This window comes from Cottoperca gobio, chromosome 12 (assembly GCF_900634415.1).
Source record: "Cottoperca gobio chromosome 12, fCotGob3.1, whole genome shotgun sequence".
In the NCBI taxonomy this organism is placed as follows: Eukaryota; Metazoa; Chordata; class Actinopteri; order Perciformes; family Bovichtidae; genus Cottoperca; species Cottoperca gobio.
The window spans coordinates 8,438,131-8,508,040 of NC_041366.1; the positions used below are offsets into that span (position 1 = coordinate 8,438,131).

A 69,910-nucleotide genomic window follows, 5' to 3' on the forward strand; every position below is an offset into this window, starting at 1 on the left:
AAAGCTTGTCAATTATAAATAAATCACTAATAAAGGTATTATTATAGTAATCCATTAATGTTGCAGTTGTAAATGTTTTATTTCTATTAATTCATATATTATGTTGGATATCAATAACAAATGGAGGTTCCCACTAAAAGCTAGTGAAGACAATCCTCTACCAAACAATGCATTACACAATTATAATTTAGCAAAACATTTACAACAAAATACCTCCAAGTAACAGAAAGTCTGCCGCACAGCGCACCACATACTGTCGTATCCTAAAGTATCACCACGTTGCACAAAGTAGCATCTAATTCATTGTTGTCTTTAATTCAAGTTTCTTTAATCTAATTTTCCAATATTTCATATTTTATTTAAGTTATTTTGTTGTGACAATCAGTTTTTATTCAGAATTGTTTCAATTGTGAACTTCTCAGTTCTGCTGCTAAAGCAAATCTATATATAAAAACATAATATGATGTTCGTCCCCTAATATATATAGTAGGTGGTCCCTGCTCCATCTCTCCATCAGTTTGGGGGTCCTTGGCCTGAAAAACGTTCAAGACCCCCTGTCTTAAACTGTATGAATCAATAATTTTAGATTTTCTTCGGCCAAAAATAATATAGAAAGTTTGAAAACAATAAATAATAATATTGATAATTTAAAAAAATGCTATCAGTCAAATTAATTTTTAACATTGTGTATTGCGTGTTTCATAACGTTATATTCATGTAATATATCAATATTTCACCTTTTAAATATCACTGTCAATACCGATAGGCTATATCTCGCAACACCCCGATTTCACAATTCTGATTTATAAATGACTTATAATTTTGACATTGTATCTCATAATTCAATTTAATATCTCTGAGTGTTTTTTTATATTTATCTTCAGTAACCTTCCGCTCAGTTTTTCCTGGCAGAAGTGGTTTCCATAACCCACCGTTTACTACCTGACCAACAGCAAAACACAAAGTTAGCAACTAATGTTAGCTTGAGAGGAAAGTCCAACATTACATGAAGAGCCAAAAATAGAGCTAACATTGTTTTACTTAAACTGGATTCATCAACTGGTAGTGGTGAATGAGAATGACTTTAAACAACTTCACAACTACTCCTGAAATATTCGGTTTTATTTAGCTATCTTCTAGTGTTACCATAGCATTCCCATTAGCTAACCCAGAGCAAGTGCCTTTAGCTACTCGTCTTTCTTCTCTTGTTGAGAGTAACGCTATTTTATGTAATCACAAGTGAACTAGAATCTCTATTAATGAGGTTCACACGGCTACGGCTGTAAAAGTTACTCTAAAATCCTGATGTCAGGATTTAAAACAAATTGTTATTTGAACGGCTAACGAATATCTTTTTAAAAAATGGCCTTCATGTAACGCCGATTTGCTAATATGAACACACTTGACTTGCAAACTGAATATGCTACAGCAGCTTGGAAGATAGTTTATATGGGGAATTTGATGAGTTTACTGTTTATCAGACCATAAATGAGACAAGAACTAGCTAGCTAGCACACCGCCTCACTCCCCGCTGCTACTGGAGGAGACTACTTCCCCGGAGGAGAGCTGGCACGGCGAACAGAGAATGACCTTTTTAGCGGCAATTAGAAGTCAGCTAAGTCTAGCGACTTTCCAAACCCTCTTGGCGACTTTTTTTTTTGTCAAAAGCTACTAGCGACAAATCTAGCGATTTTTTCTGGTGTTATTGGAGACTTTTGGAGACTTTCTGGTGTTTTGGAGACTCTGACGTGAAGCACGTATCGTTCTGCAGTTACTGTCCTCAATGAGCAGCGGGTGCTGCCGTGAACCCTCCGCCGTCCCAAAGCTCTCACAGGCGGTCAGTGTCACAGTAGTCTCGCGCAGAAGCTGCAGTCAGAGCAGAGAGGAGACTCTCCCAGTGTTGCCAATTTGAATAATTTACCATTTGCATGTAATTGTAATGGACGCTGTAGGAGAGGAATAACGTCCTGGGATAGACAAAAAGTGACTAAAAAGCAACCTAAATATGTTTAGAACTACAAATTAACTTTCTTCTGTTGATTCTTGTTTTTTTATTTTGCCTCTCGTGTCAATTTTTTTACTTATTAATGGCAGCTTGCTTTAGGTTGAACTGTTAAAAGGTTTTGCCTTTTGAGTATGTTTTTGAGATGTCGTGTTTTTTTATATCACAAAGTTTGAGGTATAAATCAGCCTTACAATACAGGCAGTATGCCCGTGTATCATCTCCAATAAACGGCTTCAACCAGCCTTTGAATTGAGGGTGTAATTCCCACTTTCTGTATTTTTTAGTATACAGTTTAGACATGGTGAGCTAGCTATATGTTTATCTTATGTCACAGAGAGGCACATACATACACAGTGAACGAGGTGAGTAAGTGACTGAGGCTGAGTGAGTCAAATGCAATAATTTATTTTAGTGTGACAGTGAAGAAACAGTTACATTTACGTCCCACTCTGTAAGGGCGGGATCAGTGGCGGCTTTGCGCATGCGCGATTCATTTGCCATCTGGACGCGGAGAGTGCGGGTCTCCTCTCTGCTCTGACTGCAGCTGCTGCGCGATGCTACTGTGACACTGTGAGAGCTCGCCTACTCCTAGGTCAGCGTCCATTGCAATTACATGCAAATAGGCGATGACGTCATTTAGCGACTTTTAGGACAGCCAATAGGAGAAGTTGGCAACTGCGGTAAACAGACTAAACTACTCAGAAACTACTTAAGGACATCTGGAACTGACTTATCATAACCACTGTCTCACTAACCTTTCAGAACCACGATGGAGCTTTCATTTCAATCTATGAAAGTCGCCCACCAAGCCCGGGAAGCGGTGAGTGAATATTGGGTTTTGTTTTTTTGTGTTTTCTAACAGGTTTGACGGACAATTGTTGGTGAGCTAACAACTTTTAGCTAACCGTTAACTAGCAACGACACTTGTTAGGAGATCGCCAACGTAAGCTTCCTCTGCTTATGGACAAATTAACTTTCTCAGATGACAAGCAACGTTATACTGATCATAACAGGCCTAGGTCGTTGTATTTTAAACATTTGGTTATGCAGAAAACAACTTCTTAACTGTCACAGTTAGCCGTCGAGCCACAATTAATCGGCGTCTACCGGTTGCCTAGATACCCAGTCAGGTAGGTGGCATTGTGTCGCCCTCTACTGGCATTGTGTGTCTCAGCATCTAACATTTAACATGAGTGCAGCAGTTGTGTTTGAGGTGCTGAGTGTTTTTTGTGTTGCTGTCCAACAGGACGAGTTGAGGACTGAGATGAGGAGGAAGAACCTCCTCATCCTCATTTACCACCACCTGCTGGAGCAAGGGTCAGTATGAAGTTTTGTTACAGCAAATGGTACAGTTTCAAATGACAGAACACAAATGCAATTTAAGTAAAGAAATAATGAGAGGGAAAAGGGTATAACATGCTTACATTTATGGATTCATGTACTATTACTATATTATATGCTACTGAATAAGCAGGTGTTTGAGTTAACATCAATTTATATTTGGGCTATAGTAACAAGCCTACAGAAGGCCATACACATGTGTGTGTGTGTCTATACAGAAAATGCCTGACTTTATCGGCTCCACGCAATTCATCAACAAAACCCTTTAACCTAAATCATGTTGGACTCCCCAGGCTCACAGCACAAGACAGCAGACATAGTTCACCTTGTTTGTATTACTTTTTGATCTTTGTGCGTGTTCATTCACCAGCTACGTGTCTGCAGCAATGGCCTTGGACCAGGAGACTAATGGAAGTGTGAGGAGGTTCGAGGTCTGTGACAACATCGATCTGGAGATAATGTTGATGGAGTACGAGAGTTATCACTACGTTAAGTTTCAGAAATATCCTAAAGTTACCAGAAGAACAGCAGAACTAGGTATATGACCTCCACTAAAACACTGAATTCATACATCATGCTCAATGCGACCCATGTGCTGCTAAATTCTGAATTATTAAGATGCACTCATTAAATCTTAATTATAGTCAATAAATATTTTCTTTTTTCTTTTATGTCAAGGTAAAAACAGAAATGTAAGAAGTGGCGGAGTAAAGAAGTGAGTTTCTCCATCTCTTCCACCTTTCTTTTTTGTTAAATGTTCAGGACTTAATAGTCATACACTGTCCATACATGGCAATCTTATAAACAAAATAAAATAAATAACAAACACAACATTGTAATTATTGATTTGAAGAGACATTAGAATGATTTGACAGTGATGTTGAATAAGGTCTGGTGTGCTTAGAAGTGCAAGTATCATTTAAAAATATATATATATTTTTGACTCTTTGTCCCACAGGAGTCCCTGTTCAGCTGTGAAGCCTCTTCCCAAAATCAACCCGTCACAGAGCCCGCAGTCTGCAAACGCAGCCAAGAGTACAGCTGCCGGTTCTCATACAAATGTATAGCAATAAACACAGAACAACAAAGATCAGAATATTACAATAGAGGTGATTATTTGACGTCCTGATGACTGTGTTTCCAGGAGAATGGCTCTTCTGTTCCTCCAGAGTCCTCAGAGTTTGGTCTCAACGTTTCCTCCATCAGAAATGGACCAGCTGGGGAGGCAGCCATGAACAGAAAGGTACTTGGGGAGATTTCTTTTGTTCTCTATGAATTAAGATGTTCCTTATTTTTTTAAAGGACACATTTTATTTGTTTACATTCCAGGCATTACTGACTCTCATGTAGTAAGACTAGAAGTTAACAGAAAATCCCATCAACCAAATTCCCTGTCATCGGTGATAATTCTACAGAAATTATCCAGAATTTCCAATATGTTTTAATTTTTTGTTTGATTTTTACTTAAAATTTGCCCTTTTTGAATGTGTGACACAATCAATGTTTGTGTATATTGACGATGTATATTGTATTTTGACATACATACATAAATTAACTCTTAAATCCCTCATAAAAAAAGAAAACATTACTACATACGGCAGCACCTTTTTTTGTTTTGGGGTTGACATGAATAGCAGACAATTCCAAGTCCCTCATAATTACAAAGCATACACATTAACTGATAAATATGTACACGCTGTTTCATTGAAATTTGAAACTGAATCGCTGATATCAGTTTTCTTTTTATTATGCCTTTGTTCGCCGAAATTAGTAAAAATCTTTTCTTATGGCCAGATGACTGACTGCAAAGTTTCAATCCATGATGCTGTCAAAGGAGCTGGCAGTGATTTAGACCACATGGTAATTATAGTCTGAAACGTGCAAAAAATAAAATATGTTTTGGAATGTTTCTTAATACATTTGAGTGGCACAAAATCCACCAGAACAATTAAGCTATAAACTACTAATAGTACTACACTACCACCAATAATAATGACTGTATGCTGTGATGCAGGAGCGGCTGCTGAAGCCCCTCAGTGGCTTGTCTGGACTGAGCGGTGAGATGAGAGAACTTGCTGCGATCATAAGCAGGGTACTACACACGCACACACACACACACACACACACACCCCCACTCACACTCAAACACTATATTGCAAACACTTACAAATAAGGAACACATGCTATAAACATGTAGCGAGGCTGATTTTATCTCAACTTGTGGCTCCTACTTGTAAAGATATGCTTTAAGTGGTACCAAATATGTCCACTAGAGAGCAGTGAAGAGCTTTGTTGGGAATGGATTGATCTGCTGTATTAATGAAGGCCCAGGTTCTATCTATTTCCCTCATCGGCTGTTTCACTGTAAAGGACACCTATTTACACAAGCCTAATTCTGTGTGTCTGTGTGTCTGTGTGTGCGCCCCTAAAGGACATCTATTTGCACAGCCCCAACGTGCGGTGGGAGGACATTTTCGGCACGGAGGACGCAAAGCGATTAGTCAAAGAGGCCGTCGTCTATCCCATTAAGGTGCAGCCGCTGCCCGGGCACACTGGTATTTCCGCTGCGGTCGCCCGTCTTCGATTCTGAATACATCTCTTTTAAAGGACTTAAAGAGAAGGAGGGCAGCGGGTCAGGCTAGTCTGTTAGGCTGACATTAAATCTATACCTGGGATAATATGGTAGCACACAGATGGATAGATGGGCAGGGAGGCTGGATCACACGCACATGCAATGCCATGTAGAATGTATATACACGGCCACATTCACACAATTTCGCTGCTGCCTACAGAGATTGCACATACAAATAAAACATGGCACACACACACTCAGAAAATACACGCACACTTTTATCATCATCACCTAGACCTCTCTCATGGGTATGATGACAACAAATCAGGTTGTCTGCATCCTCTTGACATTTACAGGCGGAGATGAGGACAGATGTGTCTTTCCTCTGTTCTGCTGGCATGTTTTATTGAATAATACCGCACCTCCACCTTCCCACAACCCCCAACTTCTGTCTCCATTATTATTCATTCTCTGGGGTATAAGGTCAGTTTTGTGATTTGCTTGTTTGCCACCTACAATTCTGAATAATTTGTGGTATGTGGTATTTCCAGCACTGACACAGCTATACATCAAGCAAATCAGTTTTCTTTGCCAAAAGCTCAGCTTCTGATTGGTCTGCAATATAAAATATTTTCATTTCGAATTATGTGATTTACTCACAGGTTTGTCTGTACTTTAGTTTTCTTATTTAACTCGTTCTCCCTCTTAAAAGTACCCCCAGCTGTTTACAGGCATCCTGTCTCCGTGGAAGGGCTTGCTGCTCTATGGCCCCCCAGGTAAGACCTCCTCTGCTGTAAACCTTCATCAGGTTTGCTGATAAAAGAAAAGTGTGATGTTTGTTCTTAATCAGTGGCCTACATTAAATAATTTCCAGTTCAAAAAATAATTAGAAATTCTTCCTGGCATTGTGACCTTCGGACTCACATACACAGGTACGGGTAAGACGCTGCTGGCCAAGGCCGTGGCTACAGAGTGTAAGACGACCTTCTTCAACATTTCAGCCTCCAGCATTGTCAGCAAGTGGAGAGGAGATTCTGAGAAACTGGTCAGGGTAGGTTATTCTTCAACACACACACAGCCGGTCAAATGCATCAAATATCTGTATTTTGTGTATATTGTGTCCTATACTTTGCATTTGTGTAAATGTATGTTATGTATCTTTATGTCTGCAGGTTCTGTTTGACCTGGCCAGGTACCACGCCCCATCCACCATCTTCCTGGATGAGCTGGAGTCAGTGATGAGCCAGAGGGGAGCCAACATGGGGTGAGCTGAACTACAAAGTGTGGGAAATGTACTTTCTTTCTGTTCAAGTTTTCTCAGATTTTCATAATTTTGTATTCATGAAAATCAACAAAAAATATCAGAGCTACACGAAAACAGTTCTGAATCATCATGTATAGTAAAGATAATTAAAAAAGATTATCCAAGCGCAATAACTGCAATGATCACTTTAGCCATAGTTATGAAGCTCTTTACTAATCAAATGAAATCAATGGACTGACGTGGTTGACCTATAGTTACTATTTACTCGTGTCACAATAAAGAGCATTCAACAACTTATGCGGTGGTGAATATAACTCAGACTGATGTGTGTTTTCAGAGGAGAGCATGAGGGGAGTCGCAGGATGAAAGCTGAGCTGCTGGTTCAGATGGACGGACTGTCCAGATCAGAGGACCTGGTGTTTGTACTGGCTGCCTCCAACCTGCCTTGGTAACACTTCAACACACATCACATACTGTATATGTACAAACCTCAATGGCCATTTGTATTGTATCCTTCTTTGGTGACAACTAATCAGATTTCCTAAAAGAATATCAAATGTTTAGTTAGCTAAACGTGCAGCATGTTTTGCAGTCACTGTTAACTCTTATTAAAAAAGAAAAACATAAAGAAATCAGTTCAACAAAAAAAAAAGATGTTACTGAATACTAACAAAGCAGGTTGCATTTCTTTTTAATGTCGATAATATAATTGTATAGAAGAAAAATATGTTTTTGAATATTTTATTTTTTTCTAGTCTTAAACAGAGAATGGTGTTTTTAGCTTTGTGTATTCATTAATTCTCTTTATATTGGATTTTTATATTTTCCAATAATTCTTTCATTTGTGTATTTGCTAATCATTTGTGCATACTGACTGATAAAAAATTGTTTAAACACACACAAAAAGTATTATTCAGGATATAACTGTGCCTGCTCTTCTCTCAGGGAACTGGACCCTGCCATGCTGAGGAGGTTAGAGAAGAGGATTCTAGTTAGTCTTCCCTCCTTGACAGCTCGCCAAGCCATGATCTCTCATTGGCTGCCTCCTCTCAGCTCCACAGGAGGGGTGGAGCTACGAACTGAGCTGGACTATGAAACTCTGGCGAAGGTGCGTTACAGCAAGACTTGTTAAGACAATTTAGCAGGTGTTAATTAATCTATTTCACATTTTCTTTGCCTTTCTTAATTAATATAATAATACTTGCCATGTTTTGGATTAAATAAAAATGTGTTCACTTGTGTCATTATTGTCTGTTGCAACTGAGAAGAAAGAACATACCTTATGTACCTCAAATGCCTCATCTCACTGTGTGTTATTCAGGGGATGGAGGGTTACTCTGGCTCTGATATAAGACTGGTGTGTAAGGAGGCTGCCATGAGACCAGTCCGCAAGATCTTTGATGCTCTGGAGTCACATCAGGACGGTAGGACAACACACACTCTCACTCTCACTCTCACTCTCTCTCTCACACACACACACACACACACACACACACACACACACAGCATTTCAATGACCTACAACTACATGAGAAGATGAACCCCTAAAACAGCCATGTTTTCTGTCAAGTGTCCCTGAATAAAACAATGTAGCCTCACTGGGATTCTCCTTCACAGGAGACACTGACTTGCCTGCCATCCAGCTGGAAACTGCAACAACAGCTGACTTCCTTGAAGTCATCACACACACCAAGCCCTCGGCCCGAAACCTGGTGGACAGATACACAGCCTGGGAGAGAAAATACGAGTCTGCCTGACAAATACAATGAAATAATAAACAAACTTATTCATTCAAACTTATGTTTATTTACATTATGACATAATGACAAATGTGTTACAACAATAATAACAAACAAACAGCAATAGTCTATAACATTGATAACCGGCAACTCGAGTGCTTTCTTGTGCAAGAAACTGTAGAGTTCTGCTGTTACTTCTATCTTATAGCAGGTTCTTCAGGATGTGTTCAACAGCTTCTGGAAAACTGTCACATGTCATGTAGGGAGGAGGGTTGATTTTATTCTCATCTCCTTCTCTATATTTACCTGACAGGAGAGAAATTGGAATGCAATTAATAATACAAAACAATAATCATAATACAGTGTGTCCTCAGGGTCTTAAAAAGTATTGAAATCCCAAATGCCATTTTCTGAGGTGTTACATTTTGTACCTTGTTTTCAATATGTATATTTGTCCAAAGAGGTTATATGATAGAGTTTGCTTGAATTCAGTCATGTTGTTGGTGATTCTGTGTAGTTCAGGGAGGCATGCTAGATTTGACGTCATTTGAAAAGGATAACCGTTAGCGTACTCACTGTTTGTTGCTTGATAACGTTACACACAGGTCCCTTTACTCCTGGCTGTTAAACAATCTAGCTAATGGTGAAATGGTTGGAGGACAAGGAATTGTCGGAGTGCATCCTTGATCATTAAAAAAAAAAAGTCATAGTAATGTATGCCATGAAAATGTTAATATAAAATATATAAAATCATAATATTGTATGTCATAGTATAGTACGTTGTTTTTTTTTTTGTAAAGTGGGCCATAAAAATGTCATACTATAGTAGGCCTAAGCCATAGAGAAGTCATAAATGTCATGGTATAGTTTGTCATAAACATTTTTTTTAAAGTCATAAAAATGCCATAAAAAAGTTATCTCGTAAAAAAGCTGAAACTATATTATGTTATGAAAATGTTATAAAAAGTCATAGTATAGTATGCCATATAAAAAAAGGGTATATTATGTCATAAAAAATATAGTAAAGTGGGCCATCCTTTTTTTGTAAAAAAGTCACAATAGTGTGCCGTCAAAGAAAATGTCAAATTATAGTAGGCCTAAGCCATAAAAATGTCATGGTATAGTTTGCCATAAAACTTATATAAAAAAGTCATAGGAAAGTATGCCATATAAACATTATAAAAAATATATAATGTCATAAAAATGTTATAGTATGTCATAATTATTTTATATTTATTATTTATTTATTATGTTCTTTTGAGTTTCTGTGCAGTTTCTGTTTGCAGTATCTTAGTTTATCTTAGTTGTGCTATTTGTTATGGCCTCAGAGCAAGTCATAGTAGAGCATGCCATACAAAAATGACATGAAAAGTTATACTATATTATTTAATGAAGAAGTCATAACATATAAAACAGTCAATTCCTGGCCAAAGTGCAACAGTCAATTGTTGGCAGGTAAGTTTAGGTGGAGAAAAAGAAGAACTGGAAGGATAAGAAAGAAACTTTCTCACCGGTTCTGACCAGAATTCCCAATATTCCTGCATTCTGAGCCCCACCGACATCATCTCTGGCATCCTGGAAAAACAGCACAAACCACCACAAATTACTTTTAATAAAGTCTCCACATTTACTAAACTACACAAGCAACAGAAAGACATTTTCAACAAGCTGGTTTTTTTTAATCAAATACTGAAAATTGACCATCATATGATAATTCAAAAGAAATATTTCAATTTAGAGTGAGACAGGTTGCAGGTTTAATTCCCAAATACAGCCCACACTGTCTGTGCCTTGTTTAGAAATGAGCCACTCCACATCTATAAGACTCTCCACTTAATGCTGAACAATAACTTAATTAACTTGCTGTTAATGAATCACAATTGACAATGTACTTACATCCCCTATCATGACAGCTTCAGTGGGGCTACATCCTAAATCAGAAAGAGCCTATTTGAAGGAAACAAACAAAAGACAATGAGACGAGAGGCCTCCTTTATAGGTCCTTTATAAGTTTAATATCCATCAATTCAGACAATAAAAGAAAAAACAACCACAAGAAATACAGAAATCTGACTAAAAATGGATTCTACAGTTGGTCCTTTTTTTCTTTTCATACAAAAAGGTGGAAACATGTAAAAAAATATTAATTTCTAACCTGTGTGAAAAAGGCCTTTTCTGGCTTTCCCACCACAGTAGCTTTACAGTCTGCCGCATACTCAAGTCCCGTCACAAAGGGCCCAGGGCCGAGGGCCAAACCATCCTCACGTTTGTAGTACCGAGCCTTATGGATAGCAATGAGAGGAGCTCCATTCAGAATCATTCTGGGGAGGAATATTCACGATTATACAGGTTTCACTATCAACAATAATAACCAGGAAAAAGAAGGGAAAATACAACGGAGTTCAGATGGCATTTTCACAGAGTTGCTGACTTTGCTACGGTAGAAGGAGGTCAGTATATCAATGACTCAGCAATTTCAACTGGTCAAAAGGCAAGTCTAGTAAAGGTCATAGATGATTTAACAAAGTAGGAGTCAATTAAAAGAGGCAAATTAAAAACTTCATTTTGGTTTTTCATACTAGTGAGAAAAACTAGACTGTTACTGTTATATAACCTGCCGGGAAAACCTCTCAAAAAATGAAACTCAAATGTTTTGTGATTCACTTAAGAATGAATGAGTTTCCCACCTGAAAGCCTTGTTGAGTGTTTGGTAGTTGAAGTGGTCGGGAGAGAGTCCGATGACGACAGCGTTTGGCTCCGACGTGTCAAGACCTGGAAATGGAAAGGATTAGTCAATATGTTTTCAATATGTACTAGTACTGAAGCATCGTCACTCACGTACGCACACTCATAGCTCCATACCAGTGAAGTCTTCCAGTGCGCTGTCCTCCACCAGCAGCAGCGGTCTGTGTTGTTTCTGCTCTAACAAAATCCTCGCTGCACTCAGTGAAGTGAAGATCTCTTTTTCCTGCAAGAGTGAAGTTAATTTTCAAAAACCAAGTCAGGAATACGTCAGTATCTATATATCAATATCTCAGCACTCCAGAGGTGAGAAACACTTGAGTGTTGTCCTGTTTACGAATAACCTCATGTGAATTTCAAACTTGAACATTACAGTAAAAGCATCTGCACTGAATTAAATATGGCTTTGGATGTTTTACCTGGAGGTCAAAGTTGAGACGTTGCAGTCGCTCCAGGAGGTTTTTCTTACTCTCCTTTGTTGTGTTGGTCACAAACTTCACAGCTACAGATGCCTGGCGTAACCTGACAGCACCCAAACACAACAGCAAACATCTTGCAATTAAAAGCACATACAATAATTCGTATGAATCTATAATAACAGAAGATGTATTTGCTTCAAAAGCCTGGCAGCAACATTGTTCACTCCTGTCCCTCGTTTGTTTTGGGGGATGTTTTCTACCTGTGCAGGGCATCCTGCGCCCCGGGCACCGCTGCGTCTTCTATATGTAAAGTTCCACTCAGGTCGATGAGCACGGCCTTCAGAGCCCGTCTGCTCGCCATGCTGGAGACCTGCAGAGGAGGACATGGTGAACATGGTGACCCGAGATTCAGGTACATCTCGATACAAGGTGGCTTGTAGAGAGGCATGTTGCCATGAATGACTTGCTATGCACACTCTTAGAAACAGTGTTGAACACTTTTGAGATAATAGATTTGTCTAGCACGATGCCATTTATAGAATTTCACTCATAAAACAATGGTAATAATAATCCTCCTTGTCATTTATTTAATGTAATGTAAGTGAACATAAAACAGCCAAATAATCAACAGAGGACATTTTCAACAGCCAAGCATCCTGTTAGATAAGAGCTGCTTGGAGTGCAGCCTCCCAATAGGATTTTCTAAACTGCTAAATAAGACCAAGGTCCGCTGTAAATGGAGCTTTACTCAGTTTAAAAAAGCTTATTCTTTCATAATAATGTATTATTTTAGAGCTTAAACATCCATAATCATAATTCACATAGGTAGTGGTAGAATTGATCAGATTACTGCGTTGTTCAAACCTTCATTGGGACAAACTAGAGGATTATTGACCGGTTTGTCCCCAGAATGTCGACATCCTGCCTAAACTACAGATTTTAGGATTGTATTTTATGTGTGATCCCCTATTATTTAGACATGCTTGAATTTCTGTCATGTAGTTATCAATGTGAGGGTACAATTAATGCTCTTAATACCTTCCCAAAATAGCTTAAACACACACACACAGCCTGTAGGTCATGTATTTGTATTTAGCTAAACTAAAAACAGGAAACTGTGCTGTGAGGAAAGTGCCAGACGGAGAATAAGCTTTTTTTTCTGTGTGTGTGTGTGTGTGTGTGTGTGTGTGTGTGTGTGTGTGTGTGTGTGTCTGTGTGTGATAGAGGGGAAAGGGAAATCAAGGATATCACTTAACAAGCGTCACAATTCTCTAATTTTTACCTTTTTTTAATTTAATGTTTTAAGTGACTTTATATGACTTTTGTAAGTCATATAAAGTCATATAAGTCAGCGCACCCGACCCATGAGAGGTGGGCCCACAGGATGGATGGATGGGAGGCACCACGTAGCTTCTTCGGGCTGTGCCCCACCGGGCTCCGTGGCAAAACAGGCCACCAGGCGCTCGCTGTCGGGCCCTCCCTCTTGGCCTGGCTCCAGACGGGGGCAGGGTCTCTCCTTTCCTTTCCCTCTCTATCATGAGGTCGTTTTTGAACCATTCTTAGTCTGGCCCCTCACCTGAAACCAATTTGCCTTGGGAGACCCTACCAGGAGCACTAGGCTCCAGACAACACAGCTCTCAGGTTCATAGGGACACACAAACCTCTCCACCATGATAAGGTGATGGTTCCCGCCAGGGCTGCGCTTTATCACCAATCCTGTTCGTGATTTTCATGGACAGCATATCGAGGCGTAGTCGTGGAGGAGAGGGGTTGCAGTTCGGTGACCTGAGGATCTCATCGCTGCTCTTTGCAGATGATGTGGTCCTTATGGCATCATCGGTCTGTGACCTTCAACAGTCACTGGATCGGTTCGCAGCCGAGTGTGAAGCGGTTGGGATGAGGATCAGCACCTCCAAATCTGAGGCCATGGCTCTCAGCAGGAAACCGGTGGATTGCCTACTCCGGGTAGGGAATGAGCCCTTACCCCAAGTGAAGGAGTTCAAGTACCTTGGGGTCTTGTTCGCGAGTGAGGGGACGATGGAGCGAGAGATTGGCCGGAGAATCGGAGCAGCGGGGGCGGTATTACAGTCGCTTTACCGCACCGTTGTGACGGAAAGAGAGCTGAGCCAGAAGGCAAAGCTCTCGATCTACCGGTCAATCTTCGTTCCTACACAAGCGGCTGAAATGGGTTTTCTCAGACGGGTGGCTGGCGTCTCCCTTAGAGATAGGGTGAGAAGCTCAGCCATCCTTGAGAGACTCGGAGTAGAGCCGCTGCTCCTTTACGTTGAAAGGAGCCAGTTGAGGTGGTTCGGGCATCTAGTAAGGATGCCACCTGGGCGCCTCCCTAGGGAGGTGTTCCAGGCACGTCCAGCTGGGAGGAGACCCCGGTGGAGAGATTATATCTCTTCACTGGTCTGGGAACGTCTCAGGATCCCCCAGACGGAGCTGGAGGATGTGGCCCGGAGAAGGGAAGATTGTGGTTCCTTACTGGAGCTGCTGCCCCCGCGACCCGACCCCGGATAAGCGGTAGACGATGGATGGATGGAATTAATAATCTGTGTAAACAGTTTGTTTGTTTGAATTGTAATCTAAGGAGGCAAACTTGAAAAAATAAAACAAACAGATAAGATAAGAATATTAAGACAATCATTTAATTCATATAGCTGAGCTAATTTTTCTTGTTCCACAAGTGATATCCAGGGGCTCGGGATGAGAGAGCATCCCTGTGACATTCCAGACACACCCCTGTAGAAACTGAAAGGGTATCTTATGTTCTCAAATGTATTACTTTGACAGCATGTCGTATAAATAAACATTGTTCAAATACACAAAACCTAATTTTAAATTGATGATCACAAAGTTCAGGTGGATTTTAAGGGGAAACGTGTATGAAAACAAGATACACTTAATTCTAATTGATCTTCTGGGAATCCATAAAAACAAGCAGTCTTAGGTTATAGGCTTTTTTGGAGAAAACATAATTGTCACAGCAGCAATGAGCACAGGTGTAACCAATAACCAATAACCAATTACCGATGGCTACATTCCATTTACTGTAGTAAGTAAGCCATGCCAGATATCCAGCATGGACACTAACATGACCCTGGACCTGGAAGACCAAAATGAGATGCAGCTATTGTTCATCATTAATGACACCTGTGATTTTAATGCCATCATCAAAAATCTAAATCTAAATGGGTCTATTGAACAAATGTCAAACGCTACTACGTGTATAGATACAACAACTGCAGGGCAGTACTATAAAAACAGGTTGGACCTGCTCACCTGCATGAAGCTAAACTTGCGTTTATTTAGCCGGTAAATTAAACATTTAATTTCCACACTGACTCTGAAACTGCTGATACAAAATGTTGCGGTTTGTATGGCACAACCAGCACAATAAGTGTATATATTTAGAAAGTTAGCTAAATGCACAGCTAACCTTTATCAACAGCTCTCCTCCTGCTTCCTGTTTACGTTTTCTTCTTCGCTGGTGTAAAGTGGGGTTTAGTCTCTATGAGCTCAGTGCTGCCCCCTGCAGCTCAACATTGCATATGCTTCTACTCCCTTAATTCCTCTATCTTTCAAGAATTTTGTTTTTTATTCCTTTTATGGAAAAACATTTTTTAATAACACTCTCTTTTTTTTAAATCACTCTCTCTTTTCTCTATTATGATTTTCTCTCTCAAAATTCCTGTTATAATCCAATAAGAGGGTTATCCTTAACCACTTAATCACTCATTAGAGTAATAAAAAAGAAACATATGTATCCCATCCCACTAACAACCAACAGATGTATCGCATTAGTGGGTCTTTTAGGCCATTCCGATAGATTTAATATGGGGGGGAGGTATTAACAAAACGCTAAAAACCTTCTCTCTGCACGATGCCAGACAACACTGATCAAATCCTCTTTTCACATACCCCCAGTGAATAACACTGCTCCTAATGTTGTTTTTTAGTTTTCTGTTTTTCGCACAAATATTGTGCAGCTCATCAACTGTGAAAAACATGAAAACTAATCTCACACTATAAATGTCTTTGTTCAGACAAAGAAATCTAAATCAGTTCTATCTTTCAAATCCCTTATTAAAACATGCTTTAATGTAAGGTTTTGTTTTTGATTTTATTTCTGTTTCTATATTTTGGTGCTGTAGTTGGTTCTTGCTATTGTTGGGAGCAAACCTGTGACTTTGTTGGTTAAAAAAACCTTATCGTTGTCTCCTTTCCACAAAAGTATATTAGTAAATAAAATTGAAATGTATTGAACATTTTAATTTCAATATTAATTGTACATTTGAACTAGCAACTATCTCTCTTGTTCTGATGGATAGACTTTCAGGGTATGTCTCGACCCATTACGCTTATGTTCTTTTTCTTTGAATTGTAACTGTATAGATTTATTCCATAATAGATACTGTACTTATCAATTATAAAAAATAAAAAAACGATGTCTAGTTAATGTTGAACTCGTCTTTCAGTGTTGCAGAAACAATAATCAGTTTTACATGTTTAAGTTCCTTAAGAACTAACCGGTCAAAACACATTCTAATGATTTTTCATTGCGAATACAAACACCAACACATCCTGACCTGTAAAGTGCAGATACATCATCATGCGCGATCATGTATGATCGCTTACAGATTTGTGAACCAATAGCTAAACTCTGACTAATCACAGATCAAAGTGGCTTTACTGTGCAAATCTCCCTGATAAACATATGCTTCTAATTCCAGCAGATCCCCTTTCCTCGCTCACCCCCCCCCACGTATTTGGAATTTAAAACTACAGAAGTGTTAATACAAATATTTGTGGAGCTTAGCAGGGGAGGAAATGGTGACAATTCACAACATTTGTGGATTATTAATGAAGTGGAGCAGGGATAGATGGACAAACATGGAGTCGAAAGAAATGTCAATATTTATAGGGAGCAAAAGTGGAGACAAACTGGAAGTTGTGCTGTAAAATGCATCCCATAAGATTAAGAAGGGGGTTGAACTGTACTCTAGCTAAAGGGACTCTTCCTTTTATATTAAAAAGACAATATAAAGAATTGACTAATACATTTATTTTAAGACAACAAAACATCTCAATACTATAACAACGTTTGTGGCATTGAGAGGAAATTGATGTGTAAACGGTACAAAGGTGCATTGTTTTGAGCTGCGTTTGGCAATATTGCTTAAAATCTAGATTACACACATTTAACCAAAATCTTATCATGACAATCAGTGTAAGTTTTGTAAATTGCCCTTATGAAACACCAAGTAGGTTGTAGATTTCAAAACAATACCCAATCATATAGAAGTCTAAAATACAAATTGGAGGCAGCTTTAAAAAATATTGTAAGTTTGTAAATATTTACATATAGTCCAGCTCTACTGCAGACAACACTTCTTTAACAAGTATCTTATTGGTAACAACATTATAAAACATAAAACACATTTCATTAAACAATTGTGTCTCAATGTGTGAAAACGAGGACAAATACACTCTGTGCAGCACAAAACTTACGTTTTGGATGTCGAGAGACTCATCATCAAGTGCGGCGTTACGACAAATAATTATTTTCACTTTGTCCTTTTTGTGTGTCACACTGACAAGCAGGTTTAGGTTAGTATTAGTCCACACCAGCCATATCTTCAATGACGGGTCAATTCTTCTTTTCTTTGTGAACACCTGGAGAATCATTTTTAAGTTATTAAATTTCCATGTCAGCCTCATGGGCAAACTTCTCCACCCTGTTGATGACTGGCGAAGGCAGAAGTCTCTGAATGACAGATATTGCTGTGTGTGTTTGTGGTTGTTCCTTGGCACGTCTGGTCCTCTGACTGCATTTTGATGCTCGGTGAACAGATGTCAACCAAACAGTAACAACAGGACAATGCAGGCCGCATTCACTATTATCAAAGGCACTGTGAAAAAAGAAAAGAAATTAGCAAATTGCAAAATACTCAACTTCATAAAATATCAAAATACTAGGGCTGGCTCTCAAACTTCGGCTATGCTAAGGCTAAGCCGAGATATATTTCTCTACAATTTAACTTAACACTCTTATGTTCGTTTTGGAGTTAAGTTCTTGAAATGGAAAATACTCATTACTTTTCATTTAATTCACAGAGGAGTTTACAAAAATAGGCTTTACCATGTGGCTATTTCATATAAACTACTTATTTATACTGCTAAACCTTACTAAATATGACACTCACTCAACATTGTCTGTACTCTTAGAAGGTTACATCTATGTGTTCCTAAGGGACATGAGGAAACTAGCTTTTCAACCTCTCATGACAGTCCGGACTGAGCGAATGAGGGTGAGAATCTGGGCTTTGACTCCTGGATCATCCCCAAAACCTCCAACTCCTTGGTCAACACCCCAGCCGACTGGAGAAAGAGAGTAGATCAAAAGGGAGAAGGAGGTGGGAGTAGAAAGGAGGGGGAAGACACACAAACAGAGAGAAGAAAAGCAAACAGGAGGTAGCAATTGGTTAGAAGAGAAAAGAAAACATGACAGCAAATGTATTTGTTTAACCTTTATCATTCAGTTGTTCCCTTACTTTCCCCATAAGTAGCTCTAAGAATGGCCAAATCATCTTACACCACACTGAACATTTCTCTCTAATGAACAAACCTCAATTTTCTCCCTAAAAACCTCAATATGAGTCTCGTCAGTGTTATTACACAGGCAGCTAATAAAGTAGTAACGTTACACACCTAGCTAGCTGCTTTTAGCATGGTATACACCGTACTTTCAGTAAAATGCATGCTGCACGTTGTATAAAACATAGCAGCATACTTACATTTGCTGAGAAACCTTTCTTCATGCAACACAGCGACTGCATTAATGCACAGAATAGCGGTCTGGATGAGAGAGTACAGCGTAAACGCCATGCTGGCAATTTCTTCTTCTCCTCCTCCTTCTTCTTCTTCTTCGTCCACCACTCCCAAAGATGTAGATGCCGTAAACAGGCAGCGGACGTCGTGCAACAGAAGTAAAGGATTTCCCTATTATCACTTCGAAGCAAAGAACTAACAATAAGCTCTTTGGTCTCTATACTATAGGCAACTTTTATTTCAATTTAGTTCTTTTAAAATATAAATATTGGTGCGGGAATCAGGTCATATTTTCACATTATATGTCCGATCCTCCCTTTTTTTTATCATCTTCCTTAAAAAACAAATATAGCCTATAGATACTAAAACTTAGGCTATTATGAAAAATAAGACAATAAATAAGGCACACATTTATTTCAATTTATGAAATATGTTTCCTTTTTTTCTTCTTGTGAATATTGACTAATAAAGCCATAATTAAAGAAATAAAAGTTTTAATAAAACAAAAAAACAAAAGGATTGTTGTGGCCATGTCTAAATATATAATGTTTTCACAATATTCTCACATTCATATTATCGAAATAAAAGATGATAAGGGACGTCACAAACAGCACCACAAGTCAGTTACTTGTGGTGCTGTTTGTGACGTCCCTTATCATCTTTTATTTCGTCTTTATGTATGTTATATGTGTCTTTATTTTTCCAATCTATGTGTTTTACATTATATTTATATATTATATTTATTAGAAGGAGGTCCACCCTGTAAGGCTGTGTATCATAAGCATGAAACTAAAATTATTTATTTGTCATAAACAACAATTAGGCCTAATCATGAAGCCACATTCTGGTTATTGTATAGACTTTTAATTTACACATAAATAGTAGAGAAACTACAAGAACATATTTAAATACATCTGCATTAACAGTTTATAATGATAACATTTATCTCAGTAAATGACAACTTTATCCATTCATTCATTGCATTCTATAAACAAGGTGGGTGAGTTCTCATTTTTATTCTGTCTGACATACACTTGATCGTCATCAACATGTCGCTTTCTTTTTCTTTTAACATTATAATAAATAATATTTTCACAATCAGGGTCATATGCCCTGGTACTCAAATAAATAAACAAACAAACACATATAGATAGACTGACTGTGAGTTCAGTATTCTCACTATGACATTTTATACAGTCAGGTGAAATCATTTACAGGTAGATGTACAACACTGACAAGCGTCAGCCTTTTGCTCCTCGTGGCCCAGACACTCATTTGGAGAGCAAACAAGTAAACAAGAATTGGCCTTTAAATGTTGATTCACCATCTGACAACAACCCACACGTTTAGCTGATGGTGGCAATATTACCTTGCCTGTGGGTTAGAACATTTGGGTAGAGGATTAAAAGTACCTTCAGGGTGCCTTTCAGTAAAGGATTTTCCAGCTCTTAGATATGTTCAGAAACTGTAGAAGACTGCTTCTTAACTAAACTGTAGATGTGACACAGGATGTTGTTTTGAGGCAACTCTTCCTGTATAAATAAAAGGTGAAACATGTGCAGCAACATCGGCATTAAACATAATACTGTAGGTTTTTTTGTACACTCAGAAATCACTACCAAATACTAAAGTTCTGGGTACAAACTGTTCTGCCAGTGTGCAGTTTGCTTAAAGCGTGAACCATTTTCGTGATACCACCCTGTATTAATACTGCTCTCAAGGAATCTTTAGGTTTAAAACCCAAAAACACCAATACTTCTTTCATTTCCCCCCTTTATTTTGTTCTTCAGCTGGCATATTCAAGTCAGGGATATCTCACAGAGTAAACGTGGGTGCATCAAATCAACACCAACATCTGATCATGTTATGATAATCGGTGGTGATTTGTGTTCACAGGGAAGTTTGTTTTGGTTAATAAACACAACTGGACATGATGAGGAGAATCCCTTTGGGATCAAATGTTTCCAATGAATAAAGGTTGGTATGTTTGTTTCTCTTTAGGGTCCCCATTTGGTGATACCACGGCAACAACAATAACAACAGCAACAATCTAAGTGTGAGTCCTCCTCCACAGTCTGGTGTATGTACAGTTGGGCCAGCAGAAGTCATGGACAATAACACCCGGTCTTACTGTAGCTATGACTCTCTCCTCTTCATCTTTTCAGAGCTCGGAAAAGTTCATGGTTTTCTGACAAAGTCTACAACTGCCTTCCCGGTGGTTTTCAACAGCCGTAAAATTCACAAAAGAGAAGAAAGGCTGAGGTTGCTTTGGTCCGGGTCGGGTAAAGCTTTGAGTCTGACTGCAATGAGGGAAGAGCAGGAGTCATTATGTTTCCCCTGATGTCGCCAGTTTGTGCCCATTTTAGTTCAGTCAGTTTGTGAAATAAACTGGACTCAAGGAAAAGGAAGCAGGGATGAAACTTCTACCAGCGTGCTACTTCACTGCAGTACAAACTGCTCCAAATGGGTTTTTACTGGACAGAGTTTAAGTGCAGGGCTATTAACAGAGGTTGTACTGCAGAGGCAGAAAAAACTCTGTCCAAGGAAAACTTAAGAAATGTATTTATATACAATATAGAGTCATATTCCTTTCTGTTAGTGTCTCTCGCCTATATTTCTCTGTCGCTTTCTGTTTTTTTTTCTTTTTGGAACATTCACAGATATCCAGGCAGCTTCTTCCTCTCACATGGGCTTTTGTTGACTCTGTGAAGACAGTACATACATAAAACCCAACATTAGTGTCATGTCCTGGTTTAGTGTTTTCCAAAGTATAACAGGTGTTAATACTTATAGACTGTTGCAAAGGCTCCAGAGGCCAGTGTTAAGGGTTAGCTTGTGAAAGCCACCGTGAAGTAAAATGTAGGATGCCTGGAGCTATCAGCTGACGTTTGCTGGACCAGGATAACTTATTGTCCAGCAATTTAAACACCAAACAATAATTTAATTTCACCATTTGCCATTAAATCACCACTTGAAGACAAAGAAACCCAGTTTAATTAGCAGATTACAGCCTGGTCTGGCTGCTAAATGTGGTCTCCTTTCCAAAACACTATTAGAACAATTAAAGGCAATTAAACTTTGCTGAACTTACTCTTGGTGCTTTGTGTTATAAATAATTAAATGTTCATTTGACATCTACCATGTTAATATTTTCTATTAATAAGCTGCATTATCAAATTAATTATAAAAAAACAGGCACCTTTTAGCTATTTGTTGAGATGGGAGCTGATCTTTTCTTTTCTGATGATGTTTGCGTAGGGAATCTGAAAGAAACTGAAAAAACCAAATGACAAAATGTTAGATTCAACCTGAACATTCAAGATCTGGACAGATATGTATGAATACCAGTTTAATCTGTATATAATGTACAGTACAGTATATGGTCTTGATTGGATGATTGAGATAATCCTGGTTGTTGCTCAGATCTGTCATTTTCCACACAACTATTGCTTGTTTAACCATTTTAAAAGTCCCCAAAGGCCCCAAATAGTTGGTCACCTATGAATAAAGTCACAGCCAAACACGATAAGCACTTTACTGGTTTCTGGTGTTTAACTTTAGCCGTAAGACCATAATGCCATGCATAAGTATTATTGTTAGGGTTTATAACTTTATTTTGTTTTATAAACACTTTTTCCTATTTGTGAAAAGAAACAAGTTCCTGTAAATAATATGAATATGCCATTAGACTAATACGTACTTTAAAAAGGGAAATAAAATAAGATGTGTAACATTTAGGTGTGATATTCAATCAAAATCAAAACAATATATAATGCAGTAACATAAATCAAAAATGTTGTTGGAGTTCATTTGAATGTCTGTGTGAAATTAATGTGTCATTACTCTCAGACAGATCCATCTGCTGGTTTTAGACACATTAGTCAATTTTGAATGTTCCTTTGCGTGTACGTGCACTGCAGTGTGCACGTGCACGCTTATAAATGAGCTCGAATGCTTATTCAGTCGTCTGCCTTTGTGGTTACGTGCATGCAGCACGCTCTTGTTGTGTGTTTTTGCGTACGTGCGGGCTTTGCGATCATGTGCATACGAGCGTGTACAGTTGTTGCATGTGTCAGAAAGCAAAGACAAACAGCGTCTGTCACCCTGTCTGCCAGCTGCTCCGCTGATTGATGTGGACGGAAACACTCAGACGGCTGCAGAGAAACTTCTCACCCATGAAAGACAAACTAAATCACTGGCTCTGTCTTCTGATGGACAAATAAGCAATGGGAGAAGTGTCCACTTGAGTCCTTTTGGTGGCTTTATTTATTCTTTGTTTGATTTCTGATTTGGTTTTAAGACATGGCTTTAGATTGTGTTCTTGTCTACAGTGTTAATGTCTACAGTCTAGTACTGTTAATTGGGTTGTTATTGTCACGTTTCCTAATTTCGGCGTTTTCGTTTTCAATTTCTTATTTTCCTGCTCAAACTGTGTAATTATATTTTTACTGAAAAGTGCTTCATAATTAGTCTTCATTTTATTCCTTTTGAAAATCATTACCAAGATTGTTTTTCAAAGCGAACAGTGAGGCTTTTTAAAATTCATCAATCCATAAAAGGGTGTTTTATTTGTCGTTTAAAGGCGTAGCGATGATATTTATTTTCCATCAGTGTTCAGCACTGATTGTGTCATTAGTAGTCTTACCATCTGTAACTGTTGGACCATCTCTTCTCTGTAGGCGAGCTCTCGTTTCATCTGGTCTTGGAAATTATCTGAAATTAGAGTAAGAACCTGTGATTAGCCTGAGCAGTGTTATCATTTCAGCAGTGTTATGATCAAGACAGAAGATAGAGAGGTGGAAAAAGAGAGACAGGTACAGAGGAGAAAATGGAAAATAACTTGAGAAAGACAGAGAAGGAGAAGTTGCCCTTCGGAGTATGAAAAAGGAAATCAAGGTGAGTAAAACAGACAAAAAAAGACTTACGGAAGACAGGAAATGGCGAGGTGCCCTTCAGAGCGTGAAACTCTTGCTCCAGTCTCCTCCTGAAGTCGATCTGCTCCAGCAGAACCTTCTGGAGCTCCTCTGCAGGAGGAGGAAGGTGGAGGAGGAAGAGGAATGAGGGGGAGAGGGTTGTCCGTTAGAAATAAAAGCAGTAATATATATCTTTATTATCTTATATAATAATATGATCAATCCAACAGAGTGGCACATCTTGATCTAATCTGTCATATTGTACATATTTGTTATAGTAGTTTCTATTTTATCATCTTCATATTTGTACTGTAATTTATTTATATATATATAATATATATATATATTTATTAATTATTTATTTATGTTCTCCACTTTGTATTTTCCCTGTGTTTTTATTTCCTCTTGGTATGTTTAAAGTATGCACCAAACGCCAAGGCAAAGACCTACTTGGCTAACAAACTTATTCTGATTCTGAATGTTTAACTATAAACTGTGTGACTCAAATGACGCAATATTTACCTTTCTCCATGTTCTCGACGTCCTTCTTTAGCGGCACAGGAGAGGTAGCACCTTGGCTTTGATCACCTGAAAACATGGAGAGACTTCATTTCAGATTTGTGTTCCACATAATGTCAGACATATTTACAGTTTATCAGCTACACAGAGAGTAGTTCCATCCTAATCTACCACAACAACAGACACATCTGGATATATCTTTATGGATACTCTCTTTATGTTTGCATTAACAGTGTAAACCCTTCATCCTCACCCTAACTGACTCATCAGTCTTTATTGTGGAGCCCTGTATTTCACTCTTTGGCCTCTAGATGTCAGCGTAAGTTTGTGGTAAGACTTTGACGGCACTGTAGCTGGAGACCTTTACTGCACTCACTCCCTGCAATGTTCAATCTCTTCTTGCTGTCAGATAATATTGCTTTCTATTAAGAAAACAAAGGAACACCACTTGCGTTCAGAAATAAGAGTAAAACGATTGTGTAGCTAGTAAAGCTGAAGTGAAGGTCTGTGCTGAAAAGTTGAAGTTTAAATGGCCATTATCAATAAATAAATAAAATATATATACAGTATATAGCAAGCTTGCAGGATACTGTGTTCTGAAACTGTTGCATTCTAATGTTATATTTTGTCAATTTAATTGTTTTGACCAATACCAGTGGTTATGAAAACTACATGAGGATAGAACAACCATAGCATTTCATATGATGCATATTATATCTGTGTACGTTTTTAAAGCTTTGTTATTGCTAGAGGTAATCTACATGTTGCTTCTTCACCATCTTCCATCCGCAACACATCTTCATCACATGCTGTTTTCAAATTGACCATTTTGAAAGTTTCTATATTGTTCTTCTGTGTGTATGTATGTGTTTGCGCTAACATCTGAATTGTGACAATGAGACATTGTGCGCCTTAAATGAAGCGATCCAGCAAACTCGATATGTATATTCTCCTCCAGTCATTTTATATCCTGGCTTCTTAAGCCTCCCCGTGCTTCTCTCTCTCCCTCATTTAGAGCAGCGAGAGCTCTCCTCTCTCCTTTCCTCTCCTCTCTCTGTCTCATTTGACAAGCAAATTTGCAGACAGTGCCCGAGGATAACAACCTCGTTTGACAGTCAATTAACCGTGAATAGTCAAAGCCAAGGCGGTTTGCATTACATAAATGGAAAATTAGATTATTTTTTCTCCCTAGAAACAGAGGGAGAGTTTAAAGACAGTGGAGGGGGGGTGGTGGGACTCGGAGGAATCAGGCCTTCTAATCACGTAGAGCTTCCCACCGCCCAGGGAGACGTTTGGCAATCAGGGGAAAGGTGGTCTCATTTAATTTGTTTCGTGTAATTTTTCGAAATACATTATACATTATGCGCAAGGATCATTACGGTGTGTGTGTGTAGGGGTTGAGGGAGTGGTGGGGGGAGATATAAATGTTGGCACAGATGTCATAAAGCACTTTTAATGTCTTCCTGACAGATATAAAAAGGCAATAAGCTGTGATCTTTTTCAAACGGGAAAGGGTTTTTTGCGCTGAGGAGGGGGAAAAAAAGGCAATTATGTCGGCGGCGATATGGGTCTAGGATGGAGATTGCCAGCGCGGCTGCTTATCTCTGAGCTGATGTTTTCTTGTTGAACTATAACGGCCCCCCTAAGAGTAACAGCCGTGGCGACAATGCCGCTAAAGAGAGCAGCCGTGGCAGAGCAGCGGCAGAAGCAGCTTTCCACTGCTGTTTCAGCTCTGTGTAGTTATATGAATCCCTTAACTCACGTCTGAGAGGAGGAGGAGATTGAGGTGGATGAAGCTGAAGACTGAGGAGCTTTCTCTCACTAATTTAAGTATTCTGAGTCTCTGTGTGATAAGAACAAATGCCATTGTAACTTATGTATACAAAGTCATGTTTTTTAATCAGTATTAATGTATGGACATTTTACACTGTGCGTATTCATCCACACTACAACAGGGACTGTTGCTTCTGATGTCATTATATATTACACATTTTCCAAAACAATGTTTTAATGTTTGCTCTACCTTTGCAAATAAATGGTATTCCTGCTGTGTAGATAAGTTAATAGAGATTGTAGATCTAATTAGCTAAATTCCATTTTCTGTCCAAAGTTGCCTTTGTAAGTCTTAAAGGTTTATTTTATTTGTTGATTAATAAATGTTTGATTATGATTCAATCTGAAGTTTCATAAAGACCTCAGATTCAAACTACAATAGAGTAAAGCCAAATGCAGAAATTAAATGAACCTTGTCATCCTAATAATTATACTAATGGGAGCACCAACATGTCATTTCAGTCTACAGCTGATCTGCAACCACAATAAAAAAAAAAAACATAAGCGAATATGCATACCTGAGCTTTCCCTCCAGTAGTCGGGCGCTGAGGTCTCACTCTCTGGTACAAAAAAACTATTCTGCTCTTTGTTTTCATCTGAGAGAACATGCGACAGAGAGACAGACAGGGAGAGAGATTCAGTAAGGCCCATTGGTTGAACTGGTTATCCAGACACATGGAGATAACTAAGTGTACGCATGGTGTGTGTCCTTTGTGTGCATGTGGGCCGTGTGAGCACACCAACACAAAACACACACAAGACATTTTCTTTGGCGAAAGGTTCAGAGTGGGAGATGAGAGGAGCAAATGAAACGTCACAGGAATATGAGCCTCGCAGGGACACAGAGGCACTATAAACCCACTCACTCAGACACTAAATGAAACAAAGATGCTATAATACAACTGACTCAGAAATCTGATGAAACAGATAGCGTGTAACAGTTCGCTGAAATAGATTGGGTAATGCTATTTGATGAAACAGTGTAAAAACCTGTGATGAAACCAAGACATTGTAAAAACAACTTAAGGGTGAAAGATGTAGCATCAAGCATCTCATGCAAACAATAGAGCAAGAAAAGTGTTTTTTTGGAGATTATATATGAGAGAGAAAGTGCATTTTGGTATAATGTATTTTAACTTTTAAGAGAGACATATTTTAAAACGGGTGAATTGCAAAAAGGCTGATATGATATGTCATTATACTTTTAATGCAAGCAACAGTATCTATTACTCTAGAACTATTTGATATGTTATCTAATATGTAATCTAACATATTTACTTTTTTTATAACATCAGCATCAGAATATATATAAAGAAAAGGTTTAAAAACAAAATATCAAAATGTATGTTCTCACCAGAAATGCTGGAGTTGTCTTTGGTTGCGTACACAGGTAGTCCTTCGTCTCTATTTTTGTGAACCTGAAAAATATAGACGGTTAGATTTTCATATACATGTTATGTATCGTATAGTTCAATTACAACAGAGCAGAATATAAGTCCTATGAAGGTAGAGCACTGGCTTTGTAATTTAGATTCTTTGATGTGATGGTTATTGTTTATATCAACATGGGTTTCCTTTTTTATTCTAAGCACCTGCTATATTTTCTTATTAATCTGGATTGTTTTGTGTCAAATTTACCTCATTACTTGGCAAATGTAATCTCCCTGGTTGGCGCTTTTTATCAGCCAATGGTAGGAATTTGGAGTATATGGTTAAACCCTTTTTCTCCCCCTCTCCGTCAGATGTATTTGCAGTATGTTACTCAATGGATGATTTGACTCTGTTCTGGTTTAAAATGCTCCTCATAACACTACCTCCCTCCTCCTCTCTCTGTCTCCCAGAGGCCTGGTTAATGTGGGAGTCGACAGGTTAAAGATTAGAGTTGCCCTAACAGGCTGGGGTGACAGAGGGAGAACAAACACACCGTGGCCATTAAACAATCCGCACCTGGGCCTATTAGCCAGGATCAGAGCGGGGTGACTGTTTCAATTTCTACAGGGAGAAACCAGCCTATCAATCTGCTTATGCAGATCACATCACTGCCTGACTGCAGCACCATTTAAATAATAATTAGCTAAAGTGGCCTGCGGGGATATTTACGTTTTTGTAAGCTGGGTCCTCTCGGTGAGGCGGGGTGGAGCCGGAGAGAGGCAGGCTAGCAGTAGGGGAGGCAGGCAGGCTGGAGGACTCCTGCAGGATGGGGTCCGAGGAGGAGGGAGGGGAGGTGCTGGTGTACACCGCGCCACTCCCTCTCTCCTTCCCCCTCTCCTCTCCATGACTGTCGCTCAACGCAGGGAGGAACAGGTTGGTTTGAGTCTGTGGCGGCCTGCTTGTGAAGCTCCCTTCCTCTTCCTCGTCTTCCTGCTTTGACGACTCCACGTCCACTTCCCCCTCCTCCTCACTCTCCACTCCCTCCACTTCTCCATCGCCTCCACTTTCACTTCCGTAACTACAGCTGCTGCTGGGCGATAGCCGCTGGTGGCGATCTGATCTGGCGACTACGACCCCAAAGTCCTCATCTGTTGCCCCAGTGGCGACTCCACCGTTGCTATGGAGCTTGGCGATGCTCTCCGTGTCCTTAATGACGGGTCGGAAGGCAGAGCCGTAGCTCGGCTTCCTGGTTTGGAGGGCTGGGGTGTCGAGGAGTTTGAGCCAGCCCTCTGACGTCACAGGGCGAAGGTCAGGCGTTACTGTTGTGCACTCTGGGTCAAAGAGCCCGGATCTGGCTGCTGTAGTACCGCTGCCGGGGGCCATGGTTGCACTGACACTATTTCCGTTGCCAGCTACAGTTCCGGGCTCACTGGGGTCTGAGAGATCCAAAAAGGCCTGTCTGAGAGAGGGGTTGTCTGCCAGGGAGGAGAGGGCGCTGGGCTGAGGCTGGAGGTAGGTGGGGACAGGGATTCCTCCCGCGGCTCTTGGTGGCCAAAACATACAGAAAGGAGGATAAAAAGTGTCTTTGCGGCCAGGCCATAACAGACCCGATAACCCAGCTCCTTTCTGCCCACCTGAAACATCACTGTCATCTTTTTTCTGCTGGCATAGGCCAAATGCTGGGAAGGGATACGGCGAGGGGAAGAGCGACGTTGGAGGGAACTTCTGCAGCATGCCAAAACCTTTACTTGGGACAGGGATGACAGGGTAGCTACGTTGTGTCTTACGGGGAGACAGACTGCCCCCATCTAGATCATCGTCGTCTTCAAAGCGGGCTCTTTTTTGAGCACCCAAGTCAGGGCCCATCATGTGAACCGAACCTGAGAGATTCTTCATAGAACTCATGGAGGAACAATGGGATGAAGAGGGCAGCGCTCTCTTCCTGCTGCCTCCATTGAACATAGCTTTGACGTCTTCCCATGCGAAGACTAACTCATCAGCTGGGTGTTTGTCAGAGAGTTTGAGGTGACGTCGCCAGGAGTTAAAGTTGGCAGCGTCAGGTTGGGTGTACTTGGCATCTGGTGTGCGGTGAGAATGGAAAATGAATTTATTTGGGGAGAAGTACATGTTGCACAAGGAGCACTTGATGCATTTGGCCCTGGAGCTGTTGTAGCGTGCCGGGATGAAGTTACCACGGGAACCCCAGGCGCACTCATGTGTCACGTCAAAGGCAAAGTTGTCGGGCAGTTTTGGTGGTGCGTTCTCTCCCAGGAAGGACTTGCAGAGGCGTTCGGCCTCACGCTTTGTGATCATGCCACAACGGCGTGACGAGATGGGCATGGCGCCGGCCCGACGAAGAATCTCCAACTGAACCGGAGTGCACTGGACGCAGGTGATGCCAAGCGCCACGCGACGATTATGAATCTCATTGTAACTGTAGTTCTTGAGGAGTGTGTTGGAAATCTGTGCCAGGCAAAGTCTCTCATTGTGATCAATGACCAGCGATACAATGGGAACGCCGTATAGGATGACCTGGCCAACCTGGTTTGGCTTGAGGGGTGAGGAAGAAGAGGACGGCGAGGGAGAGGATAAGGAGGAGGATGAGGAGTGGAGATGGGCGGGTCTGGGTGGTGTCAGGGGTTCCTGCTGGTAGGGGCCTGTTGAGCTCGTCATTATGATGTCATTAGTGCTCGAAAGATGGGCCTTGTCCATACTTGGAGGAAAACTGTTTGTAGAACGGCCTGCATGAAAAGAAAGGAAGAAAGAAAGATCCACATGTTGATTTATTTTTGCCATTAAAAAGAAGTCCTCTTGTTAAAGTTTACACACACACTTCCCGTCTCTCTGTGTTACACGTAATATCAAATATACGCTAATTTGACCATGTAGGTGCCCCTCAAATAAGTTGATGTGTGGAATAAAAAAAAAAAAAAGTAGATATTGAAATATTGAATATTATTTTTAATAAATGCATATAAATGAGATGCATCTGTTATCCAATTTTATAGAAAAACACCAAAATGTTTTTATTATTTTCTTTCTTTAGAGAATTGCCTACATTTTTTAAATACATTACAAAATAAAGTAAAACTAGATTTGCCATCTGAATTATTCTTATAAAATTACTGAGGGCACAGAACAATTCTCTGTGGCACTACGTGAAGTGTTTGGTTTACAGCGATTACAACAGTAAGTATTGAACTAAATATTTCTAATCAATTTAATTTATTTTCACAAAAATTATAGCGTCCGTGGCATTTTACAGCTCTCCAATCACAGCTCTTAAGTAATGAATGTGTTTGCCTGTGTGTGTTTTCAACAGTAGTTGGCCAATAAACAAAATATGAAAGAGGATATCACAATCTTCTTACATAACAGTTACAATTAAAGTACAATATTATCCATATTTCCACACAGACACATAGGCACAAATTAATGTTTAAATGTTGTGTTTTGACATATTAAAATAACGATAAATATATCTAATAACGGTGTAACCTAAATAGTTCATCCTTGACCACCAGTGTTGGATAAAAGGAAACACACAGCACACAGACATCATTTTAAGACAGTTTAGGTGGCAATTCTTGGGAAAATAATCAGACTACAGTTTTATTAAACTACTATGTCAACCACATGTTCCTATAAGAAAGTGTGCTGTGGTACTTTGATGTGTCTATTCTGTCTTGTCTAAATGCTGAATTCCTTTACATTTTTTAAGTTTTCCTATTTATTTAGATATATTTTAAAAGCAATATCATGAAAATGGCAGGACATTTACTTTGAAGAGAATGTTTAACTTAAAATGTGCATGTGCTGGGTGACATACAAAATACATTTGTGCTATTACTTCAACACTATACTGTAATGTTTTGAATGTGCAATATAAAGCACAATTGTTTAACTTCATAGTAAAAGTCTGCTTATTGGTGAATAAGTTACATTGCTTGGAAATAGGCTTTTGTGTTTCATAAAGAGGACACCTCCTGAAATGTATAGTTAAGACATTCTCATCTCACCTACAGCACATCCATATTTTTTTCTGTGCCATTTCTTATATGGTTTAAGAACACATAAACTACAGAAAAAAAAAATGTTTAAAATAATAATAATTTCAGGAAATGTTTGTTTTAACAAATAGGCCTAAATTACGAATATATATGACCAATTATTTGCACAGTGCATTCAAGAAAATATTACTATAATAGCTAAATATAATACAGAATTACAAGGTGACAGGTTAAACAGATATTAAACAGACAGCTGCCGTTTTGAATTGGAACAATTTATTACAGCGCAATAATAAACTGTTTGGCTGGGAAGGAGCGGGACGCAAGTGCCAATAAAACAGTTAACACTCTAACTCAATAGTTTAGAGTTTGGCTTTAAACTACACAATATATTTAACTACTATAATTTCAGTTCAGCCCAAGTTTAATTCCAAGCAAAGTTGCAGTAGACCTTTATTTAACTAGCACGCTTGCCAGTTAGTACGGCACTATGTGTATCCATGGAACAATAAAGGCGGACTTAACGGTAAAGGTTTATGTAGCAATGCGATGGTAATAATACATTAGTAATAATTATAATAATAATAATAGTAATAGTAATAATAACAACAATAAAATAATACGCCACTGGCCCACAGTCATTTTAAACTATGGCTAAAGCAACGGAATGTAAAACGACTACACACATCTTCTCAAGCATTTTCTCCGGTAGACTATATCATTTTTTAAATCTTGTTTTCTGTCAAACAGTTGTCGTTAAGTATGTACATTTTTACCAACCATTTGAACTAACTTTAGGCTACAGCAGAAATGTTGGAGCAGTCCTTACCTCTGACTCCCGAGAATACTCCCAAGACGGTCACAGCGTATCCAAAAAATACCCCCTTCACAAGAGAAATCGATTTATCCTACGCAGCTTTAAAACACTCATTTTTTTTTATCACGCACACGTACAAATTTCACTGAGTTGTATCCGGGAACACATGGAATCGGTACCGGCTTTTGTCTCCAACTGTCTAGTGAGGAGCTGCTCGTGAGATGTGAGTAAACTGCGACGCTCGCGCCGGCTTTATTCGCTTTTCAGAGACACCACGCGCTGTACTAATCTCTCTCTCTCTCTCTCTCTCTCTCTCTCTCTCTCTCTCTCTCTCTCTCTCTCTCTCTCTCTCTCTCTCTCTCTCTCAGTCTCCCCTCCTCTCTCTCATCCAGGACACACAAGTATGCACACTTTATTCCTCCTCTCTTTCACGCGCTGTGCTGGCCCGTCCAGCCCAACAGCCAAAATGATGTCTTGCTGACTGACACCAACAGGACAGCCGGACGGAGGGAAGCACAAGCCTGCTGTAGCCTACTCATACACATTCGCGCGAATTTAAGAATAGCACAATTTTATCTAATTAACTTTATTAAAAGCAGTTATAACTACAGCCCATGCTGTCGCCATCAGATGGGTGTCTGCTGGTCAACCGCACGCTTGACGGGGGGGTTCTTTGACATTTAATAGTTTGGGGAACTAGTATGACTTTTGATACATAATCCGTGAGATGCAAATTAATTACCAACAAACTGCAGGCAGACGTGTTTGGCATGGCTATGTGACTGTTTAACACAGAAACAGTGTGGACTAACACATTACATAGGTGCCAAAGAAAGAAAGAAATAGCAGGCAGGCAGTCATTCAACATGTGCAGGTTGTTCCCAGGAGATAAAAAGCAGCAGGAAACATATAGCCTATATCATCTGTTGTAATTGAGGGTCAGAGGAACTCCCTGATAGCGCCCAGTGCATAAAAGGCAGTGACAATTCACTTGAAGGAAGCTCTCAAAAAGTGTGCAGTGTGAGATAATTTCATACAACAGAATGGGGGGTCCGGCCAATTGTTCCCTCAGAGGGCCCAGCAATTCCTAGCTACTCCCCTGCTCCGAGCTCTTAAACAGGGCATGTTTCTCCTGCTGCTCAATTACTCCTTCCACTAAAAATATGCAGGCAAATTACAGATATGAAGGCGCAGACCTAAATATGAAGTCTATAACCCAGATATCAGCAAATGTCTGAAGGACATCTATCTCTGCATGGGGATGTAGGGTAGTGTTGTCCCAAATACTGATTGTCCTTGTTAATTAAAACAACTTAATGAAGTTGTTTTCAGGACAAATTATTATGTCGCTTATGTTTCATGTATGGGACGTAGGAAACTATTAAAAAAACTTTATGCCTGCAATGCCTGATCAAATGGGATGCCAGTTTTTGACATTTACCATGACCTGTAAGGGGGGGGGGCGGGGGGTTCAACAGTTAAAATAGATAGGCTAATTACCATGAGGCAGAAAACAAGCAGGAGTCTGTGAGCACTACACAGACATTAAAGGATGTCTTCCCAAAGCTGCAGTCAAAGCTGCATTGTTACTTTAATTTGCCTTTTTGGTTTTTACATGTTTGTGAGTAATTTGGTAAGATTTTAATTTAAGTGTGTCAAAACATCCTTTCCTAAATGTTTCTAAATGTTTTATAAACACCCTGAAACTCATAAAAACACTGAAACTATGTGATGCAACTTGTTTTTTTCTAAATGTATCTCTCTAATCAATTCTCAATCTGTTCTCGCCCAATCTTTTCTCAATAGCATCTTGATAAACATGACATAAATCTGTGCGTGTGTGCGTGCAGCTCGTGTGTGTGAGTAAAAGCGACACAGCAGAGAGCACGAGCCCCATCTGCTCCTTATCAAACCAATTTAGGTTGTCAACGCGCGTGCTTTTGTCTCGCGGACAGACGCCACGGGAACACTATAGCTGAGATGGGACAAGAGTGGGGGCCGCGGGCGCGAGCCACGCACGGGCCGCAGCGATTGAAACGGGTGACGTCACAATAGAGATGAGAGGAAATAATAATAAGATACAAAAAGCGAGTAGATGAGCTTTAAAAGCTAATAAATAAAAATTGTGCGTACAAAAAATCCCTGTCGGCAAATATGAAGCTTATACAATCAAATATGTTGTAAAGACTTTAGTGTTGAGTTTATAGCCTACTGACTTTTATGGTATGTGTATGTCCAATGTTATCATTTAAGGTCAGTTCCATAAAAGATAAAAAGGTTAAATCTTTAGCCGATTTAAAAAAAGTTTTTAATACATATTTGGAATTTTGCTGAAGAGTTATGTTGTGTAATGTATGCTTACACTGGCTTTTTTTGTTTGCTTGGAAGCTTTGATAATCTCTCGCTGAGCAATGTAGAGCTTCTTATTATAATAATAAAAATCTAATATACTAAGTTTATGGCTACACTGACATCTCTAATAAAATAATTAGTCAACTGGCGAATTCCCTGTTTTAAACGACAATAATGATTTTTTTTTTTGAAAAAGCATATTGATGCACAACTTTCTCCAAGATAAGAAAGATGTCTCTGATATGTTATCAAAAGCGAAGCATGTCTAAACCATGTGAAGCAGGAAAAGGCTTATTGGAATACAATAGCGCTATTAGCCCCTTTGGAATACATTTCACTTTCTTCATAATGCATTAGCCCGTCGCCCTACTGAGAAATTAATCATGCGTTAAAAAAAAGAATTGCTTGTGTGACCTCAAAGGGTCAAAGCAGGGAGAAAGAGGGAGAGAGAGCTCAAAACCTAATAAATTAAGAGCTACAACACTAAGTGAGCTTGAGACATTTAACATCAAATCTGTCAATAAATGAAACATGCCCCGGGTGAGTGATTACCATATTGAAATGCATCATATCCTTTTCTCAAAACGCACTGGAGCCAGCCTGAATCACCACAAAGCACCGATTTATTTTTTTCATTTATATCGTTCAATTATTTTCCAAAAAATGAATTTAATCTTGGTTAAATAAAACAAAAAAATATTTTTAAAAGTTATTATCATCATTATTTAACGGTCTTTCCGGCCTCACTCAAAATTGTTTGGATTATTTCTTTAATTAAAAATCGGTATTTAACCATGTGACAAGCTACATATTCCAGCCAATCCTGTAACAACCCACCAGTGCTTTTATTAATTTATTGTGGATTTAAACGCAGAAGTAGGCTACAATATGGTGCACAGTCGCCCTGCATACCCCCGTTTTAATCCTTACTTAATGCCGCGCGTCTTTTACTGAGTGGGAGTCTTCTGTTCGTCTGCAGCGAAGATTTACTGTGCATTACAATTAACACACATCTTAAATAAATTGGAAAATAATAATAATGACTATTATTGACGTTCTCTTTAAGTCCACCCATTCCTCTTGATGAGGAAAATAAAGGATTGTGGATTTGGACAGGGGAGTGGGTTGTGCGCGTGTGTGTGCAGCACGTTCCACTGTGCCACCATGCACGCGTCACTCTCTCCTGTTATATCTGTTTTATTGCACCATGGATACACTAATGCTATTCAGATTATTTATCAGAAATGACTCATTTAGGCATATAACAGAATGTTATGAGGCTACATTGACATCTATTGCATCCTATAGCCTATTAAAGCAAGGGCCGCTCTGTTAAAGCAAAGACGAGTGAAACTATTGTCTTTCTGTATATTTTGGTCAATTTTCTTTTTAAATAATAAATATTATTTTAAATGTTACTAGCACACAGAACATACTGTGTAATATCCATAGTACCAGTAAGGGTGGAGCCATCCTTTCTAATTAAGCTTTTATTTGTCATGTTTCTATTTTTACAGTGTTCCCATACCAGGAGAGACGCAGCCTGTGAACGATGCTCAGTTTGTTAGATGTGAGCTCAGCCTGAGGCGGTTGTACCAATTAGCACGCCAGACCAACCACTAAAGATTCCCATATTTCATAGAAGATCTGGAACATTAGCCAGAGTGAATTATTGAAAAAATATGTATTTAAAAAAAAAAAAACACATGATGCAATGCTCAGTGTCTTCATCAACCATGAATGCACTATAGGCCTCAAATCCGTTCTAATTGAATACATAGGCCCCATAGGATTTTATTCATTTATTTCTTGTTTTTTTTATTGCTTTTTTATTCAAGAGGAAATCTTTTTATCCCCCTCAAGTTTCTGCATAATAATTAATTTGACCATAATGTGACGCATGTAACGTAGGTCAAAGATTAAATCACCTTTTTGTTTTTAATCCCTCTAATGACTTTAAAATCCAGACAGCAGATCAGATGCTTTGTTTGGTGTGAGCCGTTTGTGCAGAGCGTGCTTGTGTGTCTAACTATAAAAATGCTGTAGGAGTTGCATAATGACACCATACAAGATAAAATAAGTGAATATGTAAAAATGTGTTGTGACAACCAGAGAAGAAGCACAAAACACAAAATAATAATACTGGAGCAGTTTAGAAAGACAATAAATCACGAAAGAAATATAAAACAAATACAATAGGTAATAGAGAACTTAACTGTAAGTCCCGATAGGAATATTACAGAAACCCTATCATGATACTGTAGCATTGGCTAGCACAGACACAGACTGATTGCAAGTTAATGTGAGAGTAGGCTGACACATCTGTAACTCCAGAGATGTTTGGATATAGAAGCCTGTCTGCAACTAAATACGCTTGCAGGGCTGTCCTCAACTAAAGAAATGCTCAGTCTACCAACACTCATATGATTTTGTCGACTAATCGATTAGTTAATTTAATTGAAAGATCTGTAAAAATTAGTTTCTCCACAAAGAATCATGCAAAAGCACCACTTTAAATATTTGTTTTTATCAGAGATGTGCTCATAAGTTTCTTGGAAATAAGTAATTCAGCATGACAAAACAAACAAACAATCGACTAAAGACCAAATGTGTGATATTGGGCTATATAAATTTGATTGGATTTGATTTGAAAAAGACCAATTAGTCAACTAATCGGCTAAGAAGGGGCAGCCCTATACCCTCGCAGTTTTTGGAACAAACCATCGTCCTCAATCTAATTAAATTAAGACAGACAAATCCTCCTCTGAGACAGCAACTGTGTTGAAGCATGCTCTGAAATTAACTATATTATTCTTGTTCATATGCAGACATTCAAAGTCAAAAGCAACTGGTCCTACGATAAATATATATATATACATCCATATAATACAGCTATAGGAAGTTATAGTTAGTATATATATCACACATTTAGTCAGCTTATTGGAACCTTGATGTACTTTGTGGCGGTTTTATCTCCTCTACTATTCCTTTGATATTATAGTAATATCCTTATGGCATCACTTTATGTTTCCCATCACTTTGATCTTGCTGTAACATTTGGACCATTTCCCCTACACGCCACGGGATCATTGTGGGTGTATTTCAAGATTTTGTACCGTGTATTCAGAACTGCTGGGAGATGCAACTTTACTTACTGAACGATCCGCTTTTGTAATTAAAGGCTTGCTTGACTTTTAATGACCTCTGAACACAAGCAAACTTGTGGAAGTTATTCTAAGTGGAATGAGTAATGAGACGTTAACAGTGAACACTGAGCTGAAGCCAATTAGCTCCAGTGTAGACAGACTGCTGGGCGCTACAGTGCGCTTTAAAGGCAAGGAGAGTGCCTACAAGGTCAGAGGGGACTGGCTAGTGTCCGTGTGTGTGTGTGTGGAGAGTACACAGCATGCCGGATGTCGTTTGGACGATGCAAACATTCAACATAATAAGGGCTTCTTTAGATTTGTTATATAATATAAGAAATAAAAAGTGAACAAGTATTTCATAAAAGTCTCAAAATCTTCTTTTGCATTAAGTGCATATTCCTGTGGTGATTCTTTCATTTCATTTTCACTGTGTTTCCTATGAAACACTTTCAAAACACATATTTCAGTGGCAAGTTTTACAACAGTGAGTAGTGAGACGTTGTATATCTATTACTGCATTTATGTGCTTCATTTGGATGTGAGAATATTGGCAAAATGTGAAACTCAAATTTTCTGAATGTGTTGAACAGGTTTGTCATAGCGGGAAAGACACGCTGATCCAAACACACGTTTTACAATTTCCCCCTCAGAGATGGATAACTCAACTACAGAAACATTTCATATACCACTGCTAAAAGTTGCTTGACATGGCAGACATCGGCTTTATTTTGTGGTCAAAGTTTCATTATAATCTCTTCATAATGGACTTGAGAGCTTTTAAACACTTTCCTGTTTCTATATGTGCAAGTGCTTGTGGGAACGCTCTGATTTCAATCCAAGCTGGGAAATCTATTAAAAACCTTCACTCCACATCAACAGCTTTATGAGTGTGTTTGTGACACAAACTCGGAAAAAGTTACCACTCATAGATGCGATGCAGTTTCTTGTCTCAACCCCTGTACGCCTAATTATGCTTAACAGCATTACACAACACTGAACATGCAACTTATTCTTTGGATCAGATTTGGTAAAGGGAGGGAAAGAGGCAGAGATCATAGTCAAGCGACACACTGTACAACACTATTATCTTGTCCAAGAGAATCATTCAGTTCTCCGCGGGGTGTCAAAGCGACACATCTCGGCGGGTAGAAGACTAACCGAGATGATCTCGCAGCATCACGGCTTAATTTTCTTTACTGGGGAATATTCTGCGTTAATGTAACTTAAATAGGCCATTGTGGAGCAAACTGCATCGTTTTATATGGGACATAAAATCATGGAAACTCACCAAAAAGGAAGATTGGCACTTAGGCCTGCACAATGCGTTAAAATGGATTCTGAATGAATTACCACAAATGTCGTCCCATAAGGCCTGTACTCAGTATCTCTTTACTTTGTGTGTGCGCGTGGGCGTTTGTGTGAAAGCTTGTTTTTCAACCAAAACTTCAGTTCCTCACCGTTATTAACCTCGTACACGTATGTGAGGAGCTTAATTCCTAAATGATATGAGCACATTTGAAAAGAAAAGGAATGTTTACTGGCATGAAAGTAATTGTCTTCTTCTTTCTGTTTTCACATTTACATTTTACTGGAACTCATGCGCAGCAACTGACAGGTAAGAGGTGGAGGAGTGTGGTGCTCAAGGGCACATCAGCAGGACACGTTCTGGCTGCTGCTGGGATTAAACGTGCAACCAGTTGGTTACGGGACAATCTCAGTTTCAGCCTGAGCAAACAAAGAGCAGCAGCTTGAATACAATATATGACTGAAGCATAAAGACACCTCTGTTTAAACACTTTTGTGTGCTTCTGGTCTGGCATAGTGGTGGAAGAAGTATTCAAATCCTTTACTTCAGTAAATGTACTAATACCACACTATAAAATACTCCACTACAAGTAAAAGTAAAAGTATGTATCAGCAAACTGTAGTTAAAGTATGAAAAGTAAAAGTAAAAATGTTTCCCGTCAGTGTTTTACTATTATATACGATGTTTGTGGATAAATATAACGTCCGCATTAATGTGTATGTTGCATTTTTCTGCTGTAGATGTTTACGGTTGTGCTATCTGCCTATATACTGTTGAGTAGTTTAATCTAGAGTAATGTTTGGAGCTTTGTCGCTGTGAGAACCATATATCTCTAAAAAGTCAGCTTCTCATGAATTTCTCAGAAAAACAGCCCAGCTGATCCAAGGTCAGATGATTGTAGTGGTGTACAAAGTACAACATTTCCACTTGATGGAGTGGAGTAGAAGTATACAGGTGCATGAAAGTACAAGTACCTGGAATTTGTACTCAAGTACAGTACTTGAGTAAAAGTACATAGTTGCACTCCACGTTGCTTTTGATTACATTTATCTTCAATTCAAACAACGATGACTGCTACAGCATCTAATGTGATTTTGGTGAACTTCCAGCTTTGTGGGAACAGTTTGGAGAAGGTCCTTTACTGTTTCAACATAAATCAGATGGTGTTCAGAGTTTGGTGTGGAAGAATTTGACTAGCATGCACAGAACTATCACATGTGGGTGTAATGTGGCCATTTTAGTTTCTATGCATTACACGACACACGTGATGCATCTCTGTGTCTCGTCTTTTTGCTTTTCCATGTTTCTGACTTGTCTGTCCATCTGCCCGAGTAAACAAGAGCTACGTTAATGTGAACGTTAAGGGCTCTATTAGTGCTGCAGACAGGAAGCGGAACAACCAGGGCTTTTTCTATTCGTCTATTATTGATGAAGACTGGAGGTTAATCTACCGCTTAATCACCTGGCAACATAGAGAGTGATGCAGATACTCAAGGATGGAGGAGGGGGGGGGGGACGGCATAAAAAGCACAGAGTTGATTTCCCACAGAAATCAAACAGAGGAAGTGAAAGAGATAGAAGAGAGGCATCGACCTCATCAACTATGATATCAATCAGCATGTGTTTGTCTGCAAATGTGGACGTGTAAAAGCCTCTTTAATTGTCCCTGTGACGATTAGTTAAAACATGAGATCATCCCATTAGCGCACTATTGCTGTCCCATCCTTTGGTTACAACCGCCCGGGTTCATACACTAACTCTCATGTTAGAAAATTAAACCCATATTTATTATATCATTTTTTTCAGCGGTCTTGCTAAGAGGAAATATTTCTTCGGCCTACAAAAACTCCACACGTGTTCAAAACAGCTTCTGGTAATGCATTATGAATTTTTAGTGCCATCATGTTGGTTATTCTTTTGTTGTTTCTTTATACATTGGTCATTATCTCCGCCAGGCGAAAGCTTCGGGGGAATCATGTGTTCGGTCGTGTGCGTGCGTTTGTTTAACTGTCTGTCCGCAGCTAATCTTCCATACTTCTGGACCCAAATATTTTTGGGGCATATTTATGACTATATTCAATATATATATTCTGTATATTCAAGAACCGCTCGTGGTTGCGGTGATTCAAATATTTAGAATTTTTTTTCTTATTGAATGTTTTTTATCGTTGACAGCTGACTCCTAACTTCTCTTAACCGGGCTGCAAGTGACCGACAACTGTGTCAGTAGCAAAAGGTATTTCCAGCAATCTGATAGGCTAAAAACAAGACTTATCAAGACTGCTGGAAGCAACATTTTGGCCTTGTTGTGGCTCAAAAACTGACATCTATAAAGTTTGGTCTCATCTTGAATTCCATACCTGATACCTGGTGATGGCCTAGTGGTCTAGTGGTTTAGTGGTACGCCTTCCAAACAGAACACCAAAAGGTTGTGAGTTCAATACCAAGTGCCACCATTGTGCTCCTGAGCAACGTACTTAACCCCGAGTTGCTCCAGGGCAACTGTCCCTGTCATTAGTTCACTGTAAGACGCTCTTGATAAGAGTGTCTGCTAAATGACCTGTAATATGGTATGATCCACTAAAGTTAGGCACAACACAAGATGAATAAATCCGTGTTCTTGTCATCTTTGCCGCTCTCTTCCCTGTGAGAAAGCAATTGGGTGAGATTAAACTCTTCTTTGTTTGGGTGCGGAGAGGGGGGACACACCTGGCGGAGATCTGCACTTCTCTAGTTCAGAAAGGGACAGTTTCTTCTGGTTTGAATATAGAGAGGAAAGAAGATATAACCTTTCCCATAGAGAAGGGGAAGATGTGCAAAGATTTCCAGAGGTTGTGACTGGAGGTCTGTGCACACTGTGAGCCATTGAAGCCCAATGTGAGTTGTTTTTGTTTGGTTGCATACTACCAGAGACAACACGGAAACATATGAAGTGTACTATCTACTGCCTTTTCAGTTTGCAGAGGTAAACATTGATCATTTTAACATAATAGGTGAAAGACATTATTTGCAGTGTATGTGACAAATGTATCCCCTCATCAGCATGTCAGGGAATACATGCTTGAGGCCCAGCATGTGTGTGTGTACCTGGTGTTTGTGTCATCACAGTGTCACATCTGCGTGCCCCCCCCCCCCCCCCCCGGCACCCCAGACCAGCTTTAATTGTGTAATCCTGTGATCTGGTTTGTAATCCCTACAAACATACAGTACAATATCAGAGATATCTGACAGATTATACAGTTGATCCATATTTATTGTTTGTATGTTGTTAAAAAATAGAAAGAGCAAAATCAAGTATAGTGGTCAACAATAGTTCACTGACACAACCTAACATCTACAATATGCCAGGCAGCGTATTAATATGCATTAGGGTTTTTGAAATTTGGTACGTTTAGTTTGGTTATCTATTTTTGACAAATAATCATCAGTAGTGAAGGATATGAAGGAAAAACAAATATGCTTTTGTTTGGAGATGATAACTCCAAATAATCACTTGTAAAACATGAATTTAAGTATGGAATAAATATTAAATCTGACACTGAACCTGAACCTGAACAAAAGCAGTCTTCTGGAAAGAACCAGCTCAAACATTTCACTGGCAATTAATGTTCAAACACAAAAAGGCCACACTTTTATTTTTCAATTATTTGATTTTTAATTATTTGATATTTGTGTTAAATGCAGTTCTGCTCAAGGGCTCGCCATTATAGATAGAGGCTGGCTTTTAAAGAGGGGCCACCGGGCAAAATGGTAAACAACAGAATTAAATGGTAATAATTATTGTTCCAGAAAATAATTATTGTTCAGCTGCCTATTTGCTCTGGTGTTTAAATAACACATATTAGCTGTCTTTCTTTTTTTTTTATGTGAGACCACAGTGAGTGTGTGTGTGTGTGTGTGTGTGTGTGTGTGTGTGTGTGAGAGGATGGGGTGGCTTAAGTTGAATCACATATGGAGGACACAAACCACAATGACACTCGTGCAGCTGAAGATTAAAACACAGCTTTTGCAGATAAAAAATAACATATACAGCATATTATTTTAACAGTATGTATTTTTATATTATACACCGAAGAAAATACAAAAACTCAGTAATTAAGTATTTTGATTACTTTCAGTTACATTCTGATGAGTCTTCCATATTTGTATGGCATTAAAGAAGCTGTACATATTGCAACGACTTCACAAAGTTTGATGAAATTTAAAGGTTTGAATATGAAAATACTTGACATATAACATAACTCACTGTCATTTCTTTTCCACTCAAGTAATTCTCCAAAAGTATACAAAATGACTTTTCACAATACTTTTGTTTGTTCGACACAACAACCTTTGCTCTTTCAAACAGGATCATACGCAGTACATATGGGTGCATTTTATTATTGTTTTTGATGTGCTAATCCTCCACATTAAAACTCGGCATCAAAACAGCTTTTATCATTATTATTGTTATTATTATTCTGCTTGATCTCTCGCTGAATAACTGCTGATCCAACGATGCATAAATACCCCTCTACAACAGTGTGTGAATTTAAGGATTAACAACAGGGCTGATAGAGACGTGCGGGATACGTGACACTGATCTGAAGTCTTTATTGTTTTTGATGTGAATATCCAAACAAGCTTGAGTCACATGTATAAACACACAGACAGCGCATGCTCCCTGACATAAGTACATACACAAACACTGTTCATCTTTAATACGTACACAGATATTACACGCTACAAGATGTTTTTTTATTTTTGGAGGATTAACATTTCCCTTAACATTAATGTAATCTATTTTTCACGACGACTGACAGATGTTATGAATAAAGGAGAGAATAAAAACACTTGCAATACTAACATTGGACACCTACTGAGTTAATTCATGTATAGAACATTATCCCTATATAATTACATGAATTCTGTTTTGTTTGATTACATTTTAAAGTGATAATCAGGACAGTTAAAGGTCTTCGTACAGTACCTTTAATCTGAATGGATTTTGTTGGAAACCTGTTGAGGCACGTTGGTGTTGCATTTAAAATGTGAGTAGACACATAGGATCTCAACATACTTACACTCTGTGACTTAATGTCAAGTGAATTTATCTATTTAGCCCAAAAACCTAAATCAAAAAAATGTGTACAACATATAGTGGCCTGGCCTGGGGAGGGCAAGTATGTTGGCAAGTTGGTCCACAACTTTGGTACGGACGGAGATATCTCAACAAGTATTGGATGGATTGATAAGACATTTTTTACATGTATTCATGGTCCCCAGAGGATGAATTCTAATGACTTTGTTCTTCCTCTAACTTTACCTCTGCAGGTCAAAGTTTTCACTTACTTAATTAAATAGCTTAACATCTACCAGATAGAGTGGCACACATTTGGGCAGACATTCATGGTTCCCTGGCGATGTATCCTAGTGACGTTGGCTGGCTTTTCTTCGAGCACAACCAGCAGCTCTGCACTTTCAGTACATGAAGTGTCTCAAGAATTATTGGATGGGATTGTCATGACGTTTGGTTCAGATACTGAAGATCCCAAGAGGCTACGTTCTAGTGACTTTGGTGATTCATTTTTGATCTTGCGCCATCATCGGGTCAACATTTCAATTAGTCAAATATTGGTATTTGACAATACCTGCTCAACTATTGGCCTTCCCATCAGCTTCTTGTGTACTTTGTGTAGCTAATGGGCTACACGAAGATGAACTATGTAAATATAATCTGCTAAACATCAGTATTTCTGCATTGTCACTGTGAGCATGTTAGCTCAAAGCACATCTGTGTCTATAAGTATACAGCATCACAAACATGGCTGTAGACTCAGTGTTGTGCCACACAGCATGCCAGAAAGATTGCAACGTTCAAGTCAAACTGGGAACAACTTGTTGCTGCTTGTTACCTTTTAACCATTGACTAAAAAAGGTGAAACTAAAAGAACATTCCTTAACAAGAGGTCAATCCCACCCTCTCTGAGATGAGCTGAAACACGTTAAATCTCTCTGCTTTGAAGGCCGTAGTTCTGTCAGATTGAACTCTACATACTGCAGATCTATTCGCAACTTGAATCAAAAACATTTTTATCCTCCTGTTTTGAATTGAACAAAGGTTGAAACCATTCACAATACAGGATAATTTGCTCTTAATCACACGTAAGTGGATTGTTATATATTTCTGTCCAACACACAACACACAGAAAAAACTGCGACAAGTTAATTTTTGTTCCAGTTGTCCTGAACTGTCCCTGCTGCCCTGCATTTCACTCTAAAACATGGATTAAAAATGATGGCTGAGAGCATAAATATGTTTGTGTCTTTGGAGTGTGTATTTGGTTTTTATCAAATCCCCACAGCATATTACACTTACAGGGGCTCTGTGTGCTAAGTAAGAATCACAGAGTGTAAAATTGACAGATGGGGCTATTTGGGTTTCCTTAAGTGCTCAGGGACACTCCACACTTTGGGTGGGTCTCTTGTCATCAGTCGTGATTTACTTATTTTAAAAGAGTGTTATCAACCCCGCTGCCCTCCCCCTTACCACCCTCACTCACCCTCTCTTCCTCACTGTGATGAAATTAAGAGCAACATGTTGACTTCTAAATCGAAACATTAAAAACATATGCAGTGCATTAGCATAGTCCCCAGATGTTGCAGCGGTAATCCCGGGCCTTCTGCCGTGCTGATTGGCCCAGAAGTTTAATCACGAGTACGGTAATGCAGAGCATTCGAAACAATGAAAGTGCTCTGTGTGCTGGGAACAGGAAGTGTCACACGCAAACACAGACAAAAAACGATAAACATAAAAGAGTGTAACAGGTTGACACAGGATACTGTATACACTGTATGGCCAAAAGTATGTGGACAGGGATATACTTTTGGTGAGGGCTGTTGGTCCTCATTTGCTCTCTATGATCAGCAACCTGGTCATGTCCCTGCTTATTTCAAACAAGCTATTGGTCAACCACTTCACCTCTCTACATCGTAATGCATGGTGATGCAGGACAGTGGGAGGGTATCTCTGGGTCAAGTTCTCCTCTCTGATAGACGACACTGGAGATAACTATGCCTCCTAATCTGATACTTCATTGTGATGTTTCCCAAGGTTCTGTCCTGGGTCCTCTTCTGTTTTCCTTGTACATGTTTTCCCTTTTGTGGCCAATGGGTCCCTCTAAAGCAGTGGTCTTCACTATTTTTTACACGAGAGCCACATTGATAGGACAAAGTCAATAGGAGAGCCACTTTTACCGCAAAGTATGAAAAACTACATCCAGTCATAAAAAGCACGTCTGTTTATTAATCTGTCATCCCACCCAGAACATATAATATGCAATGCAGCCAGCCAATGCATTCATGAACAACAGGATTAGTTTAATACTGGGATGATGTTGTCAAACTCTGCAAACAATATTTCTGCTGAAGTCAAAAAGCAGTGTTTCACAATGTTTGAGTCTGAGAAGGTTTTTTTTCTCAAAAGATGTCTCAGTTAATCGTTCAGTTGTATTAGTTGTCCTGTGTACGAGCCTTTGTTTTCCAGAAAGAGAAGAAGGAAGCTGCTCTATTTTGTTTTACTAATTTTAATTCCAGGTGCGTAAGTTTTGTTGAATTTTGGATGCGTCGTTTGGAAATGCAGCTCCAAATGACTTCGCTTGAAACCAGAGCGGGTCTATTTGCACATTAAGCACGAAGGGTTCGACTCGTGGAGGACAAATACAAATGTCCTATGCTCGTCTTGTATGGCTCGTATCTTTCTTTTTTTAACGGGAGCAGCTGTTGTCTGTCCACAAACCACATCTCCAGCATCTTCCTCTCCATTTGCGGTCGTTGGATGCGCCAAAGCCAAATATTAATTTTCCCCGTTTGTCACGCTTTGTTTCTGTCCACCTGGTGTGCAACCTTTTTAAATAAGAAATCGATCAATTTTCTATAGAAACACACGTTAACTAGCATGAAATGCTAAAACGAGTCGACCGGAGCCAAGCTAACGCGAGTATGAAGTGCCAGGTTGGTCGTAGTATCCTCCAATTTAAATGTTCAAATTTAGTGATATAAATAATTTAGCAAATGTCCATATTCATAAGCATGCTATGTTAACATATTTTTAAAGCGCTTAAGTTTATTTATTTCTACACTAGCCCACCACGTATCTACCCGTCCAAGAGCACATTCACCATTGTAGTGCTGATAGACCGCCAAAACGGACAACTCAGCAGTGAGTCAGTGTCGGCCGACCAAGTTTAAATATCTTGTTTCTAGTCTATATTTGTATCTTTTATCAATTATTATTACATATTATTTGTAGGCTAATAGAGCAGACACTTTCAGTGTTTTAATGGGTTGTATGTAATAGCCCTGCTTGTTTTTTGTGTTTTTATGAAATATCTGTATTGACTCCATAATCATATCTATCACCCCTTTACTTAGCCCACTGCCACGCGAGCCACCAATTAAAGCTTGCGAGCCGCAGGAGGCTCACGAGCCGCAGGAGGCTCACGAGCCGCGCAATGAGGAACACTGCTCTGAAGGGTGCTTCCTATCACTGTTATGTAGAAAATCTAAAATATGGTGGAAAGCCTCCGGAGAAGGCTGTTATAGCACCCATGGTTTTAGAATGAGATGTTCAATAATTGCATATGGGTGTAATGTTTGGGTGTCCATATACTTTTGGACATGTAGCATATGTGTGTGTTTACACTATAGATGTTTGCTTGCACATTCATACATGTACACGCCACAAATTCAAGCATGAATACAGGAGAGAAATGCAAGGTCATGTGGTGCAAAAAATCTTAAGGGGATTTAAAACAGTCATTTTTCAGACACAGTTTTAAAATGATCCTCTGAGTGTCTGATCTCTAAATGAACACTAACGTTTAAATCCCCCATCACTCTCTCTGATCCCAACCTGCTGGTAAACCTCTGAGTTGTATCTGAAACCCGAAGGCAACACAAGATATTTAAGCAAAAGTAGATCGTTAACTGTGCTTTTAGAATTTTAGTTTTGTTATGATCTGTTTCTCTAATGTTTATGTTCTTATGCAAGAGAATTTTCTGTGTAAGCACTATAGTACTTTAACAGCACGATTTCAACAAACCTTGTGCATTGATAAAAAGTGATTTCTACAGGAACCAAGAAGGCTATAATCTTGCAGTTCTAAATATAAAAATATAAAGTACAAGGATTAACAGCCAGGCAGACGGTGTGTCGCTTCTGTTACGACTGTGATTTAAAGTTCAATCAGTCTTTTGGCACCTGTCTGTTCTAAAACACTTTCAGACTGAAGATCTGAAAGTAACAATGAACATCAAATAGAAGATTCTATTGTGTTTATTGTAAACAAAAGTAAGTAAAATAAGTTATCCTATAATGAACATAACGCTATGACCTTTTAGTTTCTGCAGTCAGACTGCCGGGCTGTGAATCCTACATTTCAGAGACGTGGGATTAGTTATATATGCTGTCGTCTTCCCAGCTGATGCAGATCACAGTTTTATAAGCCTCTGAGATATATTTGAAACACAAAGTTCATCCTCGGCCAAAGTCCTCACACATTCCAGAAATGGCTTTATTTAACATTTGCTGTACAGGATGTACAAACATCATGCAACGTATACCGTGTGGCGTAGATATGTAGACTGACATTATCACACGTTTTAATTTAATGTGTTGTTCACTTCATTAATCAAATCCTTATTAATTAAATGACAACGATTTCATGATATTTCTTAGTTAATTAATATATCTAAGAGTGAAGTATTGCCTCATTAATAAGTATGTCTGTGCTTCCCTCAATGCTTTGCCCCCAATTACAAATCCCAGTTCATAAACATATGCACACACCCACACATGCACATGCAGAACTCCTCGTGACCCAGTCCAATTCTATTAGCAGAGAAAATAGGTATGCCATCCCATTGGTTTATAAACAGGCAGAAATATTATTTAGTAAGGAGTTACAGATCAGAGATTACTTTCTTCAGCAATGAGTGAGGGAGGGAGGTCGTTCTGTGTAATTTCAAAGTTGTTTGAGTCACATGTTGTGTGTTCTTAGCTTGTTGTTAATGTTAACCAGAGGTGTGCTCTCATTCAGGAGCCAACTTGCTTTGTTTAGAGTTAGATGGTGTGTGAACCGCACAGCTGAAGTTAAGACTTTCAGCCAAACAACACGCTCACAGACAAGCAAACACACACGCACGCACACACACACACACACACACACACACACACACACACACACACACACACACACACACACATGGGGTTTTACATGAAAAATGCCATGTAATATCATTCATATGGGTCAAATAGGCATCAAGTCACTTAGCTGCTGTACAGGGTGATCTGTGATCTCTGCACATTTACCACAGATATCAAATCACTCTCTTTCTGTCTCTGTACATTACGGTTTTCTGGTATTTACAGCAGCTTTAACATATAGCGTGACATCTCTATATTGACGTATAATAGGATCAGAGGTTCGGCCAATGGTGGACTTTCATGCAAAGGGTTGAGCTTAAGTATTTCTTGACCTTCTGAGATGTAAATAATATCAGCATAAGAGAATTTCTGTTCTTGCATTTGTAAATTATTTTGCATTTAAAAAATCTTGGTTGATTTAATTGTTTCATAAATGTCTTCTACTAGAAACAGGGTAAAAGCATACTAGGGTAATTCGGATAGCAAGTACTGGAGTTACCATTCTTAAACACACGCAATGTTACACAAATCTACACTTTAACATGCATGTCCACAGTGTTAACTGTACAAATGTAAGTAGATGGGAATTATTGGCCCCAGATGTTTCCATTATAGTCTTATTGTTGTGTGACATAGGTTTCCAGGATTAGGATTAAAAACATATGCAGGTCATGTGGTCTTGTCTTATAACGGCACATTTCTACACATTGGACTGGGGCAAACAATGAATTATTATTCCTTTCTTGTTTAACATACAATTTAATTCAATGTTAATCTTAATGTTCGAAGTAGTATTATAGTTTAAAGGCTACAAACAAAAAAGTTAAAAAAAATGAATTAATTGATGTTGTAAGTCTTTAATTTGTGTGTTTCAGCACCATGGACAGAGACAAAGTAAAGAGTGTTGAGATAAAGGTTTTTGTGAGACAAAAAATAGGAATAAAATGTGGCAAAGTAAAAATAAAAAAAGCTCCACCAGTCGTTCTCATGCACCGTGTTACCCCCACTAGTGAACAAGGCCGCAAAATATTTGAACTACAACCTGGCTCAAACTGAAAGGAGCAATAGAGTACCAACTGAGTACTAATTGCTACCTCTGATTCAAAAACCTCTTCAGCCTCAGCCTCAGCCCAACCATCCATTAGAAACATTCACATTAGCGGTTAGGATCTCAGGCTTTCCTCCAGTGAATTGGTTAATAAATGTGATGAGCCATTAATGATAAAGTCCTGCTCGTCAACATAAACTTTAAAATGACTTTAGGTGGACACAATCACAGTCCTGTTTAACCTGGTGTCTGACTTGTAATTCACAGGATTTTTCTATTTCCCGACATTACAACATGTGCCAGTGAGCTCAACTATACGTAGATACAACTGCTCCATCTCACAAGCTCAGCGCTCCACTAGACACCTACAGTGACCCCCGCAACCCTTCAACTCTCCAGCCCCTCTCTGCAGTGGCTCCCTGTCGCTTTGACATAACATGGAAATAAATAATTATATACTGTGACACTAACATATGTGTCACGTCCTACTACGTCCATGGCCCAGCACCTTTCCCTGCAGGTGGCTAATCTTTAGTTTCCGACTCCCGGCCCCGGTAAGCTAACCATGGATAAATGCAAAAAAAAAGTCTTGGAGGAAAATAAAGAGTTTAAATTTGTGTGGACAGATTCATTTTCTTTCACTGCCAACGATGCTGGCTTATCTGTATGCTTGATATGTGGTGAGAAATTAGCAAACAACGAAAAATGTAATGTTGAAAGACATTTCAAGAACAAGCACACACAATTTGCTGAAAAGTACCGAGATGAGCGGTAGCTTTGTGGCCGCTCTCGTTCAAGAGCACAAATGGAGCGATATTGAAAACCTCCCCTAACCCGACAAACTTGTGTTTGAAACCTGGAAGGCCATTCCTGACACTCATATGAACATGAATAATTATGCATTTGGAGTTCTGTCCATCTTTGGAACAACATACTTATGCGAGCAGGTTTTCTCAAGCATGAACTGCATAAAATCCAAATATGGCTCCCGCCTCACAGATGACAGCCTGCACTCCTTTGTGAAGATGAAAGTCACACCTTACAGCCCTGATATAGAGAAGATCTGCAGTGATGTTCAGCAACAGAAATCACATTAGACAGGTGAGAACTATCATATAATTGGCTATTATTTTGCAAATAATATATTTATTTTAGACCCTGAGCTGATGTAGTTGTGTTTTATGTTCAGGCGCGATGTTGATCGCTGTACGTGGCAGAGGAAAAAAACAGAAGAGGGTGACGACACACTGAAACAGACTTTAGTCATAATTAAATACAAACTGGCCTATTTTTTTTAAAGATTACTCTTTTTAAGCTATTAGGCTGCAGCTATATGTTTGATTTATTATTTATAAAACAAGCGACTTTTTATTTGATTAATTTTCCACAAATATGGGGAGGTCTCAAATAGGCCCGCATAGTTCTGTGTTTAAGTATTTCAAAGTAGGCCTACACATGCTAGTGTATTTGTTTCTCCTCTTCATAAGAGTTTGGTGTTTTCCTTTGTTATAACAAAAAAAACAGTTTTCTTTAACGTCGTTCTATAGTTTCATATATGCAACAAACTATAGTTTTTGTGTATATATAGTATAACTATATATATAAACTTTATAAGCTGTGTTAGCGAATGTGTTTTGCAACTCCAGTCACATTTTATTTGGTGGAAGAGGGGGCAAAATGGCTCTTTTGATAGTGAAGGTTGCCGACCTCTGAGTTCACCAAACATAGAAGGTGGTGGGCCCACAAAACACACTAGTTTGGACGAGCTTGCTCTTGTTTGAAGTCTCTGCAACATAAAAGTGAATCACCTATTCTGCTCACTTACCCGGGGCCCATTTGCCTTGAGAGACCCCAACAAGAGCTGTTTGACAACACAGTTTCCAGAGTCAGTGGGACACACAAACTCCTCCACCACAATACAGTGTGAGAGTATTTTCAATTGCTTCAGACACCTACTAGTCAGAGTATTCTCAACCTTAAATAATACTAGTGTAGCGTCACTGGCTCGCAGGGTGAGGCTATATTTACTTAATTTGAGTGTTTGGCTAAATGTGCCTGTAGAAGAATAAAGTGTGAGGGGGGGGTATAGGATAGGGTAAGAAGCAAAAGCATGGATTATTAAACTTTTAATAGTCATGCAACATAGGGAGTAAGTCCAGTCTCTCAACATGAGATGTAATGTCATTATAAAATACAACTAGTTATGTCACAGATGGGGAGGGGATGGAGGTGGTGGCAGAAAGAGGCCCGTGACCCAGTTTATATCTCTTTGCAAAAAGACTATAACTGGAGTCACAAAAAATATGTTTTTGTAATTCATTTTCCGGTCTTGTGAATTCTACTAATTCCTGCCTCTCCATTACAAAAACATTTAAAATCCTACTTGTTTTTTTTTACTGTAACCTTTAAGAAGACCTGCAAAACAATTTAGAGACGGTTCTGTTTCCAGTCTTTCACTCCTTCCATCTGTGTCACTGGGCGTTCCTCCTGAACCCTTGGAGAGGACATGACTGATGTGTGACATCGCTTCCCCCCCCCTTGTTCCTCCCCCTCTTTCCCTCCCTCCATTCCTCCTCAGTCCTTCTTCCGTCACGTCACACAGCGTGTCCTGCGGGATCCGGGAAATGATTAAGGAAGACAGTTTCAAATACCTTTCAAGTCTCTCCCTGATGGCAGCGCAAAGTAGGTGGGCATGGAGAAGGTGGGAGTTGGCAAGAGGAGCATGCCATGCTGCCTGGTAGAGACAGGAAAAAAGGTAAATATTTGAGTGTGTGTGTGTGTGTGTTTGTGTTTGCAGGTGCCTGTCTATGTGTAGAGTAGAAGGGGTGAGTGTGTTTTTAGCAGGTACATGAGTTTGTATGTTAAGCGTGCATATAAGTGGGAGGAATGACTGCTGGTAGTTTGTTAGAGGATGTACGTGTGTTTGCACCTGTATGTGAATGACTGTGTGTGAAGTTAGGGATAAGAAAGGAGAGAGGAACAGAGAAGGAGATAAGAGATTTAATAACAAGTTTGGCCTTTTGAGCTCCCGTAGAAAAACCATCATCTCCTTCCAATCTGTAATATACTTCACATAGGAGTGACTTGTTCTCGGTGACATACATAAAGGGTCCCTCATTGTGACATGGGGCTCATTGTGGCATGACGGGATGTGTGCATGTGTGAATACATATGTGTGTGTGTATGTCTATGTAAAGTATGTGCCCATGTATGTGTGTGCATGGGTCTATGTGAGGGAGAGATAATGAGATCTTGTTCAGCTGAGGCCTGGTCTTGATCCCCAGAAGCCCTGGACTCATTTCAGCGAGAAACCTCTGAACAGAGTGAATATGAGACTGAACACCTCTGGCAGAAACACAAACCTGGTCTCACGTAGAGGGATCCAAGCGGACTATGAGCCAGTTATGCACTATAAGCCTATATAAGTCCAGGATGATAGACTTTGTTCTTTTTAAAAATGTTTCAAGAATACAATAATCAGCTTTTCCTTCACTTCTGCCTCAGCTGCTTTCTAAAGTCTGCAGGGCTTTTCTTTGTGTCTACAGAGAAACTTCCTTTCCTGAGTTGCCCCTTTTCAACTCAGCCTGTACAACAGAAAGAATGGGCATTATTTAAGATGACATCCAGTCGACCCTAAACTCTATAAACAGATTCTGCATATGGCTTAATCTGTAGGCAACGGTACAAGAGTTTGGATTCGGAAGTGTTCATGTTTCCGTTTGTCTGCATGCAGCAGTCTCGATGCCACTGCAACAACTATTGCCTGCTTTGTAACAGAAGTGCATTTAAACACAACAGTAACATTACACAAACTTACATTGCTACCATGTTTGTGCTTCTGCAAATTTGGTTCAGCATCACTTATCATTTTTCTTTTTAATAGTACACTACAAAAAGTAGCCTTTCAGAACAGACCAGGGTTATGACTGTAATCAAAAGAGTTACTATAAAACAGTAAGTACTTTATCAGCCTTACAGCTCAGAGAGAGAGAGAAGCTTTCACTCGCTGTAAGTTCAGCACTGTGGTTTAACAAACTGTTGTCCATTCATGTCGATTTTCCACCAACATTAGGCAATAAGTCAATCTATTGACATAAACATAATTAACATGCACGCAAATAACAATATGTCCAGAATAAGGCACTACTTCGATAAAGGTTGTCACAGTTACCAGACAACACCTAAAGCACGCCAAGGGTGACTGTGTTCAGACCAGCATGAGCCCTGAAAATACACAGCCCCCCCCCCCCCCCCCCCTCATTCATTTCAATGAGACCAGAGGTTGCACAGTCGGGGTGGTGATGTAGAGGGCTATAGCCATAAAAACACAGGGTTATCCAACGAAAAAGTTGAACCAAACTCAGATGCAATGCAACATTATTTGGCAATGCCCTGCAGTGACCTTGGTATATACTTGGTATAAATACTTGGTAACGCAATTATTCCTGGTAGTGTTTACAGTAATAATTGTTCATGGTTATAAACTCCTGTCTCAATGGTTTATAAATATAATTTCTTCCCTTTCTTCCTTAATTTGTCACTCCTCCCTCATCCACCCTCCCTCCCCTCAATATGCCTGTCAGCTAGCTTTGCCATGTGACTTAGCCAAAGCTATCACTGTTCCCTTTTCTTTTTGGCATTGTTCAAACTAAATGGAAACAAGGTAATTAGCTTGTTACAATTAAAGCGAGACGAGCGGATGAATTGTAATCACCCGCAATGGAGTTCCTGCTTTCTCCCCTGCAGCCTCCAACAGGCCAGCTGAGCTATCCTCATTTGCATAATTAAAATATACAAATGATAATGGATTTTGTAGTCAATGTCCAGAGGCTGCAAAGGCAGGGATGAGAAGAAAATATGAAATCACAATAACAACCACGTTGGCTTCGCCTAGAGGGGAGGGGAGGGGAGGGGGAGGAAGTAAGGAAGGAGATGGGAAGAAAAGGAGAACGTGGGGATACTGGAAAAGATGGAACGAAGGATGTGAAGATAATGGAGGATAAATGAGAGAAAAGAGAAAGGACAGCCTGAACATCAGGGAGAGCAGAATAAAGGTGGACCAATTACATTTGCAAATAGCACACGTCTGGCCCTGGCCTGCAATGCCCACCCTCTAGGGAAGTCTTTTGCCTGATTACATGAAATTGGGATAGAATTAAACATCTAAGAGTTGTCCTAAGACAAACCAAAATGAAATTAGAACTCGGCTTCATTTTTACCTTGGAGCGCTACAGAGCCGCACGACAGGGAGGGAAGGAGAGACGGAGGGATTTTTGCAATTAGGCGAGGGACAATGTCGGTGAAATTAGGCCTCAGAGCTGAGTTCTTTCTCCCTCGGCTTTTTCTTTTTTTTTTCTCTCTCCTGGCTTTCTGTATAGTTTCCTCTCTTTTTGCCATCAGAAAGTTCGGAGGCGAAACAGCTGTGATCTCTTGATGCTGATGTGGTAATAGGTTTCAGAAACACACTATGCCAAAATACATTTACACACACACTTGTGCCCTGGTGATTTGGCCTGTATGGCAGCTCAGGGCACAAAGAGTGTGGCATTAGAGTTGTGTGTGCCGTGAGCGCTGGGCACGGCCCCAAAACAACAACTGAACGGCTCTCCAGTCACCAAACAAACTTGTTTGCTCTCTACAGTAAAGGATTGAAGGGGTGGGGGTGGGGTTCTTATGTAGTGAGGGGCCTCCTTAAAAACACAAGTGTTACTTTCCAATGTCGAAAAATAAATAAATGTTTGCTTAGGGGTTGATCCTCTCCGCCGCTCTCCTAATTTAATTCAGCACTTTCTTTTGCTTTGCATTTTCTGGTCCACATCCACCTTGTATGAACGTAACATCAATTGTAAAAAATAGTCAAATGAAAACCTATATTTAGAAAGACATCAAAAAGATTTGTTGGTATCATGATAATAATACAAGTAACAACACGTGTGCTTGATCAAACTTATTTTTAGAAATATGTGTGAGAATCGGTGATGATTGTTTTTTGTGAGGATAATCTTTCTCTAATTGTCATTTACTTTACACTCCCTTTCTCCTCTCTTCATTATTGTTCCTGCAATGTATTCATTCTGCATCTCTCAGTCTGTTTCTTCTCTCTTTCCCACATTTTTTCCCTCCACATCTGTGTTTCCTTCCATGACAACTGTGTTTCTTTCTTTCCCTCTTTCTCTTTAGCTCCCCTTCTCCTCCTTCAGTTGATGCTATTCCCCTGAACTGTATTACCAGCATGCGTGCAATGAAATGAAATGTTCATGGTGGTATCCGATGGTTCCTTCCCTCTTTCTATTTAAACAGCCATTTTCTCTGTTCTTCACCCCTTTAGTTTTCATTTCCTCCTTTCATTCCCACTTACACACACGTAAACTCTTTGAAATCTTTGCTCCCCTTCTTCTTTTCCTTCTCTGCATCCATTTTCTTTGTGTCCATAATGCCATAACTTTGTTTTCTCTTACTGTTTAGGTCTACACACCAGTGTGTCATTTTACTGTTTTGTTTTTATTACTTACACATTCTTTTGTGAAGTAAATCTTCCTCGGTCTTAATATATGTTTGTATATAACTATATATGTGTGTTTCCCTGTTTGCATCGCCCCCCCCCTCCTCTCTTCTTCCCTCTGTGTTTGTGTGTGAGTGAAAGCAATAACAGTGGCAGAGCTGTAAGTAAATAATGAGGAGTAATCAAAGTTAATGGAACCCAATGGGAGCCACAGCTTCTGTGTGTGGCAATAATCTCATTTAGAGAGAGAGGCAGATTTAGTGGATAATTGGGGCCTAAGTACTCACTGATTCCCCTGCTAACTAACTAACTAACTGAGCTGCCGATGCTCGTCGTCACACCGACGCAGATGGAACACAAACAAAGAAGAGACGCTCGATGTAGTCCCTCGTCTTGGCTCGTCTTCTTCTTGTTCTGCTTTTCTTTCCTTCATCGCTTTTTCAGTTTTTTCTATTTTCCTCTCTTCTCTCTCCACTATTACTTCCCTGTTATTGTTTTCACATCTTCTCATCTCCTTACCTTTTCATTTTTTCCTCTATCTTGTTCTTTTATTCTTTCTCCTCTTTCTTTCATTTAGTTTCTTTTGTCTTGTTCCTCCTCTAGCGTATCATTTCCTTTTTTCCTGCTCTCATCTCTCCTTTCTTCGTGTCTCCTTTCATCTAGTCTAGTCTCCTTTCTTTCCTCCTCTCTCCTTTTAATATTGCCTCCTCCTTTCCTTTCATCTCTTTTCTTCTCAGTTAGTTGTTTTATTCCCTCCCTTATCTCTCCACCTTTACTACCGTTATATTTTCATGTCTTCTCCTCTTTTTTTGTCCTTTTTTCTTGCTTGCTGTCTCACCTCTTCTCATTTTCTTCTTTTCCTTTTGATCCTATTTCCTCTTCATTCTTCAACCCTCTCTCTTCTTCTGTCCTTTGTTTCTTTTTCTTTATCTTGTGTGCTCTCATCTTCTTTCCCTCTTTTTTTTATTTTCCTCTCCTCTTTTTGTCTTTTCTTTCTTTCCTCTGCTCTCAGCTTTCTCTTCACTCCCTTCTCCCTCTCCTCTCCTGTGTGTATGTCCATGACATAAAGAGAGGTAGATATGTATGTGTGTGTGTGCGATGGAGTTAATGGACGATGCTCTTAGTCGCACAGCGGGGTTCCACTCGCTCTTGGGAAAGACCAGTATGCCTTGCTCCAGGTGTGTGTGTGTGTGTGTGTGTGTGTGTGTGTGTGTGTGTGTGCGTGCTGGATATCTCTGTGGTTATAGCATACTGTAACGTTGAGTCTATAACACTCAATTTGATAAGAGTCAAATCATTTACTCAGCATGATGACTGGACCACTGCCAACATCTTCTTCTCTCTCTACTTATCCCTCAGCTGATTTCCCTCCTTCAAATTCTTACATTGTCTCCTCTACCTCTCTCTAATTATCTCTCTTTTTCCTTCTTATTCTGGATCGTTTTCTCTCGACCTATCCCTCTTCCTCCATCCCTCCCATTCAGTTTTTATTGACATGAATCTCAGATGCACAGTATTAACGAAGCATCTGAATAGAAAAGGAAATTAACTAGAGAAATAATTAACAAACAGATAAAACACGAGCCACCTGATTTCCCCTCAGTCTCTTTCTTCTGTTTACCCATTTCTATACTCTTTTATTTGCTTTCTTACCTTCTATCCCTCTTTTTATTTTCATTTCTATCCTTATTAATTAGTAATATGAAGTATGCCTGATCAGTTTGATTTTTAGATCATTCAAAACAGCAAACCTCATCAACATTTCATCACAAGCCGCATCATAATGGACAACACTGAGTGATAGATCAACCTGCTGCATTATCCGACCCGAGTAAGAGTGTAACTCCTGGTCCCGGTGGCAATTAAATCTGCAACTCTGGCCGCGTAAGTGCCTTGCTTCTGGTTTAACCTGCAGTGAGTCATTACTACAACAGGCATCTCTTCCTTGTTTGACTGCATACAGAACTGCAGAATTCAATCATTCAACGTTGCTACGTATTCATTACGCAGAGTAATGTTTCCAGGGTGCTAAAAAGCCTCGCAGGTCAGGTCACAAGTGCAATTTGCAAAGCCTTGGAGCAACATTTAATATTTTTAAGCATGGTTATGCCACTGTGATTATAAGTATATGTGTTCAGTGTGAGTGAATGCATGGTGGTATCTATGCTGTGCCTGCATGAATCGTGTGTGTGTGTGTGTGTGTGTGTGTGTGTGTGACTGTGTTTGTGGGGGGACAGCTTAAAGCAGCACAGCAGGGCAAAGCTAGACTGTAAAAGACGTATTTAATCTGAAGATATTAGGTTATTTTTACTTACCATCGGTCGGTATTAAAAAGCACCGTTACAGTTATTGAGCAGTCAGGAGGTAGTTACTCTTATTGGAGGGGACCTTGGGAAAGCATGAAGCAGCTGAGATTAAAGGGGCAGTTTAATCAAGGAGTGCACGGACACACACGGACACACACACACACACACACACACACACACACACACACACACACACACACACACACACATATTGAAAAGTAGTGACTTTTATACTGAGTACATACAGAAAAGACATTGAATAATCACAATTTTAAATACCTATAGACCCGTTTTATAAATATGTAAACCTCTAGAAATCACACAGCACAATCACTTCACAAGCACACACATACACATACACACACAGGCTTGTACAAATACATCTAAGGCTTCTAAGCTTATGTACACAGTGTTTCAGCAAAGTCCCCCATTACATAAATGAGCAGGATAAAATGCTTAGACGTTATTTACACACGGGCCAAGAGGGGATTAGGATTGACCCCCGTCAATCTCTCATCCTTTTGTTTTATTTCATTTCACCTCCTCTTGTTTCATTTTGCTTCCCATTCTCTTATTTTCTCTAAACCTAAACTCAAAAATGATAGAACTGTCCAACTCGCTGACACAATATGCATTTCTTTTAATGTAAAGAAAGATGTTTTACAGATTCACCTCTTTGTCTTTTAGTATGGTGTACATATGCTGTCATATATGTCTGATGAAAGAAAAAGTGAAAATAAAATACTGTTGGTATACTCGAGCCTACAAACAGTACTAACAGTATCACTAAGTGAGTTGGAGAGTGAATCGACCTCTGCGTCTGAGTGCTAACTGGAGCGACTAGTCATCCTGTCAGAAGTCCTGATTGGCTCATTTAAATACCGCTCAGGTGTAATTGGCTGGCAAATTAAACTGTCATTATTGGACAGGCGGAGAGGGGGGAAAAAAGCACAGGGGAGTGACAGGAAAAAATGGCCGCCGTTCTCCCGTGGGAAAAGTCGAGGAAATAAGGGGAGACAGACGTATGCACACACAGAGACACACACTTAGAGACTTCACTCTAAAGTACATATGATGTATGAAGTCACTCAGACATGCATAAACACACGCAGGACATCTGAGTTCGTGCAGACAGATAGTGACGGAGTATACGTAGGGAGCATATTTAAACATATAACTTCATAAATGCAATTTTTTCATTTTCTTTTACCGTCTTAAGAGTCTCTTCTTCCGCTTTTTCCCAATTCAACAATCTGTTTCAGTCTTGCATCTCTCGTGTACTCTGTTTTGACATGGCTCTGTAATAAAACTGATGGATTGACGGTGACCAGAGCTTCTCCAGGTGAACCCTGACCTCCCAGAGTGTGTACGCGTGTGTTCATCAGAGTGTGTGTGTGTGTGGTTGAGACTATGGCCCATCTGTGTGGGCCTTTGAGAGCCTCTCTCTCTTTGCCCTCTTACTCTGACCCACATCCTCAACGGTCAACACTGAGAGCACTCGGGCCCTGGGGAGTGTGTCTCTCTTTCTGTGTGTGTGTGTGTGTGTGTGTGTGTGTGTGTTTATGAGTGTCAGTATATGCAGGGGTGAGTCTTAAGAGGGCAAACACACAAGAAACATACACACACCCAGTTTTTCATGATCTCATCAATGGATTGTGAATACAGTATTAACGATGGCTGGGCGGCCCCTGGCCACTACTTACTGAATCAGATATGTGACATCTGATATGGCTTCAATTTGAAATCCATTTGTAATGCAATATAGCAGCGTACTTTATGTGAAGGTCAGGAACCAAAGTTGGGTCAGTGAAAGATCATAATTATTTTAAAGGAGGCGAAATGGCCTTAAAAGCTAAAAAGCATTATTGGAAGAGCATGGCCGAGTGCTTCTTTCAACTTTAAATACTTACATATGCTGAAATCAAACTTTGTGCATGAGCCTGAAAAGATACAAAGTAGTGTTGTCGCAATACATATATTGATGTTATATTAATAGAACACTTATATATTAATCCAGTGCCTTTTAAATAATTTATTTCTGTTTTTTTTGTGTAACTGTAATGTGGTTGTTGTGTCATTTTTCTTTTTGTACAGTTTTGTACAGTTATGGTTACAGACTTCCACCTTCTCTATACTTGTGTTTAGACTAAATGCACAGTAATCCCAGTTAAAGATAGATTTGAATATAGATAACGCGATAATATAGTTATCGTGAAATTGTCATTTTCTCTCTCTCTCTCTCTCTCTCTCTCTCTCTCACCCCCCCTCTCTCTCTGTCTGTCTGTCTCTCTCTCACCCCTTCCCTCTCTCTCTCTCTCCCTCTCTCCCTCTCTCTCTCTCCAGAGAGTTTGCAGTACTTTAGTGTCTTCCTGTGAGCAGACCTCTCGTCACCCTCCCTGATGATTTCTAATGTTTAGAGAGGGACTGGAGCGCAGAGAGGATGGAGGATGGTCGGATGAAGAAACAGCAGGATGGGGGGAATGCATCAGAGTGGTAAGAAAGGTGTATTTAAAGACAGGTCGACTTTGTTAGATGACTTTCTATGCCCATTTTCTTTTTAAAGACACACCAATGAAAGTTATTATAATTCTTAAACCCCACTGACCTGCTGTTGGGTCATTTATTACATCATTATTCATTCATACCTACATTTTCTTTCAAATTCTACTGGAAACCCTAAAGTTTCTAAAGCAAACCGAAGACATAGAAGAAGGGTGAAGGAGAAAAGCAGATCGTTGGGACATTTCAGAATTGGCATATTTCAATATGTAAGGTGAAACGTAGGTGCGTAGCATAAGAGGTTGTTAAGAAATATTGGTTTGTGGCCGTGTGTATATGTGTGATTTTATAGTTTGACATGTTATCGCTTAAACTAAATGTAACTAAATTGAAGAATGGAACTTTTAATGAAACAAATGACAAAACAAAAGTCTTCCTAAGGATTCTTCCAAGGATGTTTGTCCTGATAAACTTTTTTGTTTATTCCTGTATTTTTAGTTGACACTAATGATGATGGAGCATGTCGCATGTTGTACTGACTGTAAAATCCCCCGGGAACAAACAACAACTACAATTGGATAAAGGTGTGCAGACACCAATAAATACTACAACGAGATAAAGGTATCGGTGAATACATAGTCATGTGTAGTCAGACTGTAGACGTAAAACCTACCTCTCCATACATGCATTCACACTCACATACATGTGCACATACATTAATGCATAAATACACACATTGACATAAACATAAATCAGTGCAATTTAACCACAACATAAAATAAGTATGTTGTGGTTATGGGGCATTAGCAGTTGTATTTACCATCCTGACCATCACTTAACAGCGCTCACTTTCAGTGTGCGAGTGTGTTTGTGTGTCTGCGGGCGTGTTAAAGCTTTTAGTAGAACAGAGACCGAGCAATTCCTCTTCTCTAACTGTCAGAGAGACCTCATCTCGTCTCCGATTGTTGTTCTGTGGTTCTGGCAAACACACACATACACATACACACACACACACACACGCACACCTCGAGAGTGCAGGTCCCTCCTGGTTTGTCCACCCTACACACAACACTCCACCTCCGCCCTCACACTCCTTTTATGTTCTTAAATATTGATAAGTAGCTTTGCAACATTAATATCTTAGATGGCTTACAAGAACACTTAAATAAAATCTCCCCCCTCCTGTTTCCTCCCCCTCCCTGCCTCTCCGCCAGCCTCTCACTTGTTTTTCATTTGTGTAATGCGTTTGTCTGTTTGGGAAGTGGGGGGAGGGGGGGGGGGGGGCAAGGGGGAGCAAGAGGATTACAGTGAGTGTGTGTCTGTGCATGTTTGTATAATGAGAGTGGGTACTTATTCTTTGCATTTGACTGACATTTTGACATAAAATTGTGAGGTTAGTATTACTGTAAACTTAAAGCATGTTGGGGCGACAGAATATAGTTGTTTCTGATTGGCTGGTATGTTGTTATACCTGGACACCTTAAACATAGTTCTGATCTAAAACTATTCAACAATAGCAACGATACTGATGCTTTACAAGTTCACTCAGTTCAGGAAAATAAACAAATGGATGACAAATGTTCCCTCAGTAAGAAGTCATTGTACTGATGACTGATGTCCCAATACCATAAAAAATGAACTCACCTAATGAAAATGTAAAACATAAAACACACCAGATTCCTGAATCGAGCATTTTGTGCAAATAATGTTTCCTTTCAGACCCAGAAACTATCATCAAAGTTTGCATATGATATGAGATATTGCAGAACATTATTCAGGTGTGATCCTGTGTTCTGCTAATTCTCTGTAAGACACTGTGAACACATTTTAATATGCAAGTACTTTACCTGTGCTATAAATAATAGTAAATGGCTGTAATTGTACAGTAAATAAAATATTAGAAATATTAAAGAAATTAATATTAGCAGCTGTCCTGCCCAGTCAAAAAAGCCAATGACACTAAACACCACTGTGTTCAAGTCACTTTAGAAATCAAAATCATCAAATGTGCACATCTACAATGTGTCTGCATTTCTCTGTGTGTCATCTTGGGAGGTCGACGACTCAAAAGAGAGTGAGAGGGAGTTTGAGTGACTAGATGGACTTGTTCACCTACGACCTGCCGTGAGGAAACATGGACATAATCTTATTTAACAAGTGTAGAGAAGCTCATTTCACTTACAAGGGATGATGGTGACTCGTTAACACTGAACTGTGTGTGTGTGTGTGTGTGTGTGTGTGTGTGTGTGTGTTTTTGTGGTGTGTGACTTGACAAGATTTAACCCCGTTGAGGTCCTGAGAGGCTGATGGAGAGTTTTAAAGGGATTAGAACAGGATTAGAGACCAACTGGGAGGGATTAGCCCCCATCTCTTATAGCTGCTCACATTGCAGATACCAGACAAACACACACACCCGCACGCACACACACACACACAAACACATATACACGGTGACCTCTGGACAGTGTTTTGTCTTCCCGTGTCAACTTTCCTGCCGGGAGGAAAAAACGGTGTGTGTGTGTGTGTGTGTGTGTGTGTGTGTGTGTGTGTGTGTGTGTGTGTGTGTGTGTGTGTGTGTGTGTGTGTGTGTGAGAAAGATGGAGGGAGAATAGACATTTAATGAATTACAGAGTGGTGAAGTCGATGGAGTTAAACATCAGAAATGAAATACCAACAGACCATTTAAGGCGGCTCGCTGTGCAATCACCAATCACATTGAGCAGCTGGTCTGAAAAAAAATTTAATCCAAAATTTAAAAAATAACTACTAAAAATGCATATTTTTGAACAGTGAAAAGCTTTATTATTTGACATTATCATTACATTTTGAGTCTCAGAACTACACAGATCAACAAGAGCAATACTGGAGTCTTTATATCCACGATCACTTTATTTACGTTCTGCAACTTCTCAGTGCACTAACTTCAAAGTCGAATCACTCGAGCAGATGTGCCTAAATATAATCGAACAAACACTCCACATCTTGTGTATTATGTGAGTACACACACACACACACACACACACACACACACACACACACACACACACACCTGCACACACAGACAAAATGGGCCTCTTGACCGCGTATTTACCCGAGCGCAGCCTCTTCCTTCAACAAGACAAATATTTGGTCCAGAGCATTTGCCACTTTTGTGTGTGTGTGCACACTATGTGTGTGAGTGTGTGTCGCCAGGCGATTTTTCCGGGGGAAGCCAAATGGAGAAGAGTGATAGGCCGACGTACGGTGAGGTTCATCAAAGTCACGGCGCGCGAAGGCGCTCATTTTTCATTGGCTGAGGTGTCCCGCACACCTGCAACCTGCAGCAGCCAGCCCACCTGAGAGGGAGGGAGGGGGAGAGGAATGAGAGAAAGAAATAGAAAGATGGTGACAGAGAAAGAGAATAAGACACACATGAGGAAGGGCTGCTGGAAGAAACCGAGAGCATGAGAGGAGAGAGAGGGACAGTTTGAACGACAGTATTCTCCCTTTTACATTTCACACCCGGGCGCTCCTCGCACCGCTGGGGGGGAGGAGGTGTGTGTGTTGTGTGTTGTTTTGCTCAAGGGAGAAAGACGGGGAGATACATTCTGAAGATGTTATTATTATACGTTTACCTTGTTTTGGGCTCAAAGGAGGACTAAAACAAGACACACAAAGCACAGAGAGAGCACATATCCACACACACGCACCAGCAGACTCACACACATGCAGTCGAACTTAAGCTCAGCTTAAAGTTCAGTCTTTTTTTTTATTCAAAAGGTTTAATTGTATTTATTATTTGTATTCACATTTGATAAGACACACACAGAAACATGTGTCATATGGGAATGGGAATATGGCTTTGGATTCTACCTCTTGTCTCTCACTACATTTCTAAAATAAGCTCTTATTGTACTTCAGTTGCTCCCAACTTCCTTCTAAGTATCTTTCTTTTTATCAAAGAATATTCCAATTCATTCCAACTTGGATGTAATTACCTCCGATTAGGAGGTTATATTTTCGGTTCAGGTTGTTTCTTTTTGTCAGCAGGATTACGAAAAAACTTGTGTCCTAGTGTTCACAAATCTTTGTGGAGAGCTGTAGCATGGGCCAAGGGAGAACCCATTACATATTGAAGTGGGTGCGAATCATTGTGAGGATACACGCATTAGTAAACAGCCTTGGCGGAGGTCTGCGCTCTACTAGTTTTTGGAGTTTTAGTCACCACTTGAATTGCTGGAGCTTGGAACCGAGACACCTAAAAGAAACACGACACGATCAGACAGCTTTGTCTAAGTGATTCCCGATAATACAAGGAGTCATCTCGAGGTGATTGTGATGCTCAAACAAAGACTTTTTCTCATGGTTGTTGTATATGAGGAAAAAGTTTTCCAAACTAAACTATTTGTCTTGTTTGCAACCTGGCTGATTGTTTGGACGCGTTGGCCCATTCCAAGTTGTAAACTGGAATTCCCCTTAAATCTTATCTCTGACCGTCACTCCCTGAATAACTACAAATATCTCATTACGTTTCTTGCTCAGAACATTTCAAATGATTCAGAGGACTGAACCTGTTGCTTTTATAACATGTATGTATTGTGGAGAAATATATTGAAAACGTGTGTAAGAAATGTAAGCAGGCGTCCATCAGCCAATCAGAAACAAGGGCTTTCCATAGTTATATATACAAAATACATTTTACTGTACATATATTAAGGTGTGATGTTTCTTCAAATGCCTTTTTCTAAAGCAAGTTAAGAAGTAAGTGAAACCCTAACAGTAGTCCAGTATGTGTGTGTCTCTGTGCGTTTGTGGTGGTGGGGGGGGGGGGGTGTCACCTGCAGCAGGTTGAGGTCATCATAACTGTGTGATGTCCATCGCGCCTGTCAACACACGTTTGATTGTACACACACCTCGCCGCTGCCCCCGGCAATAGAAACCCAGCGTCTGTCCACTATACTACACGCTATACTGGAGCCATCACTCAGCCACTGTCACACACACACACACACACACACACACACACACACTAACGGAGACACACACACATGCAGGTAAAGACATGTATAAATAGACACAAAATACTCACACACACATGGTCCAGCAGACACACATATCACTTCCACACTCCCTCCCGCCGCTTGGGTTCAAGCATACAGACTCTCACTCACTCACAACAGACGGCTTACACTGGAAATGAAGATAATCCATCACCTGGAACATGCACAGACACACGCACACACACACACACACACACACACACACACACACACACATACATACAGCAGGCATCGTCACCTTCACAGCTCACCTACTATCATTGTGGCATCCATGCCTGCTGGACACTGCAGCAGCTGTGATAAATTCAGAAATGCACACATATACACGCATGTGTGGTGAATTCATGCACAAGCACTGTATAAAAGACCAAAGAAATGCAAAAAGGCCTTTTTGTGTAAGTTGTGTTTGTTTTCTGAAGTTCACATACAGTACGCTCTTATTCTTGCTTCTCTTTTCTGTCATGGTGAACGTCAGTGTTTCAGAAAGGTTGTACAAATCTTCTCCAAAGCTTCCTCTCTTCAGCAGATCCACACTGACGCACACTTCTACCCATATCATTCTAAATACTATAGCTAACCATACAAAATATTATACAAAACCATGAAAATAAAATAGTGGTGTAAATGCTGTCAGACATACCGTGTTTAAATTGCTTTACACATTTTAATAATACACACAGTTTAAGGGTTGGCTATAGTCTAATCATACACTGTATATTATGAGGCTGTATTAGGTTGGGATATATAAAAGGAATATAAGACCAGGTGCAAGAAGTGCCTTTGTAACCGAGTGGTTACAGCGCATGCCACATAACTTACGTTTGTTACCAGCTGGTGACCTTTGTTAACGCCCTCTCTCTCTCTCACTATTCTGCGATCTGCCAACTGTCCAATAAATGTGAACATACCAAAAAGAATAATTTTTTAAAGAAAAGATCAGCTCCAAAAAAAAAGGAACCGGCTAAATGTTATCAGGACTACAAACGAGACTCTGGTTTTGGGGTTCTCTGACCCCTCGGTCCCCTTTCTAAAATCCACCCATGCTTGTACCCATACATTAATTAAAAAGGCATGTGTTAAAGCCGAAAATGGAAAAAGAAAACAGCACAGTGTTTCCCACTATATTCCCCAGGAGGAGCACTGCCCTGGTGAAAGACGTATTTAGATCCTTTACTTAAGTAAAAGATATAATACGCCAAAGCAAAAAACATTCAAAACTCCACTTAAATGATCGGTTCAAGTCCATCTTAATACACCATTTGCTCACCATATGTACTTTTAAAGAGTTACTGGACGCTGTAATCATTCATCCTCTCCATCCCGACAGTGAAGCAATTCCCTGTGGGACTGAACTGTCAGAAATAGGGGACACAATCCATAGTGCTCGTTCAGCAGAGTGATACTGCTGTTGCATGTTTGTTGCTGGGACAAAAGCCTCCTTCAACTCATCCTTTAAGTACCTTATTTGAGTAAATCCACTTTGATACTTTCCATCATTGAAGCACAGGTGTAATAAAAAGTGATTAATAACATCTATATTTTATTTAGGTGTTTCAGGGCCTGCAATTGTGCTTCCTCCCTCACACGTGTAGCTCACTGGGAAATCTAAATAGAGCAGAAGCATTGTTAATGTTATTAGTTTCACCTGTACCGGTCCCTCTGTGACAAAATATGCTCTGTGCAAAAGGGCAGTTACTCATCCAAATGAAAAGTCTTTCACAGCTACGACCAAAACACAACCCACAGCTGTGACTGATGCAAAACTCACACCAATACTATAGAACAACCAAGATTCCTCCGAGAATCACTGCTGTGAATGTTTGACAAATGCTCGCCGGCAGCGCTGCGGTCTCGTCCAGCAGCTTGCTGAAGGCTACAGCGAGTGTCGTTTTCTTTGCTCTCTTGTTACTGGGCTGTAAATTCAGCGGATGGCTCCTGTCTCTGCGTATTGATCCGCTCCGTCACCTTGAACCTCGGTATTGACACATGGGGCGACGCTGAGCGGGGAAAAGCGGCAATTTACCGACCCTCAATTATGACATTCATAGATGATGTCACAACAGGGGCACGGGGGGGGCTCTGAGACGCACGCAGTTCGTCGAGGGATTGAATCCATTTGTTTGAGCTTTGTGCGCCAACACACACACACACACACACACACACACTGAAACACACACCGAGAATGTGAAAAACAGCACTTAATGGCACCCCGTGTGCTTGTGTGTGATTTTATGTGTGTTCTGTGCACACATAGGGCATTTCTATGAGTGTGTATATGTGTGTGTTTCACCTCTGACAGCCGATCTAATGTCTGCTGTCCTCTCGTTCTCCAGACAGATGGTTCACTGGACCATGTCATTAGCGGAATACAGTTTGTCATTATAATGTCATATTAAATAGCACGTATAAACGGTCCGATAGCATGAGGTAAAATAAATACTGAAACCTTCGGGTCTGTATCTGTTGTCGAGTAAGGCCAGGTGTAGCAGTAAAAGCCATGTAATTACTGTGCAGCAGTCGGACAACAAACATTTTTAATGTCCTGCTTAAACTTTACAGGTTCAATTTTGTTATTGTTTGCATATACAGTAGTAATAATAACATTGCTACCAAACTGTAGCCTAGAGCTCAATTAGTTAGATTTGTGACCAGGAACATCTCTTTAGGGAAACCTAAAAAGAAATTCTGCTCATTTTCTCAACAGTGTTTATGTACAGTAGCCATCCTTGACCAATATGAACCGCTATTGTTCTGAGGGTGCCACAGTCTGTATCTTTATATCTGGGACAGTAGAACATGTTATACTTCTTTGTGTGCTCCCTGTGATGCATTCAATTCATTTCCAATATTGAGAATCAGTCATGAGGCCTGCATTCGACCAAAACGTCATGCATCAAATGTTCCAGGGTATGTTAGTTCTGGACTTTCAGCAATTGTGACGGTGTTTCCCTTAAAAACATGAAAGGTTAAACCAATATTTGGAATTGATGTTTTAACAAAGCTGTATTTCACTGGTTCCAGCTTCTTAAAAGTGTGAATCTGCTGCTTTTCTTTGTTTTATATAATTGTAGATAGAATATCTTTTGGATGTTGGACTGTTTGGTTGTATGAAACAGGGAACAGGGCTCTGGGAAATTAAGAATTGGT

General features: G+C 39.6%; 4 protein-coding genes across 7 annotated transcripts; 1 reads left to right on the forward strand and 3 right to left on the reverse strand.

Annotated features, from left to right (window-relative positions):
- The first annotated feature begins 2,534 nt into the window (after positions 1-2,534).
- Positions 2,535-9,677, forward strand: katnal2 (katanin p60 subunit A-like 2). Of its 2 annotated transcripts, XM_029445035.1 has the most exons (17): positions 2,535-2,685; positions 2,768-2,825; positions 3,252-3,322; positions 3,717-3,883; positions 4,025-4,061; positions 4,305-4,407; positions 4,491-4,589; positions 5,141-5,206; positions 5,361-5,438; positions 5,778-5,876; positions 6,631-6,694; positions 6,851-6,969; positions 7,091-7,182; positions 7,520-7,630; positions 8,128-8,290; positions 8,504-8,606; positions 8,800-9,677. In XM_029445035.1, the coding sequence occupies exons 2-17, from the start codon at positions 2,775-2,777 to the stop codon at positions 8,937-8,939; spliced, it is 1,563 nt and encodes a 520-aa protein (XP_029300895.1). In that variant the 5' UTR covers positions 2,535-2,685; positions 2,768-2,774; the 3' UTR covers positions 8,940-9,677. The 2 variants fall into 2 exon arrangements, with proteins under 2 accessions (XP_029300895.1, XP_029300894.1); XM_029445034.1 differs by lacking the exon at positions 2,535-2,685 and having other exon boundaries at positions 2,693-2,825.
- Positions 8,973-15,658, reverse strand: hdhd2 (haloacid dehalogenase-like hydrolase domain containing 2). Of its 3 annotated transcripts, XM_029445038.1 has the most exons (10): positions 15,525-15,658; positions 12,343-12,452; positions 12,083-12,185; positions 11,784-11,889; positions 11,609-11,693; positions 11,077-11,242; positions 10,818-10,868; positions 10,433-10,496; positions 9,498-9,603; positions 8,973-9,227 (listed from the first exon to the last, which is right to left on the reverse strand). In XM_029445038.1, exons 2-9 carry the CDS (start codon positions 12,441-12,443, stop codon positions 9,533-9,535), a joined length of 747 nt encoding a protein of 248 aa, XP_029300898.1. In that variant the 5' UTR covers positions 12,444-12,452; positions 15,525-15,658; the 3' UTR covers positions 8,973-9,227; positions 9,498-9,532. The 3 variants fall into 3 exon arrangements, with proteins under 3 accessions (XP_029300898.1, XP_029300897.1, XP_029300896.1); XM_029445037.1 differs by having other exon boundaries at positions 8,973-9,603; XM_029445036.1 differs by lacking the exon at positions 9,498-9,603 and having other exon boundaries at positions 15,525-15,657.
- Positions 15,659-17,128: 1,470 nt separating this feature from the next.
- On the reverse strand, positions 17,129-19,045 carry ier3ip1 (immediate early response 3 interacting protein 1). Its single transcript, XM_029444684.1, has 3 exons — positions 18,883-19,045; positions 18,365-18,466; positions 17,129-17,997 (listed from the first exon to the last, which is right to left on the reverse strand). The coding sequence occupies exons 1-3, from the start codon at positions 18,971-18,973 to the stop codon at positions 17,942-17,944; spliced, it is 249 nt and encodes an 82-aa protein (XP_029300544.1). The 5' UTR covers positions 18,974-19,045; the 3' UTR covers positions 17,129-17,941.
- A 2,538-nt stretch (positions 19,046-21,583) lies between these two features.
- Positions 21,584-30,264, reverse strand: skor2 (SKI family transcriptional corepressor 2). The gene is made up of 8 exons (XM_029445061.1): positions 28,282-30,264; positions 27,536-27,599; positions 26,700-26,777; positions 24,352-24,417; positions 23,842-23,940; positions 23,562-23,629; positions 22,116-22,179; positions 21,584-21,619 (listed from the first exon to the last, which is right to left on the reverse strand). Exons 1-7 carry the CDS (start codon positions 30,262-30,264, stop codon positions 22,123-22,125), a joined length of 2,415 nt encoding a protein of 804 aa, XP_029300921.1. The 3' UTR covers positions 21,584-21,619; positions 22,116-22,122.
- Positions 30,265-69,910: the final 39,646 nt, after the last annotated feature.

Excerpts from the sequence above, each read along its gene's own strand:
- katnal2 (XM_029445035.1), top strand. The coding sequence starts at position 2,775 with ATGGAGCTTTCATTTCAATCTATGAAAGTCGCCCACCAAGCCCGGGAA. Across the intron at positions 3,884-4,024 it reads CAGAAGAACAGCAGAACTAG|GTAAAAACAGAAATGTAAGA; the intron begins GTATATGACCTC and ends TTTTATGTCAAG. Across the intron at positions 5,439-5,777 it reads TTGCTGCGATCATAAGCAGG|GACATCTATTTGCACAGCCC; the intron begins GTACTACACACG and ends GCGCCCCTAAAG.
- hdhd2 (XM_029445036.1), bottom strand. The coding sequence starts at position 12,443 with ATGGCGAGCAGACGGGCTCTGAAGGCCGTGCTCATCGACCTGAGTGGA. Across the intron at positions 12,186-12,342 it reads GCGCAGGATGCCCTGCACAG|GTTACGCCAGGCATCTGTAG; the intron begins GTAGAAAACATC and ends GGGTGCTGTCAG. Across the intron at positions 9,228-10,432 it reads GGGAATTCTGGTCAGAACCG|GTAAATATAGAGAAGGAGAT; the intron begins GTGAGAAAGTTT and ends CTCTCCTGTCAG.
- ier3ip1 (XM_029444684.1), bottom strand. The coding sequence starts at position 18,973 with ATGGCGTTTACGCTGTACTCTCTCATCCAGACCGCTATTCTGTGCATT. Across the intron at positions 18,467-18,882 it reads AGAAAGGTTTCTCAGCAAAT|TCGGCTGGGGTGTTGACCAA; the intron begins GTAAGTATGCTG and ends CTCTTTCTCCAG. Across the intron at positions 17,998-18,364 it reads AGTCCGGACTGTCATGAGAG|TGCCTTTGATAATAGTGAAT; the intron begins GTTGAAAAGCTA and ends CTTTTTTCACAG.
- skor2 (XM_029445061.1), bottom strand. The coding sequence starts at position 30,264 with ATGGACAAGGCCCATCTTTCGAGCACTAATGACATCATAATGACGAGC. Across the intron at positions 24,418-26,699 it reads CTACTGGAGGGAAAGCTCAG|GTGATCAAAGCCAAGGTGCT; the intron begins GTATGCATATTC and ends CCATGTTTTCAG. Across the intron at positions 23,941-24,351 it reads CGTCGAGAACATGGAGAAAG|AGGAGCTCCAGAAGGTTCTG; the intron begins GTAAATATTGCG and ends CTCCTCCTGCAG.